The following is a 72,089-nucleotide window of genomic DNA, read 5'->3' as shown; positions in this document are numbered from 1 at the left end:
CTAGGTGGTTGTGGTTTTAAAGGTCAACTACCACATCTGGATTAATGAACTACATAATTGAGTTATGTGGCCCAATCCAGACACCAGACAAGGATACAAGTATACAGGACAAGGACAAGGTCATCTACCAGTTGACCAGGCCAACGATTTACAATAAATTAGTAATTATGGTTACTATTACAGGTCAATATTTATTAATTCAAGATCACTAGGCCTAATGGATATGACTTGTTACCGTAGCAATCTAGCCTTGATTTCAAGGCGTAAGCGCTTCTAGGATAGTGGTTTCTACACAGATACTACTCTGAGATCTTTTGTCATTATGCTGTATTACACCGGCGTGTCCAGGATCTTTTCCTGCGGGGGGCTAAGCCCCTTTTTCAGATTTATGCGGGGGGCTTTATGGCTAAAATCGCCAGAAAACGGCTGATTTTACATTTTAACAAAGTGCGGGGGCTTCAGCACCGAAAGCTCCCCCCCCCCCCTGGACACGCTACTGTATTATACCATGGAAGTACTTCCATGATTACACTAACCGATAGTCACAGTTAATCCATAGACTACCAGTGCTATCATGGTTTATACTATTAAAATAATATAGTCACAAGTCATCTATAGTCAACCACTATGTCTATGACCATATGTCCAGATATGTCAACTGTCACTCTTCGGACAACAGCAAGAACACCCTGAAGGCCTGTCACTATATAAAGCAGCTAGAGGGGAGGGAGAACATGTGACATCTATTAATCTTCAATACTTAAAAAGAGGTTAGGGCAATTAACAAAGATAGCTAAAGATTATTGGCACACGACAAGTATTATAGTACTTGGCTCTACAGCAATAACCAGCATGATCAGGGGACTTTGGGCACTTCCATGGGTTTACCAATACTAAGTAATTTGGTACGGTATACACCAATCCGAGAAGCGTTTACTGTATTTGGCCATCTATTGACGGAACCACAATTGTACCAGTGCGGGAGATTTAATTTGTTCAATCAATTCATGGTCGTGTATTGAAAATTACTGTTGTGTACAATTCTGTATAGCACACTAACAAGTAATTGATTGAACCCCCGACCTTGGGACACCGCAGTTTTACGTCGGGGACACCGCAGGAATGGCCTAGTCGGATTGGTGTATAGGCATATTCTAAAGGGTTCAAAAGAAATAACTCCCCCCCTAAAATTGCAAAACATTTCTTTGCATAACTTGGCATACATTTGGTTGATTTGAAAAATTTAAAAACCTGTGAATAGAGGAATCTTTTTGCTACCCTCACAATTTCTTTTTTTTTGAAAATCATTTTTGTTGGTCAAAAATTATCACATTTTCCAAAAATGATGCTTTCAGAAAAAGTTGCACTTTTCAATATCCTATACATGTAATGTACAAAAACGTTCTCGATATAAACGTGATCAATGTTTTGAATGATTCAATTGTTAGTTTATTTTCTTAAATTTTATGTTTCCAATTACTCAGTCACCCATGCAATCATCTTTCAGTATAAAACAATGATTCATTGACATGGATTTTGACAAGAATGGGATTTTCAATCGGTGTTTCAAAATTGGTAAAATCACTATAGGAGTAGAAATAAGGTTTGTAGTGTGATGCTTATTTCTTTCGTTGGCTAGAAAAGATGAAAATTTTGTTTGCAAATGGTAGACTGAAACAGTTGCAAAGATCTATAGCAACGGCTCTCTTGAATAAAGGCATACATGAAAAGAAAAAATGGCCTACCGAGATTGGAGGTTGAAAGCCAGCATCCAGCCAATTAACTGCATGCAGCCAATCTCTTGTGGCCACATTATGCGTGTTACACATTTATCCAAGAAAACCATCATTTTAAATCAAAATGCAAGATGTTTCAACCGACTCAATACAGGTAAATGTTCACCCTTTTAGTCAAATGTATGCGTGGAGAGCTCATTTCTCTTTCTAGTGATTTACCAATTTTGAAACAACTGCTGATTAAAAACTTCAAAGAAAATCTCATTTTACGTCAAAATTAAGTTCAAAAAATCTTTGTTTTGCACTGAATTATGGTTGCATCGGTGCCTGAAGGATCAGAGACAGAAAGGTGAAGGACAAAACCAAGAATTAAATCAACCTTAACATTAATATCGAGAACGTTTTGCACATAATGTCGTAAAGTGCAACTTTTTCTAAAAGCATCATTTTTGGAAAATGTGATTATTTTTGACCAAAAATATTGTTTTTGCAAATGAAACAATATTGAGAGGGTTGCAAAACGATTCCTCTATTCACAGCTTTTTGAATTTTTCAAATCAACAAAATACATGTCAAGTTATGCAAAGATATGTTTTGTAATTTTAGGGGGGGGGGTTATTTCTTTTGAACCCTGTAGTATGCCCTAGTAGGTCTACTTTAAACATGTTTAAGAACTGTGGCTTGTTGGTGGAGTGACCAGGGCCATATAAAACGAAAAAAAAAAGAACAAGATATCATATCACAGACCTCAGGTCCGAAAGGATTTGAGCAAGTGCAAGTCTATAGCCATCTAAAACAGTAAATCCCGTTGAACAGAATTATAATTTATTCGAACTATAATTACAATTAATAGTACTAAACACCAGACACAGCCAAATTAAAAAGTCGCCACTAGTTCCATCCCCATTTAATCAAAAAAAATGTATATAATCATTTTCTATACACTTGCCTTCGAAAGTTGGTACCAAATTTGATATCAAAAGTTTAATCATCGTGAGTATCGGAATCGTTGTCGGGAAATTCGTGCAATTTTAAAGAAAGATATTTCCAACCTTCCAGCACATTTCGTGGGTCTATATATTATAGTTTGGTCAGAATTTCCTATTGATTTCACCTTTTTTCACTTGCCAAATTGTCCAACCAGTACTTTATTTCTAATATATATAACCAGCAGAAATAACCGATATTTCATTGTGGCTTGCAAAATCATCCATCCATGGGTACATTTGCGAGTTGATTTTGACAAAATTGGTAGTCGGAATTGAAAAATGGTGCAATCAAAACCGAAACTCTGATATATAGGATGTGTTTTAGAAAGTTGGAAAATATCTTTCGTTAGCGAATTATGTTATTTTGAAAAGCAAAAACCTTGACCTCAAAAAAAGCTCGTGTGGCAAGTTGAAGTCTGTTAAAATCGAAAATCATACACAAGAAGCATACATTTCACACCTAAGTTTTTAAACTTAAAACATCAGAGTTTGAAAAAAATATACAGTACCATGCATTAAAGTCTTTTCCTGACATTTACTGAAAAAATGAAAATTATTGCTTTCCATTTGGCGTCAAATACTTTTACTTTTCGTTACCACATTAGACGTCTGATTTTATGCGCTACAGTTATACCATTACTATTACATAGAATGATGAATTTATATGACAAATTCCTTATTATTTCTTTATTTTCTAAATATCCATTTTTTATTATCTTTAAATATGGGCCTTTGCCAACTGCCATGTTTCGATGTGATGGAAATTTCAGTCGTGGAATTTACATCTAGGACAGAAAATGCCTCCATCTATTGAATTCAATATTGAATGTATGTCGCAAGTTAGCTGAACTAATATAAATGCAATTAGGAGGGCGAAGTTCACAGCGGGAGACCGTCGCTATTTGAATCCTTTCAGAACACCCAATGTGACTAATACGAAATCATATTTGCCTAAATTGTAATACTATTATTATGACAATTAGCAACTACTATTACTGTTACTATCATAGTATAAGGGACGCACCATTAGATATCATCGGGGGGCTAGGGAGTTTTTGAAAAAAGTTTTGCCTCACTGATGAGTAAAAAAAAAATTTTGCTTCACTGATGTGTAAAAAAAAAAAATTTTGTCTCACTGATGAGTAAAAAAAAAAAATTTTCCCTACCCAGCTCTGTATAAAGGTATACATTAAAATTGAAAAAAGACAACTTTGCCGCCAAAGGCGGCGAAAAAAAAAATTTTGCTTCCGAAGTCAGCGAAAAAAAAAAAATTTGCCGCCTTCGGCGGCAGAAAAAAAAAAATTCTGCCTGACCCAAACTCCCTAGCCCCCCGACAATATCTAATGGTGCGTCCCTAATAGGGATAATAAACTGAATACAATGCATTAGTCAAAATAATCGCACGGGCCATGTAGTTATTGCATTTAGCTCAAGAGCCGTATGCTCGAGAGCTAAATGCTAAAGAGCAACTCCATGGAAAGTACGATTTTCTTGACGAATAAATTTGCACAAGTACATTATACATCATATACTTCGAGTACATCACTTGTCGGAAAATCAATCACTGCATAAGTTAACAATGAATGGTATCAAATTGTATAAAATTGAATCTTGTCAACCAGAAAAAATCACTTTGGTCAGATGGAATCACCGACGTTGCGTCCAAAACTTTTGGCCTTCAGCTGGGTGGATGATCTAGGGTCATCCGAGGTCAATCCGAGTTCAAGTGGCAAAGATTAGGCGGTCTACAAACATCTTGAGGGTAGCGGTCACAGTTTTGACATAGACGACGTTGTCATCTTGGATCGGGAACCTCGTTGGTTTGAACGGGGTGTCAAAGAAGCAGTGTGGGTACGAGCCGAACAACAGTCGCTCACATGGTTGGGATCGGGTCATCAAGCAACTTCCTTGCCGATTGACCTTGGATGACTCTAGATCATCCCCCAGCTGAAGGCCAAAGGTTTTGGCCGCAACGTCGGTGATTCCATCTAACCAAAATGAGTGTTTCTGGTTGACTAGAGTCAACTTTATACAATTTGAACATTTCTGAGATGAATGAAAGTATACACAGTGTTAACATGGTTAATGAATGGTATCGATTGTCATCTTCATCGCCGTTTTGCATGTAGTTTTACATCTTTAATAGTTTTACATCTTTTATAGTAACTGCTTCAAGCCTTGCATACCTGTTAGCAACCAATTGATTCTATGTTTTGATCACTTTGATCGTGGCTCCGGTCGTGTTTTTTTGCATAAACAGAGAAGATGAGAAAATACACCATAATCAACATGAATATATTACAGGTAAATAGTTGCTTGTATTGCTTGTATTAAGGGGTACTACACCCCTCGATAAATTTTTGTCTATTTTTGCATTTTTCTCAAAAACTAATAACACAGTGATAACAAAAGTTATGTATATTATAGGGGCAAGGAATCCAGTTACTACACTGCAATTTCAGTGACCCAAGACAAGCGGTTCGTTATTTATAATAAGAAATAAGGTACCGCTAGGATGTACCTCATTTCCTATCATATATACTGAACCGCTTGTCTTGAGTCACTAAAATTTCAGTGTAGTAATTGGATTCCTTGCCCCAATAATATACATAACTTTTGTTACCAGTATGTTATTATTTTTTGAGAAAAATGCAAAAATAGTCACAAATTTACCACAGGGGTGTAGTACCCCCTTAAAACACACGACAGTGGACTATTACAAGTTGTACAGTATAAGCAGGATCATGATAATATGTGCTAGTATGAACCCGTTTTAAGTTCATGATGTCCTTGCGGGTTTTTTCTTTTGCACACTCCAGTTCCTGGATAGAGGATTTGTATATTGAAAGGGTATAAATCGTTTTAATATCATTCAAAAACATTTTTTTGAAAACTTGTTGGCAAAAATGTTTGCCCAGATATATTTTACAAAAACATTTGTAAACATTGCAAGTATGTTGTTGTAATGGTTATACAAAAGACCTTTATATAACCCGACATTTAAATGTTAGTTAAAAGTCATGTTGTGTTCAGGGACCGTGCTTTTAAAACGCCCGCCTATTGGCTATGCTTGAAAGCTTGATGATCGTTATTTTGTCGATAACAGTACTCATTCCACACCTTCCCAATTCAACATATACCATGCAACTTGTAGTGTTGCGTTTGAGTCTACCAACATGTACCAACATGCATTTTTCCCCAGTACCATCCGGATGTAGAATGCTCTTCCAGCTTCCTTGGTCACCTCTCCATCATGTGAGGCATTCAGAGGAGGCCTTGCCAACATCACCCCTTAAGCATGTTTTTCTGCACTGCACTTGCTCCATGGATGCGGTAATACTCAGCCACTGAGGGATACATCTCACCACAAAGAAGAAGAAGAAGTTACATGATGCAGTCATGTCTACAGTAGAATTCACCACGACCTTTGCAGGACTTAAATTGTTAGGGTACTTGCCTTTAGTGCATGAGGTCCCGGGTTCGATTCCCGGCGGTGGCGATTTGCTGGGATATTGACTTGGAAAAAAAGTCTGAAATTAATTGGCAACTTCTGTAGATTAAATTCAGACTTCCGCTCTCCCCATGGTTCATTTAGAATTGGGTAAATGAATCATGAAAGTACTCAAATCGTCCTTCGGAGGGGACGTTAAGCCGTCGGTCCCGTGTACAGAGAGCCATACCTGTACATGTATCTCGCAGCCAGTTTCGAAAAGAGTAGGTTGTTAACCCCTGACTGTTCCCAACCCGCCCGGTGTTTAAATGGACCCCAATGGAAATAAGCTTCAATAGAGGCTTTCTTGGGTTATCCAGGGTTGTCAAAACCCGAACAAATCAAATCAAATAAAAAATAACACTCATTGAAAACAGCTTAACTGATTAAATCATATCTTCTCTGGTTAAATACACGTACACACAACATATGTTTCTGCTTTACATGTTAAATGGAGCAATGAGCTGGTATTATAGTTTCATTTGGGTGAACGATTATAAAGCGAACGCTAGAGAACAATTCTGTGTGGGCTTTTGTTTTCGAAATGAGAAAATACTCTGCTTATTGTTAACCAGCGTTCTTGAAAATGAGAAGCATGGTGGTTTGCAGACTTAACACGGTTTGGAAATAATTTCTTCATATTTTTTGGTGTTATCTGTCGTTTACATATCCTTCCTAAAACACCAAAGTACGAATATTTCCAAACATCTAAATTAGCTAAAAATTTAGGACATGTTACAAAACTATATTGCTTAGAATTTTAGAAGAGTACTTTTAATATTAGCCGGTTATTTTCACACAGCGACGTTAACTAGGCAATGTACTATTACCTATAACATACACTAAAACACCAAAGTACGAATATTTCCAAACATCTAAATTAGCTAAAAATTTAGGACATGTTACAAAACTATATTTGCTAGAATTTTAGAAGAGTACTTTTAATATTGGCCGGTTATTTTTCACACAGCGACGTTAACTAGGCAATTGCCCATACTTCTAACGTACGCTATTTGTAGATGTTACGCGTCAATGGTAAGAGCACTGTGTATTGTGTATAGGAAAACGGACAATAACTGCAGTATGATATAAAGGATATAAAATCGTTTTGATAACATTCCCAAAATATTTATGAAAATTTGATACAAAAAATTCTAAACAAAATGTTATTTTGGGGGTTGAAAAAATGTTTTGCAGAAATGTTTGCCCAAAATATTTGCAATAAAGTTTTTAAAACGTTTTCATGAGCTTTATATAACCCGACATTTAAATGTTATTAAAGCGTTTTGAAAAAAAAAACATTTAAAGAACATTTCTGCGTTTGCTGGGTGCAAATATTTTAACATAATGTTACTTTAGCGTTGACAACATATATTTTGCAAAACATTTTCATGACCTTTATATAATCCGACATTTAATGTTATTAAAACGTTTTTATCTAAACCCAAACCCAAAATATAACTTATTTAAAATGTCTTTAAAAAGTTTTGGTGTTTGCTGGGTAAGACCTTGATCCATTTCTTTTCGATGACGCATTAGATTTCATGTTTGTCACGCGAGGTATAAATAAACCAGGAAAATACATGTATTTTGGTCAAAACAATATCATGCTGACTCAGTGAATATGCTTTGTAATGGGAAGTACATTTTCAATGTAGAAAAGACGTGAAAAACTGGAGCAAAGTTGAAGGCATATGTGAAAACATGAAAACACAATGTAACGTAATCAAAATTATGAGTATAGAGAGCAAGAAACAAAACCTTTAACATCTAAACCATTTTCAATGTCATTTTTAGGGAAGTACCTCAAAATAATGTAAAGTAGCCGTGGCAATTCATTTATTTATATAATGAAGTAGTAAACTTTCGCAGTTCATTCTTTAATATGACAAAGTAGTGAACGTTTCCACAATAAAGATACCAACATGAATATGTCTGGAGATACAAAGTTTTTTACCTATGCCGTTTACTGTGTGTTTGCCTTGATATTTGGTTTGGGAAGGAATACCTTTAGCTTGGCATCAAACGGTACGTAGCAGCAGTTTTCCGAACTTTTTATAAACGTTTTTCATAAAAATTTTTAATACTAACGGTCACCAGTCTTTCGCGGTCACCGCTTTTCGCGGATGGTATTTTATGTAAATATTATATTTCTTGTCATTAGTGACGTGAGAGGATATTGTCATTAGATTCAGATCTTTTAGTGTAAAATTACATATCATGTATAGTCTATCCAACCAATCTGGTATCATTCGCTTGAATGGACGGTTATCTGAATTGGGTATTGAGGGAATGTTCAGTTGTATAATGTATGTGCCTATTGTCGAGACCTGCAATTTATCAGTTACCCTTACAGTTACTCTCTGAATTTACTTACTGTAGCTATATTAACATGTGTTTACTGGGACTAGAGTTCAAATATCCTCCGACTAGTACGAGACGATACACTGCAAAAACGGTGTTTAGAAAGTAAACGCAAGAATGTGTTTAGAAAAGTTATGTTTTGGAATATGGATGTCAGATGTTTAGAAATTGAAACCATTACTAACCAATGTTCAGAAATTTGATACATGATGTTTAGCTAATAAACGACAGCGGCTAAAAACAATACCTTTACTCTTATTCTTAAACACTTCAATTCAATTCGAGACATGAGCCAAAGTGGAATGTCCATGAAGTCATATAACTTTTTCTTCCCGCCATGATGTATTTCCTCATTGTTTATGTATTTGCTGTTTGTAATTGTGTTTACCCTCGCCTGAGATCGGTATGAATCTCAGTTGATCTTGGGGTTTGTGTTTTTCTTCTTTTGGTTAATAAAGATGATTAAATAAAATTAATCCTAAGTAATACCAAATGTTAATCAAATTAAATCCTTAATTTTACAAGGAATTACCTATGGCTTAGAATCGACCAGTCCCGTTGTTGCTATGCACCTGCGATTGGTTCAAATATCCCCTACGAGTATAGCGTCGACTTGCACGCGCTAAAATGTGTGATATCGTGTCATATATATAACACGGGTAAGAACCAATAAGATTGCAAGAACATTCTCAAGTATTTAAGAATCATGTATTCAATTATTTGAACGTACTGTTCACGCCCGTGATAAACACAAACATTTTTCATGAGCAGTGATGAGTGATTTCTTTCGAAGCGAGTGACGATAACCGTATTTGCCGGAAGCCCTAACCCTAACCCTAACCCTTTCCGGCAAATATGGTAACCTCTCTACTGCCAATCACCAAAGTTATGTTGTTATTTCGGACTTTCGGTTGAATTTATATTCTATTAGCTAGCGATGACTGTCCCACGTTTATGTGAATTTACGCGAGCGTGAATTGGGACTTTATTGACGCTCGAATAATTCGTCGGCCGCATCACATACTGACGTATTCGACATTTTTAACATTTTTGAGAAAATTGGTATGTTAGTTTGTTATGTTCTACTCTATATATTCACCAAAAATCATGCCTCAAAGTGGCTTAATTAGTAAGATATTAATTAATTTAATTATGTCGTATTTACAAAACCTTGAAATGTCTGCATCACATAACGACGTATTTGCCGATCACCTATACTGCGCAAGCCCAGTATATCGTATCTGCAATTTGAAGAATTTGCCGTTTCACATACTGACGTATTTGCGCGACGTATTTGCGCGACTCTCACAATGCACGGTAAAATAGCTGTTTTGTCCTTTTCACATACTGACGTATTTGCGCAACTGTTTCACATACTAACGTATTTGCGCGACGTATTTGTCATTTGAACGGGGAAATTGACATTAGTCCTTTTCACATAGTGACGTATTTTATTTAATATTGATTTATTGCAGAATAAGTTATGCTCTGATAGTGGTAAGTGAATTATATTGAAAATATGGTATATTTGCATTACTGTTAAACTGGTTTTAATCGACAATAATATTTTAATCAAGATTATGCAGCAAATAAAAATCGCTAGATTTTCAAGTTCGATTTTCTCGAAATGCGTATTTTGCAAATACGTCAGTATGTGATACGGCCGACGAATTGTCGCCTAATATAAGCCGAAATAACTTAAGTGTTACACAGTAAAATTGTTTTTCTGTATATGACAACCTTTTCATATTCACCATAGGACTACACATTACAAATTCCCCCGTAGGACTAATTTGCTACATAGTAAAAATAAAAAGGTTATCATAAATTTACAATTGATGCATGTACAATGCTATAATTACATAGCAACTACCCTTAAAAAAGAGTACCGTATGCCTATTAAACATAACACTGCATTACACCAATTATAATAGGCCTATACACATAAAATTCAATGGCTTGAAATTGCAATTGGATTAGGAAGCACAGATACTTGAGTATCAGTACATATTAAAGTCATTAATTTAAATTGTCAAAAGTTAACAAAACGCATCTATTCTGCAAGGACATTCACCACTTATACACGCTGCTTCATATTTGTAAAATATTTTTATTGTTGTATTTTAAATCACATTCAGTTTTAGCCTTTAACTGCAAATAAATAAATAAATAAACAAATAAATAAATAAATAAATAAATAAATAAATAAATAAATAAATAAATAAATAAATAAATAAATAAATAAATAAATAAATAAATAAATAAATAAATAAATAAATAGATAGATAATAAGCGAATAAAAACAGTCGACTCTCCAAACACGATATTCAAAGTTCCCGCGTCGCAATGACGAAATGATTATTTGTGCTTAATTATCGTCAACCTTCATTGTATTACTGGGACGTCATTGCACGGCGGCCGGGAATTTTGAATATCGCGTGTTGAGAGACGGATGATTTTATTCATTTTTATGGTCAGTATGAATTTGTTTTAAATAAAACCACATGATTCGTGCTAGATAATTATTTTTAATACATATAAGGCACAAAGTTCAAGTCAAGTCAAGTCAAGTTAAACTTTATTAATCCATTTCTGGAAATTACATGCACATATGAGATCATAAAACTACATTAAATAGAGAACAAGCATTATACAAAAACAGATATTATAAGCAAAATGTAATTCAAGGGTACTCCCTAGAAATGGAATGAAAACATAAATTAACGACGGTACTTCAAGTTATGATAAAAAATAGCTTGAGGAACAAATGAGTTCAGGTACCTGTCTGTATTTGCACGCGGCAGTTGCATACGACCAGATTTTGAGTTATGGTGATATGACAAGCGATGGTGGAGTGGATGTTGGGGATCCTCCATCACATCGGTGAGCTTTTTCAACAAAAGATCAGTATACACTGTCTCGAAAGCCTGTCGTGGTGAGCCTATGATTCTACTAGCTTCTTTAATTACCCTTTCCACCCTATGTCTGTCCCCTATGGTAATGTTCCCTCCCCAACAAAGTAAACAATATCGCCAAACACTTGCTACAACTGAATCATAAAACAAAGCGAGAATACGAGAATTAACATGAAAGAAATTCAGTTTCCTGAAACAATACATGCGAGAGTTCAGTTTTTTAACCATGTGATCAACATGTTTATGCCAGTTCAGCTTGTCATCTATCATGATGCCAAGGTACTTGTATGATGACACACGCTCTACGTTACCTCCTTTTAAGACAACGGGACCTGGAGAACGACTTTTAGAGGTTCTAAAGTCAACAACCATTTCCTTTGTTTTGGAGACATTTAGCTCTAAGTAGTTGGCATCACAGTAGTTGACAAACCGAACAAGCTGTTGTTGGTAAACAGTATCATCATCATCGGCAATTAACCCAATCATGGCACTATCGTCCGCAAATTTAATAACAGGACATGCAGGGTCATTCGATCTAAAATCGGACGTGTAAATAGTGAATAAGAATGGTGCTAAAACTGTACCCTGGGGGGCACCAGTATTAGATGTAAGCATATGAGACAATGTACCGTTGGACGTAAGTCTGACATATTGAGAACGATTGGTTAAGTAATTTAAAATCCAGGCCAGTTGTGATTGTCGGAGACTTCCTTTAAAGCAATAATGTGTGATTTGCATAGATTCCTATTTAAATGTTAGTTTTTTACTGATAGCTACTGAACGCATTGTCCCCTTTTAATTTCGAGCCCAAACAAATGAGATAAAACGAAGAAAATTGGTATTTCATTCGATCGCCTACAATGCGTGTATTTAGCTCGCCGATTATTATTATCATGATTATCGGGAGCTTCACGCCGCTGGTGGGATTCAAAGAGGACGTATAAGACGAATTAATTTGCCAAAGGGAGAGCGAGTTGGCGCAGCGGTTGTTTCCTCTGCCTTAAGGTCCGTTCATACTACCACCGCATTTGCGATGCGTTGCTTTGCGATGCCGATTTATCGATTACTTTTTGCCGCAACTCAACGCAACTCGTCGCAATTCCAAGTCAAAATGTATTTAACTTTATTGCGATATCGCAGTGCAGTAGTTTGCAGTACCGCAGCACCGCATCGCAAAGCAACGCATCGCAAATGCGGTGGTAGTATGAACGGACCTTTACACCACTGAGTCCCGTGTTCAAGCCCCGGTCGTGCCAAGGGCTGTATGTGCACTTGTATTTATGCCCATCCATATTCGCTCTCGTATGTTCTCTGGTTTCCCCCTGCTTTCAAATTTTGTGATTGGTCGTTTGGTTATCAAAAACTTCCTTCACCCAGTGTCATTTTGGTGGCTGTTAACATCGAAGTGCGGATAGGTTTGTCCTGGGTTCGGATTATCATTATTATCATTATTATTACTGTTATTATTATTATTACATGTGCATTAATATTTCTGTATATTTGTCAACAGATGATACAACAGAGTGTCTAGAAAACTGGTTTTACTATAACCGGCATTGCTATATACTACGGGAATCGGGACTGGTAAGAGGAAAGGCACAAGAAGCGTGTTTGCGAAATGACGCCCATCTTGTTATTATTGAGGATGGTAACGAAAATGTAAGTACAGCAAACTATGTGACCCGTTTCCGAACACAAGCAACATGTGAAGATTTTTTCTTTTATTTGATATGGCAGTAAATAGGAGTATTTTAAGATATTTTTACCATGTAATGTGTCTAAGATAAGGATAATTCACCGAGCAAAGTACATTAGTCAAGACAATTATCGCACGAGATCGCGGAGTAGAGAGAATAGAGAGATTGCGATTTCCAAAGGCCGTGGTCATACGGCCGTCGATCTATTTAAAAACACTCTCCTGTATCGAAGCGAGGTCGCGTATTTAGCTAGTTTAGAAGATTTTGCACATTTGAAATGTTTAAAATGCCCAATATGTCCTTTTCACAATATGTTAAAGACAGTCAAAGATAATAAACATACGAAGTCTAACTATTTTTATAATATTTAAACAATCATTACAATAAAGCAACAGGGAGGTGTGAAAATTTGATTTCATTTATTATACGCGCGGTTCATTCGTACAGCTTGTCTGTTGAAATGCCATGTAAAAATAACAATGCGATGTGCCTCTTTGATACAAGCTTACCTTGCATATGCACGGTCCACATTGAAATGGACATTTTACGGCGTTCCGAAAAAGTATCATTATGAGAATAAAGTCATAATATATGCACGAAGTGGTCTTTAATCTACAGAAGTATAAGGTTTCTGTAATTGGGAAGCACTGAAAAACAATCAATTTTAAGGGGCGTGTTAGACCTGTTCTAAAATAAATGAAGCCGAATTAAATAACCTTATTAAATAGATCGACGTTAAAAAAACAAGTTTACACCCTCCAGAATTGACCAGAATTTGGTCATAAGACGGCTGAAATTACGTGGTTTGCACAATCATTATGTATTTTTAGGCGTTCCTATCCTCCTTGTTACCCAATTCTACGTCAGCAGCATTCTGGATAGGCCTGGTGTCAAGCCCTAAAAACCGAAGTGAATTTACGTGGCTGGACGGAACAGTAGCCAGGAACATTGACGTAGATTATACGTAAGTTGACCAGCAATTTTTAAAATATTTGTCCATAAACCGCACGTCGTTAAATTAAAATTGCAAATATGCCACTTCATCACTTGTTTGTCAAAAAAGTGGTTTGAACATTGAATTCCAATACCAGCCCTGCCTTAGTTTTTACAAACATTATGGTATTTTGATTCTTTAAATTATTTTATAAAGTAGCAAAACTTTTAAATATTTCCCAGTCGAAGCTAAGCTTATTCAAGTTCTTTGAAGAACTTGTTCTTACAGCTTCTTACAATATTGTTTCTTTAATATCCAAAACAATACAATCATGACTTTGGCCGTTTTAAACACAAATCTGCTACAATTATTATCCACACTGTTCTTTTTAGCTATTCACACCTCTAACATTGATCGGGCAATGGCGTAAGCCACAAAAATACATCCAACTACCACCAGCTGATCTACGTAAACATAAATTATTAACTGGTAATTTTTTCTGCTATAATTAAATTACACATAGTATTTTCACTGCGATGCTCCTTTTTTTATATTAACCTTGTAAAGACAGGTCAGAGTGGGGTCATGGGGTAAAGTTTTTCTGGCCCATTTTGTGAAAATTCTACAAGAACTGCCGTAACAAAATATATACAATGTTTTCCATAGGGTTCAAGAATCCATATGTCATTATGATTGACTGTGGAGGACAAACATACAAAGCTTTCAAGTCCTAATGTTATATTTTTTACCGGGTTCTATTTTACATATGCCTAAGGAGAGCTAAAAGTATAGCAATAAACCATTGGCTATACACTTTCATCTGAATTATAATTTTAAAGGTAATCTTTGAGGTTATTTCATGTCTATTATTGACAAATTTTCCTAAAAAAGCGTAAAACCACTCATTTTATTTTATTGTTCTCTGACAGCAATTGGCAACCGCGGGAGCCGACATACGACAGTGCAAGCAATAACTGTGTGGAAATTACAACCGAAAATTATTTGGATGGCTACGTTCGAGGTGCATGGAACGACGTACCGTGTGACAATCTGACTCTGGGCTACATCTGTGAAAGTTACGGTAAATTAAACTGTACATAATATGTAAGGTGATCGTCCAGATGTGCATGGAAACAGTGGCGGATTCAGGCAGGGGCACACCCGTTCCGTTCCTCCTCTTTTCGTGTCAAAAACCGCCGTAAAAAGAAAAAAGAAAAAAAAACCAGAGAACTGCGTCGAGCACTGAACTTATGATTGACATATCACGTAATAAACGTGTAAAAATGGCCAACGAAATTTGAATTTTTTTCTCAAAATGCTGAGAGTGGTGCACCCCCGCACAACACTCTCACCAACCCCTGCGTATGGATAAATAAGTGAATTTTTGGATCTTCTGTTTTGGACACCCGTATACATTTTGGGCACCAACTAAAGTCAATCCAAAGTCATAACTCTGTGACAAAAGGTCTGCGAGTACATTGAGTGTCACAGTCTAAAATTTCAAGAAAAATTTGATTTTGATTTTCTCCCATTTTTATTTCATTGAATAGACTGTCAAAGTACAGATGGTCATATGAAAAGTAGGAAACTTGCAGTGTTCGTTCGACTTCCTTTTCTTTCAAATTATTCAATTTTATAGAATCTTTTTCAAATTAAAATAAAACATTGTGCTTTTAAAGCATGTAACCACCCCTTGTGCTGCAACATGTTCGACAAACTATGTTTAATTAAATAGAGCTGTCTTCAATTGCATTAATTTTAACACTATAGCTAAACACATTCATATGCATGTTTACTTGGCATAATTTTTAATTGCCCTTCATTGCAATCTCTGTTTTGAAATCTCTTGTGAGTTACCATTTTGTTTAAATTTTGGAAATTTAGTTGTATCATTTTAGTTGGGCCCAATCTAAGGCAATAACTTTGTTCACATTTGCATTAATTTATTGTGCTGCCTATCGTGTGCACTGTTGATACATCCTATGTGCATAGGTTATGTCTTAGAGTTTTTCTAGCTCTTTCTCATTCTTTTTTTTCCTACATATGTAATTGTCTTAATGTGTATCTTATATTTATTATTATTATTATATGTGCAGGAAAGAAGAACACATTGTGTTTGGACTATTGAGTCTTTTTACATGTTTGCAATTTATTATTATTATTATTATTATTATTATTATTATTATTATTATTATTATTATTATTATTATTATTATTATTATTATTATTATTATTATTACTATTACTATTATTATTATTATTATTATTATTATTATTCACAAACTTACCAAATGTCTTTTATTCACAACAGGTTCTTGTCAGGAAGATGAGACCTATGACCCTTATCCATTGACGTGGCCACAGACAAAGGTTGGTCAGGTGGCAAACTCGACAGAACAATGTCCCGAATATTCTGAAGCAGGTAAATCCTTTATCAATAATAATACATGCGTTTCAAAGTTCCACATTTCATCAGCTCTAAATGTGGTGTCTGATTTGTTGGGTGTTGTTTCCTAGTACAAAGGTAACAAAAACAACACTTGTAAATAACATTATAATAAGATATTTCTAGCACGATCTTGCTCCGTGCAACAACATCTTATAGGCAGTGTTAAAAACTCCTAAACAAAAGTTTGGACAGTTTTTCAAGCATCTATATCTCAGATTATTTGTGACATCGCATTACATATCAATTGATAGGTACTTTATTCCCCTTTGCAATGACACCACATTTGAAACAATCACCTTTTTACGCCTGAGTACATGTCTTGTGAATTTAGAGAGGTCAAACAGAATATGCCAAATTGGCCACTATGTGCAGCAAGTTGTAATCCAAAATCTTCACAATCTGGGTCCTAATGACAACGATCGTCCCCACTGAGTCAGAGGGCCTGCCATCAGCCCAGACCTCAAACCGATTGAACACTTATGGGACCAGTTTGTGTGGTCGTTCTGTGCGTGCCAGAGCAGCCAACCACATTGAATGACCTGCGACGAATCCTGGTTGAAGAATAGCTAAGAAGGGAATGACATCCTACAGCAACGCGTGACCAAGGCTGGTGAGCAGCATGAGGAGGAGGTGCCTAACTGTTGTGGCTGCCTTTCCACTCGCTATTGAGGTTAGTGACTAGTGTTGTTTGAGCACAAAATACTGGTCAATTTGGCACATTCTGTTTGAGACTCCACTACATTAACAAGACAAGAAGCGTACTCAGTCGTGAAAAGGATGATTGTTTCAAATGCGGAGTCATTACAAAGGGAATAAAGCAGCTATCCATTGACATGCAACACGGTATGAACATGTCACAAATAATCTGAGATATAGATGCTTACCATTGTTCTTACCATTGTACTCATCAACATTCAATATTTGTATAATATTACTTAAGGGGTACTACACCCCTGGCCAATTTTGTGCCTATTTTGCATTTTTCTCAAAATTATAGCGCATTGGTGACAAGTAAGATATGTATATTATAGGGGCAAGGACTACAACTACTGCACTGAATATTTAGCAACTCAAGGCAAGTAGTTATTGATTTATTGATCAAATACTGGTTTTCCCTCATTTTTGACTGTAACTCCACAACTGTTGTCTGTATTGAAATCAAATTTCCAGTGCAGTAGTTGTAGTCCTTGCCCCTATAATATACATATCTTACTTGTCACCAATGCGCTATAATTTTGAGAAAAATGCAAAAATAGGCACAAAATTGGGCAGGGGTAAGTATTTCTTACAACTGACTTTGTTATTATGCCACCTGCAAGTCATATAAAACGGTAATTAAAACTAAAAATGTTACTGTAAGTCTTTCACATGATAATTTAGTACATGAGCATTACAATCCTGCCAAAAGTAGAAGTTTGAGCAAATTGAGGGCGTCGTTTTGAAAAGAAAAAAGACATTTTTGCTTTAACTCGTCGACATCTCGTCATCTCGACATATTCCTATTTTCCGTCCTGTACATACTGTATATACTACATCTAGCAAATACCCATATACTTGTTTTTACACAATGCTTTTACCAATACCAGTAGGTCCACGAGGTATAAGAAAATGTAACGATACGCAGTCTGACGATACGGGAGATTTCATATCTGGGCCCCAATGGCACGATGCTGTTATCAATTATTGCTTCGGTGATGATAGTGATCAAATCAACGAGGTGCTCACTGGGTTTTCTCAGGTAAACAGTTAATCCAGTTATCGAAGCCATTTAACTGACAGCTGACAATTTATGAAAATTATATAGAACTACATACAAAAACATCGTAAAGAATAATGCACATTTTAAAATTGCATATTTTAAACAAATAATTTTAGATTGTAATATAAATGTATAAAAATGTAAAAGGAAAATTTTGATTTTGATCAATGTTAGAGGGATTTGGTGTTTGTCCTCATTTTAAAGTATTCAAATATGAATTGTATTTAGACTATTAATAAAGCTTCTAATCTAAAATCAGTAATCTTGAAAATCAGTATTGTCGTTTATGTTTTAACGTTTAAGATTACAGTAACGCAAGATAACGTGACTCAAGTTTCATCTGATTTGGCTGAAGCAACTACCAAAAGTAGTGAAATCAACGCCACCGGTTTAGAGGCAGTTGCGATGGCTTTGGATGGTATCATCAACGTACGGTCGCCTTCACCAGAAGTAAGTGATAAAAGAGGAGGAATGTTTTTACAATAGGACAGGCCATTCAGCACATAAAACTGGCTTCTTTAATTGGTCAGCGCTTAGTGGTCCTATTACTCCAAGTATATATTTGATATCAAAGGCATTGGGATTGTAGTCTCATATATTAATGGTAGGGGTAATATGAGTTTAAATGGAGTGAAAGCGTAACCCTGCTCGCGCGCTGGCTGCCGTATTTGGAATGCGCGCTACTATATTTGCACAGATTATGATACGCACTTTTGTTATTGGTCGTCCTATTTTAGCCTGATCTATTTTTGGAAAGGGAAGATGTAAAAATCATCTATTTTTACAAACTTTTGTGTTATTTTGTGCAATGAAGAGATCATTGTGACGGTTATCAATGAGGTTAATAACTTTATATCGGTAATATGTCGGGCATTGTGAAAAATCTAAATATTTTGCTTTGGACCTCGAAATATTCCTCGGTTCCAAAGTCAATATGTGTAGATTTGTCACAATACCCTCCAAATAACCGATGCGCAGTTATTAACCTCTAATGAATGACCTATATTAATAAAATAACATTCACCTTTTATTCACAAGGTTACTACTTCCGTGATTGACACAATAGACAATATTCTCAATATTGAAGAAGACGTTTTTGAGTCCGGTGTGGATCAAAATGTTCCAACCCGTATTTTACGTTCCTTGGTAGACCAATTGACATTTTTCCAAAAACAAGAAAAGAATATTACAGTAAGCAGAACGAATATTGATGTGCAAGCTGTACATATTCCACAATCCAGCTTACAAAATGGAATCGGATTCGCCAATATTGTACGGAATTCCAGTAGTGTCGGAAATACCGAGATATTTTACGATCATGAGGATATACCAGTCCGTGAATCAGATACGTCCATTGCGTTACCATCAGAAGCTGTCTTTAGATCGGACGGTAAGCATATTCTAATATCCTATTTCTACTCTCCTAAATATACTGCGCCAAAAAGTATCCTTACACTTGGAAAAATATCACAATTTGAAAACTAAATTTATATGTTTAAAAGACGCACTATCTAATCCGGCACATTATGACACCCATTAATGGTTGTTTGATGGAATCATTTATTAGTTTTTCAAACAAAACATCATTTATAACCAAATTTTAGGCTTAAACAGCTAAAAGTGATAGCGTGCTAATGTATACAGATGCTTTTGAGTCGTTCTAAAACTTTAATTTCCCCTCTTTTACAAAATTATTTACTTTTATAGTATTTTTTAAAGCCTTTTCAGATATAAAATGTAACTATTAATGACAAAATTGATGGCGCTATTTAGTTACTGGAAATTACCCTTTCAAGCTTTTAATACAAATAATTCCTTTTTATTTTTTGATGAAATATGTTTATAAAATTTCCTTGTTGCTTGTTTCACCTATTCCAGCTGTTTTAATGGCGGTATTAATCCTAACCCTTGCAAATAAAGAAATATGATTTAGGATAGATAGCGCCATCTATAGTTTGCATTTAGTTAATAATGAAGCCAATTCTATATAAATCAAACAGCCGTGTAATGCGACCTCAAGAAGCAAAATTAGAAGGTCCCGTTTTAAAAGTAACAAACTGTCATATTCAAAACTCCACGGACTAGGCATCTGGTTGGAGAGTGGTGAATGGCTAATTTATGCGTGTCTTTGATTTAAAACAAAAGGAACAAAAGAAAACTGAAACAAAAGAACTGACAAATAAAATGAAATAAAGCTTCATTGATGCCAGTTTGTCACTTTTAAAACTGGACCTTCGTCTATTCAATTGCTTGTAACTTTGCTTCTTAAGGTCACATTGGGTTCAATGTGGTGTCATAATGTGCAGGATTAGATAGTGCATCTATTGGAAAAACATTTACCCCCGTTTACCCCAAAATGCACGATATGGTTCAGTTTTAATATTAGAATTTTTCTTCCAAGTGTAAGGATACTTATTTGGGGCAGTATATAATACAATAAGACGCTATAAATAACCGATTTCAGGTAAATGCTGTTGTAAACATTTGTTTTTTATTAGAATGCTAACTAATCAAAACTATTTCTTATACTTCATGTCTTCTTGCTCAATACTTGGAAACAAATCCTGTAAAGAGAATATGTTGATCTTCATTTTACAGTGAATGAAACTGCTCTGTTGCCAGTTACTTTCATTTTGTATCGAAACAGCAAGTTATTCCAATCTAGGCGACTTAAGAACGAGTCTACGACTGAAAGAGTAAGATTGGTTGGTACTCGTGTCATATCTGCTACCATTGAAGGACTTGAAGTCTACGATCTTCCCCCAGATCAACCAATTATTTCAACATTTGTACACAAACAGGTATATCAAACAAGCATTATCGCTATGTTGTTCCACTATCAAATGAACACACATATACTTGTTGTTGTGTTATGTTCAGGACACTTCAAGTAGATTTATATACACGACAATTTAATAATTCATATTCATAGTGCAATAGATTGTCAACATTGAGTAACTCAAAAGAATTGAAAAGTAAAATTTATATAAAGTCAAAGCCTGCTAAAGTATGTCCACACACATACAAAACAATTACTTTGCTCACACAGATTCAAATTGTTCAAAAGTTAAAAATTTAGACTCTCATAGGAGAAACTATTCAAATTGTCATGACCATGATGATAGGACAAATCTGACACGGACCATCTGGTCCATGGAAACCATTATTGAGTTATTATAACTATTACTTTATACAACATTAGGCTATCATACACTGAAAACGTTAAAGGTCTATTAACATACTTGGTTCTAATGATTATAAAGTTATTTAAATATTTGTGATGGCTATTTTCTTAGGTATTTCATTGTTTTTTATTCAACATTTTGCCTTTATCTCAATTTCCCATTTGTCGCCTTTTCCCTCCATGAACCAGATCGGTTCACAAATAATGCGAAACAATGCATCAAAATCAGAGAGTTTTTCATGTAGAACCTTTGACTCCGGATAACTCTGTGATAAGTAGTACATATTCTTTTTTCACTTCACGTTCTAGACAAACATACAAAATCATTATTTTAATTATCACAAACAAATTCATCTTTACACGCCTCAACTAAATTGCAAGCATCATCATGTAATAAAAATACTGGCAGCAAAATTTGTAACGTGATTTTAAGTCTCAAATATTATTACTTACAACTTGCAGTCTGAAGATGAAAATAAAGCATTTGACAATTTTCAATGCGTATTTTGGGATTTTGATCTGGAAAATGGACAAGGCGACTGGTCCAATGAAGGCTGCAGACTCGTGTAAATTACTGAGACTGAGAGGATCATATGTCATTGTGACCATCTAACCAGTTTTGCAGTGCTAGTCGTAAGTTATCATTTTTAATTCATTTTTTACGTCAATGAATCGTCATGTACAAATGGACAACTTTTTTACTAAGAAATAAACCAAACCGTTCATGGAGAAAAGAGTGCGCAACAAACACACGACCTCCAACCAACACCCGTCAAAATTATTGACAGAAGGTCCACTCTGGGGGAAAATGTCCAAGAAGATGCTATCTAGTCAGCAAAGGGACCACTGTCGCATCGGTATTTTGACAGTTTTGGTGGCAGTGTTGCAACTGTTAACATAATAACTGTAATGTTGCCAGGGTTCTACATGGTTCAAGACCTGAGAAACTGTCTGACTAAATGTTTCACATTATTTGTGACAAGATCTGGTCCATGAAGGGCAAAGCAAAAGGAAGAATTTGATACGCATGTCCCGAGTTGAAGCGTTAAGACGCTGTTGGCGCAATAACCAATTAAACGTCCAATTTGATGTAAATCAGAGCAAGAACCAATTGATATAATTATTTGACGTTGAAATCGAAGTATATTTACAAACTTCATTTCGCAAACTCTCTAATTTTGTTGAAACAGCAATTTTTTATATTCGATGCAATTATTAAACTTATATTGTTAGTGCACATTCAATCACGATTCTTCACTTGTTCGATTGTTTTTTAGGATGTCTATGGTCAAAAGTATAGGATTCCGCTTCTTGGAACATTAAGTACAATTGGATGTAGCGTCAGTATATCAGCTTTGATTATTACTCTCATAACATACCTGGCCATCAAGTAAGTTCATGCCTTATACCATAAGTTCATTCTTTATACCATTATTAGTGTAAGCGACTTCAGTTCGTATGCACTATAGTCGTTCGAATCATGTTTAAGTTGCCTTATTCGAGAGAGTAATAGTACCTATAGAGCTGATTAATCTAGGCCATTGGAGCATTTCAACAGGACCTACATTTAATGGGAAAAGGTCATTGAACTTTGCGCAAGGGGTCAAATTCAAAGTCACTCAAACTAGACCAACACCCATACTAAACGTCATTCTCTGGTTATAAAGATGTTTATAAGGTATACTTTGAGATCTATGTATGACGTATGGTTTGCAGTAAAAGTGTGACGTCATATATATGTCTTTTTTTGGCTTTACAGGGGCAAACGTGAAAATTCCCCTGATTTTGCCAAGCAATAAGAATAAGAATATTCATTGCTCTCTAGAGTGCTTTCTTATCCAGGTTGCACAACAGTTGTAATGATCAAAATGACTCAATGACTAAAGCACATAAGTGGGTGTTATTCTATTGTGCTCAGCTACCAAGGCAACGATAACATCTTCAACACATTCGGAGATATTTTCATTTTCACCCCTGTGAAGCCTAAATTAGATCTATGACGTCACAATGTTACCTCATTGTCCGTAACTCCATAACCGTGCGCCGTATATAACAATCTATACTGTGTAAAAGTTCAATGACTTTTGACCACCAAAAAGGGGGCTAATCACCTATAATAATGAGCACTATTATTATTATAATTATAAGTACTGTATTTCTGCCAAATATGGCAAATGTTAACATGATTTGCACGATGGTTACCCACATCTTTTGACTATTTGTTAAAATTAAAATACGGATAAATAATTTCTTATTTTGCTTTACTTTTAATGCAGGGTGTCCCAAAATTTATTTACCATTTTTATTACGCTACATCTCTTGTTGTACACATTATATTATGAACAATATGGATAGATTTTATTGGTTTGCATATAATTGTTTTGAAATGAAACAAAATGGAAGATGTGAATAATATTTTGGGGTGTTTAGGTCACAACGGACGAAACAGCCAAAGCAAATTGTAATTTGCTTGTGCTTCACACTCCTGTGTTTGTACGTCGTGTTTGTGACTGGAGTGGAACGTACTGACTCGTATGCAGGATGCATAGCAGTAGCAGCATTGTTACATTATCTCTCATTGTCATCGGTCAGCTGGATGGGAGTCGAGGCTGTTAATTTATACTTTGCAAACAAGCACGCGTAATCATCGCGAGTAAGCCCGCGTACTTTTTGATCGCGTATTAGATATGCATTAAAACATTGAACGGAAGATATACATTCAATAGTTTTTTAAGCAAAATAGTGTGTTATTCTGATGAACCAAATTTGTAAAATGGTAGCAATGAATGACAATAATATAACTTAGCACCATCTGTTTTACGGTCATTGCGTGAAATTGTTGGGGTTTGTGTTAGGCCTCGGTATTTTCCTTGGGAGCTCATGCTCCCTCGGGGAATTATCTCCAAAAGGAAACCCTCCTATTTCCCGCAATGATCTCAAAACAGATAGCGCGCAGTTTTTTTTATCTAATTCAAACGAAAAACCATTTATATATTTGACGTCAAATATCTGGTGGAAATATATTATTGATTTAACGTCCAAGTATGATGCCGGGTTAAGATTAGGTGATACATAAAATCGTGACTTCTCTCTAGTCCGAAGGGCTCTAATCCGAAAACCAAATAAAGTTCGCTAACCCGAGGGTTCTCTAATCCGAATATAGAATAAAGATTAGGGTTAGGGTTAGGGATTAGGATTAGGGTTAGCGAGCCTTATTCTATATTCGGACTAGAGAACCTTATTTTATTATTTGGACTAGCGAACCCTCGGACTAGAGAACCCGATATTTGGACCAGCAAACCTTTATCAGAATTCGGACTATTAAATTACGTGTTCGGACTAGCGGAGCTAAGAAGCCTTCGGACTAGGGAACCTTCAGACAAGAGAGATGTCACCCATAAAATGACAATCGATTTATGGTGCCACTTGCATTTTACAGTGTTATAAATCTCATGCACTGCATTTTGCCCGTGTGTTTCTCTTTAATTATAACAGGTGTTCCTTTAATACCCGTTATCATCGTTTTTGCCGTGGACTACAAACAGTATGTCAATTATCACCAGTAAGTCGTTTAGTCATATTACAAAATTGGAATATATCTTTATTATGTGATGCGATCAAGCAAAATCAGTCGGAACTCGGAAATATTAAATTTTCAGTTTCTTATAGGCATTTACAAAGCTGCTTTCGCAGAAAAACCCATTGAAATTGGACAACCAGTTCCAAAGATATTAGCAGTTAAAGTGTTTCTAAAACAAGAGGAAACAAAAGGAAATATTCGCTTTGTTTGGCTATATCTCAAAATCAATATTGCAGAGTTCCGACTGATTTTGCTTGATCGCGTCACATATATGGACGGAACAACCTATATACACCAATACTCCACTTCCGATTGGCCACGTTCCAAAACTCAAATACACTTTATTAAAGGGTGTTATTAGAGGTAACACAATAGGATGAAGAAATGAAGAAATAACTATCTGTTAAATATACGTATTATTATTATATGCATTATTTACCGGTAGTTACACATTATGCTACCCATAATATGGTGTTTTTTTAAAAATAAACACGCAACCGGGTGGTCGTTTATATACACCTATCCGACTTCGCCATTACCGCGGTGTCCCCGATGTAAAACTGCGGTGTCCCGAGGTCGGGGGTTCTATCCATTATTTATTGTGTGCTATACAGAATTGTACCCGGGAATTGTACACAACAGTGATATTCAATACACAATCATGAGTATTGAATTACGAATTAAATCTCCCGCTCTGGTACATCTGTGTTGCCGTCAATAGAGGGCCAAATACAGTAAACGCTTCTCGGATTGGTGTATAGGTTAGAAACAACCACAACCCCAAACCGTAGCTTACGGTACTCCAGAAAGACGTCTTTGAATGATGAAATGGTGCCCTCATGTGCAACCCTTTGAATTCTACTTGTTAAGAAATTCTACTTGTTAAGAAATTCTTAATCCATCTATGACGATCTAATCCCGATTCCCGTACTAGTGAAGCGTATTCATGCGGAACCTTAATATCGGAGGCCTTTGAAACGTCTAAGATAGCCATGCCATCAAACACAAAACGTTTTCGACATCATTCGCAAAAGATTAGAAAAGGTTGCCAGAAAACGTTGAAATTTGAAAGTATTAGTATTATAATCTTGATCCTGGTCCAATAAAGTTTATTGAAGGTAGCGACTATTTTTTGCAACTTTTTGTTGTATTTAACAAAAGACCCGAATTGTCATTTAAAAAAACAGCGTGGCTGCTTTAGAAAGGTTTTCATTAGTTCGCAGGCATAAAAGAATTATGTTGTAAGCATTATTTAAACTAAAGATTAATTGTTATTCTATTCCTATCTCTTCCTTTCACAGCTGTTTCATGCAACCAAGCTATGCCTTCTATTTCGCGGATCTCCTCATCATTTTCCTCATCCTCATATTCAACTTTGTGATCTTCGTGATGATAATGTGTAAGCTTACCTGTTGTCGCAAGGATATCAACAGATCAAGCAATCGCGATAAAAAACAGCATGTTACCCGAGCTATTACAGCAGTAGCAATAGCAGCCATTCTGGGACTAACTTGGGTTTTTGGTTTTCTTACTATTATTGAAAACCATGCGTCTAGTGTGGCCTTTCAAGTTTTGTTTTCAATCTTCACTTCGCTGCAAGGGTTCTTTATTTTTTTACTGTTCTGTGTGCGTCATGAAGAAATCCGTGAGGTGTGGAAAAAGTGGCTTCAATGCAGTCAACCTGGCATTGGTCAAACTGGACATCCCGTAGCTGCAAGCAGTGATGACGGACCTCCCAAACCTGGAATCAGTAATGCTGGATACCACAATGCTGCAAATAGGGATCCTCCCGAAGCTGCAAGTAGTGATTCTGGACATCCTAAAGCTGCAGGCAGTGGTGATACTGGACCTCCCAACGCGGCAAGCAGTCATACTGGACCACCCAACGAGGCAAGCAGTCATACTGGACCTCTCGACGCGGCACGCAGTCATACTGGACTACCCAACGAGGCAAGCAGTCATACTGGACCTCTCGACGCGGCACGCAGTCATACTGGACCACCCAACGAGGCAAGCAGTCATACTGGACCACCCAAAGCTGCAATCAGTGATGCTGTATTTCCCAAATCTGCAGACAGTCATGCTCTCCAGTCTTCGTATAAGATAGAGACCTTCAAAAAATTCATACCGTGAAATTAGTCAATTTCATGTAATTGAGTTTTAAATTAAGTTTGGTTCTATTATACATACATCACGGAAAGAAGAGTTGTATATTAAAAGTTGCTTATCTCCAGTCAATGCTGTGTAAGGGGCGCACCATTAGATTTCCCCACCCAACTTTGTATAAAGGTGTACATTAAAATTGAAAAAATAATTTCTGCCTTCGGAGGCGAAAAAAAATTCTGCCTGACCCAAACTCCCATGCCCCCCCCCTGAAAATCTAATGGTGCGTCCCTAATGGGCCAGAAGAAAACCGTAGACCATTCAAATCAGGATTGGTCAAAGTTCGGAAAACCAGGTGAAGTAAGTAAGCGAGATTTATTCAGTGAGCTAATGGATCAATGGTGGACAAAAATTTTTTAGAATCACGGTACTCTTTTGAGCAAAAATATTTTCAAGCTAATCAGGTAAATTATGTAAAATATTTGTTCATTTTTCGGCACTTAAAAGATTTGGATAAATTAATCAACATTGATAAACATCAATCTCTACAAAAGACACACCTCACGCTTGATCGTGTCTTTCGTGTTTCACATTGGACCTCCGCACTGCACGTGATGCTGAAAAGGTACCAATTTATACGCGAGCGTTCGGGAAATTATTTCAGGCTTCGGGTTTAATCGGAATGAATCAAATTGAAAAGGATCGGTTGTATTCATTTCTCATACTTGCATTTTCACTTTTTTTGATCAACTGTCAAAAGAGCTCCTGTCATATTTTATTACATCTTCAAAAATATACGTTGTACCAGGGGTTTTAATGCAAGAGCCCTTTGTCTTCAAACATATGTGTACAAAGACAAATGTATCAGAGAAGATGTAAGGAAGAGGAGGGTGAGACAAGCCTAGCTGGAAGTGGTCAGAGGTTTTATTGCATATCATGAGGCCCTCTAGTTTAAATTCTAAACGCAGCGATTGTTGCTTTAGACAACTACCCGACAAACACAAAAAAGGTTTTACAAAAATAAAATAATTGTTGGGTTATATAAAGGATAGATTAAGAGAATAACATGTTTAATTAAGATTCAAAAACATTTTTGAAAAATTGCCGCTATACTCTCTTTCTTGATGTTATTCAAGTGTTAACAAATTATTTTGCAGTACCTTTTTGAAGTACATGATGCATCGTCCGTGTAAATTGAACATTACTTTGTGGTCCTCGATGGATCTCTAACACTCACTTAAAGCCATATTATAACATTTGCTGAGGAGGACGCCCTCACTGAATTATTTTAATTCGTTTTTTTACACGATTAAATTGTACTTTATTAAACCAATATAGCCTGCAAAAATCAAGACTCTAGGTGCTGTAGTTTTGTCAAAATCCGAGATTTTGAATAAAACGCCGGATTCGAAGTCCAACAATCACTATTGCAACAAAAGTCAAGCTGTTTAACACCACTTGTGTTACAGTATTGCTCTATGGCTGTGAGTCCTGGGTGATATCTACTGATATGGAAAATAAGATCAACGCTTTTGGTACATCATGTTACAGGATAATGCTGAACATCAAGCGCACCGACCATGTTAGTAATGAAAGGGTCTATGCCATCACCAACACTGTGCCTCTTATCAACTCTGTCAGATCACGACAACTACGATTCCTGGGACATATCCTGAGGATGCAGGAAGATGAACCATGCAGAAGATATGCTCTCTACACCCCATTACATGGTAAAAGAAGACCTGGAAGGCAAAGAACATCCTACTTGTCTTATGTGCAAAAACTGTTGGGGATTTCGACAACTTTCTACTGCCAGATGCCATTGCCACTTTGGCTTCAGATCGTAGTACATGGAGAAACTTTGTAGTCGCCTGCTTCGCAGCCGAATGAAATGAATGAATGAATGAATATCTGACAGTAAAAGCTAACATTTTATGGCAAAGAAATGCTAATCTATTTTATTTGAAAATGTTATAATATGGCTTTAAGATGTAATGCTGGTTTCATACTTTCTGCCGCTTGCTGCTGAGCGGCGTGACGCTTCATTATGCCGCTTGCACTTGTCAGCAAGCGGAGCGGCACACCACTGAGCGGCAGCGGCATGACTCTGAAAGCCACTCTTGCCACTCAGCACCGCTCCAAAATCGTATTTTGTTCTCATACCGTACGTCAGAGCGGCAAAGCGGTACCGCTCGGAGATGAGTTGAATTCAACTCCCAGCGCTGCGGCAAAGCGGTGGAGTGATCGCTATATCGGCTTGCCGCTGGTCACCGCTAGCGTTTCTGGTGCAACTGCGCAGTGAAGCAAAATCATCTTCTGAGCAGCAAAGCGGCAAGCGGCAGAAAAGTATGAAACCAGCATAAAGTTATCATAGAAGTATGATCACGTGACTAGTCCAGCGGCAACGTAGCAAAGTTGCAAAAAGTGAGTTCAAGTTTTCTTATTATTATTATGATATGAAGAGTAAAAATGCATTGATGGCAATTAATTTGAACAAAAGTAAAACTGAAGACAATTTATTATATAGATTGTAAATTAACTCTCGCAGTAAATTTATCAGTAGTCTCATAATTATGTTCTCCATCAGTGTTGATTATAATATGTCAGTAATCTTATTTAGTCAAGATTATAATTTTTTACCTTTTCAGTTTTTGGTTACCATGGTAAATTTAGGTGGATATCATTGAGATGTTCTTAAGGGGTACTACACACCTCGATAATGTGTGTCTATTTTTGCATTTTCTCTAAAACTAATAACACACTGGTAACAAAAGTTATGTATATATTGTAATAGGGCAAGGAATCCAATTACTACAATGGAATTTCAGTCACCCAAGACAAGCGGTTCTTTATTTATGATAAGAAATTAGGTACCGCTACGGTGTACCTCATTTCATATATCCTGAACCACTTGTCTTGAATCACTGAAATTTCAGTGTAGTAATTGGATACCTAGCCCCAATAATATACGTAACTTTTGTTACCAGTGTGTTATTATTTTTTGAGAAAAATGCAAAAATAGTCACAAATTTACCAAAGGGGTGTAGTACCCCCTTTAAGGGACTTATTATTATATAATATCGATGCAGTCATCAATGTAATTATGATCCGGTTACAATTAACTCTTTCATTTATGAGGGTCAACTTTGAAACAAAACTACCTGTCTGTGTTCCCCTAGTGGACATTTTATAATGAGAATTCTTTCAAAGCGATGAGAATTGGACAAAACTATGAGAATTGAAAATTTTCTCATTTCTATTAATCTTTCTCATCCAAATGAATGAGAAATACTAATGAACGTGTCAACCACCTGTCACATCGTTTTAAATAGGGAAATTTAAGACATGGTGTTGACACGTTAACTGGCATTTCTCATTAATTTGGATGAGAAAATTTCAATTCTCACAGTTTTGTCCAATTCTCATCGCTTTGAATGAATTCTCATTTTAAATTTCCACTGGCCAATATTTTGTTTTTTAACTATAAATGAGTTTAAATTACTATGTTGATAGTCAAATATTAATAAAAAGGAAGGTAAAGGAGGCAAACCTGTATATAAACATTGAACAGAGTGCCAATCTCTGTTTTAGTGACGATTGGACTACTCATCGATCCATGTAAAGTTGTTGTAGGGGGAGGGTCGCTACACCTCATCCTCAGCAAGTCTATTACCTTCCCAGCATCAAAGAGTACCAACCTATTTATACACCTGAGTAGATAGGAGTAATTGAGGTAAACTTTGCAAATCGCCTTACTCTTTCTTACCAGGATCTGTGCTCAACATACTCAAGGGTACAACACGTATGGCAACGGCGGTGCTCAAACCCACTATCACACGAAAATGGGGCATGGGCTCTCACCGCTAGACCACAAAAGCCCGTCAACATTAATTTAATATTTCTAACTTGCTCTGTACTTGAGCTTACGTAAATATTAATTAGGTATCATAAATTAAAATTGTGTGATTGACATAAAGTAAGATTGTTGAAGGATTGTTTTCCCTTGTTTATTCATACACAGATTCAATATTGAACATTAATGATATCATTGTATGGGCGGAGCCATAGGCGGAGAGCCATACTTTAATTTTGTTTTGCAATATTTGTTCGCACGTTTAAGGGTTTATCTAGCCACTGTATAGATTGAAAGTTGCAGGGTATATAGTATGTAATCGAATGAAGAAGTAGATAGATTTTCTATAATAATATGTGTTCAGGAGAGGAGATATTTAACAAAAACAAAAACACCCAAGTCCGTCAAATGCACGAATAAGAATACGTGTATAGTATAGGCCTATCCACCATTGGGGAATTGCCGCAGCTGATTAGAGTCGTTCATTTCGTGCGGTACATGATTAGAGTCGTTCATTTCGTACGGTAAATAGCGGGCAGTGGGTGTATTTTTTGTTTGCTTTTGTGTTGCTTTTTGGAAACACTCGCGCCCGCTATAAAGTCGTTAATTTGTTTGCACATACCTAGTCTCCTACACAGCCAATTTGTGTCGGGCGATCCGAACAAACATCGTGATAGTTACATACAGTCTGGCCTGAGGCACAGACTATCAAGTGTTTATTTACCAGTGACCTTCAATAAAATCGATACTGTAGTACAAACATGCTATATACAGGGTGTCCCTGAAAGAACTGTTTCGTCAGAAACTTAATTGTTTGGGTATTTTAACGCCACAACTAAACAAAACTAAATACTTTTTGAATTTTGACAAAAAGACGAAATATTAAGATAAGAAATTTAATAACGTGGCATAATCACTGCGCATCATAATTTTTACTTCATTTACTGTATAAAACACATCTTTTGACTCATTATGACCCCAGATTTTTTTTTTTTTGAGAAACAAAAATCCTTCCAAACTTTACATAGAGCCAAAAATTTACAAGATTAAATTTTTTATTTTGGCATAACAATTCAGGGAATTTTGTTTTGTTTGTTAACGTTTGTTTTAATACGCAATCACTCAGGCACACCCTTTCCAACGAAAAATGAAAATTTTAATCTCAACATTTAATTTTGAGCATGGAGAAAGGAAATCATAATTCCCTCCTGTTTCTCCCCATTTTCCCCTTCTGTTTTTCTTCTCTTTTTTTTTCATTTTGCTTTTCACCTTTCCACATTTTTTCTTCTCAGACAACCCTTGTTTACCAAAAGTAATAAATTTTATTTAATTTATGACGACACAGCATTCTGTCATCCCTGTCTAGCCCGCTCCAAAGGTCTGACCTGGTTGTTAAACCGGCGCAGGCCAGATATCAGAACTGCAAATCAAATGCAGCAAGGTAGAGGTTGTAATATCGTGCACATAGCTACCTATACCTTGCTGTGTATAGTGAACAGAGCACGTGTATTTTGCTCACTGGCAATTGATATAAACAGAAGGTATCAATAAATGGGACAGTATGAATGGATCGTTTTCGAAGTTTATGTTGTGATGAAGTTTGGCAGTCAACATGTGTGATGATGCCGAGTATTAGGGAACACACCAAAAGATCAATGACGTCCTATAAACGAAACTAGTTTCGTTTAGCTAGTTTCGTTTAGGGGTGAGGGGGTAAAAATACTCGATTACGTTTGTACAAAACCATCGGTCTGAAGAATGTGTCATTATTATTATTATGTCAAAATTTTCAAAATTTCATTATTACGTTTCTGGCAGGGAGGGGGGGTCGGCTGAGAAATGAAACTAGTTACGTTTATAGGACGTCATCGATCTTTTGGTTTGTTCCCTTATAGGGTCTACAGGGGTTTTAACAACATGGTGTATCGCCTAAACTTGGTCAGTTGTATTTGTAGAGCTGAATAGATTTCGGGGTCATCCAAGGTCACCCAGGGTTCATCTGAGGTCAAATAACTAAAAAACTGTCATAATGGCACGAAACTTGGTGGGTATAGTCAACACTTAGATTCAAATTATTGGAAGGTCATTTCGGTGTCATCCGAGGTCACCCAGTGGTCATCTGATGTCAAATTACTAAAAACTGACATAACAGCATGACATTTGGTGAGTACAGTCAACATTAAGCGTCAAATGTTTGGAAGGTCATTTTGGGGGTAATCCAAGGTCACTTAGGGGTCATCTGAGGTCAAATGACTAACATCTGTCGTATGGGCATGAAACTTGGTGGGTACAGTCAATATTGCTAGGAAACTGTCTATACATACAAACTGAACTTCCACCACACGACTCGGGTTGTTTTGGTAAAGCAATACCAACACCTGTTGTGAACTCGACACCACGAGGGGATATCCCATATCCCAACCCGTGCTCTGGGCATCTTGTAAAACATAAACATTACACAGCCGTGCGGCCTATTACATTTCCATATTATTTCCTTCTTTAATCACCCCACAATCACCCCACACTCCCCATCCACCATCCAGGCTTCGCCCATACAGGGTTCTGAAAAGAAACTCACATCTAAACACAACCACTACCATACCATCACCCAACAACCTTACACACCAACCGCGTATGCCGAAAACCGCGCAACCCGAGAACCGCTCTAGTTATATTTCATAACCTCGGTACTACAGTAGCTGTCTACTGAAAATGTGAAAAATGTAAATAAAACTATTATTTTCTATACCATATTCAAAATTTTGTATCTTCTTTGTTGAATTATTATGTGTTATGTCGGTTATTTCATGCATGTATTTCATATCAAAATTGTCATGACCCACTACGATTTAAGTTATTACTGTTTCTAACTAGAGCTTACTGATGTTTAAATTCCATTTTCCTGGGATACTTTGTTGCAATAATGGGTCAAAAAAGGTCAAATTTTTTTTTCAATTTTGACCAAAATTTTGGATATTTTAAAGCATATTTTTAAAACGAAGAAAAAATTCATATTTATAGTAAGTTGTTATGGTGGAGCGAAAAAAATTGTCATGGAAAATCAAATTTGGCGCTTTTCTCAAAAAGTGCTCATTTTGCAGGAATCCGCTGGACTAGTTGGATTCCTTGCATCATTTCCTTTCTGAAAATGTATACTTTTATATACTTGTCATTATTACTTTTAAAGATACAATACAAAACAATGTATAAAATGTCCCACTTTGAGTGATCCTGCGTGCCCCCTTAATACGCTTACAGTATAACTTTTGCGTCGTTGGACAGAAGTTAGTTACAAAGAAATAGCTAGTTAAAATGTGACATGTTTGAGTACAAATGAGGACAAAGGTCCTTCAATATGCTGATTGCCATGGAGACAGAATAGAACGAGCAGGTTACAATTTTGACAACATAGCAGAAACGATTCTCCCGACTCTTTGAACATTTTGATACACAATTTGTCGATTTGATAGCTGTCCAACGAAATCGTTAAAAAGAGCACTTTTGGCTGCATTTGCCCTCTCCTATGTTTTTATTGTATTTTTTATCCTTGTTTTTGCCAGACTGCTTTGCATTCCATTTTTGAAAAACAGTCCACACCACAATGTTAATCAAGTAAATATCAACGTGGGTGGTAATCTTAACCGATAACAAATAGGCTAGTAGTATACATATAAATCATATTTGTGATATTTGCCCGCAGTCAAATTAGTTTCACAACATAAGACCATTTATAGGTTAATGAACGCGTATTACTTGTTGGAAGAGAAATTAGACAAAATAATGCACGCGCGCTGATGTTGATGCGTCTAATGCACGAGCCCCGAAGTGGGGAGTGCATTAGACGCATCAACATCAGCGCAAGTGCATTATTTTGTCTAATTTCTCGAGCAACAAGTAATACAAGTTCATTAACCTATTTCATACACGAGAAGAAAAAACATGTGATATTTGCTGTTTTTTTAAACAAAATTTTCACTAAAAATATTGGAAAATAGAACCTAATATAAATGCATCAACCCGCCCGAAAAATGAATCAAGCCTACAAGGCGCAAACGCGCGCGAAAACAAGTGCGTAGTACGCGGAGTGCAATAAGACACGATCAATGCATGGTTTGGATTTTTCTAACGCTTGCTCTGATTGGTTCTCGCTATCTAAGAGTGTATGAAAAGAATTTGATGTTTTGCTTGTGCATTCATTCATTCATTCATTCATTCATTCATTCATTCATTCATTCATTCATTCATTCAATCTATCTTTATTTTGGTAAGCTCTTTCAATGCATAAGTACTGATCTCCCAAGAGGTCCAGATAAGACAATATCAATATATAATTAGACAATAATTAAACAATCAAAATGCAAAGAATAATATAAAACAAATGACGATATAAAAATAATAATGTAATGTATGTACTGTTTATTAAAATAAGATGAAAATATTAATAGAAACTACATCATTACCATTATCATATTATTATAATTAAAAAAACCAACATAATAACAAAATATATAGGCCTACACAGTTTTGTTAAACAGCAGTAGCATTTTGAACTCATACATACTCATGGCCATAAAGTTTGAACGAATATTCAGTGGAAGATTATTCCAGAGTACCGCAGCTCTATAATTGAAGGTTCTTTTACCAGCAAAAATCCCGGGGCAAAAATATTCCACGTAGGAACAATCGGTGCATTATGAGTTTGACTTCGAGTACATTTGTCATGAGTTGAGTGTGTAAAAGTGAAAATAGATGAGAGGTAAGGGGGCGCTATTTGTTTCAGACACTTGAAAGTAACAATCAGTGATTGATTATTCCATCTACAATTTAGTTTTACCCAATTCAGATCTTCCATCATTTTGTCAATTGGAGTTCTGATGTCAGCATGGAGAAGCATTCGAGCAAGTTGGTTCTGCAAGACCTGGAGCTCATGATGATAATTAGCATTGAAATTATTCCATATAGAACTACAATAGTCAAAATGAGGGAATGATGTTCACAGTACTAGGTGGAAGATAATTCTTGACTTGACCAATTTCACCAATACGTTTAGATACATTAGATGACATATAATTTACAGGTTCACTCCAAGATAAGTTCAAATACTACACCTAAATATTTGTATTTATTTACAATTTCTATGCTCTCGTTTCCATAGGCAAGAGATATGTCCTTAAATTTACTTAATTTCTGTCTAGACCCAAATAGCATGATCTTTGTCTTCTTAATGTTTAAAGTGAGTTTATTAGACTTGAAAAATCTAGCTATCATATCAAGGTGACTCTTGAGGTTAGGCTATAATACTGACCAATCGCGTTTGTGCAATAACACGCGTGTCCAATAGTCCCATATTCTCGGCCTTTTTTTCTAAAACAACGATTTAATTCTCTTCGGTGATGCATTTAAGTTTAATGTACTTTGTCACAAAAGGTATAATAAACCAGGAAACTACATGTATATATGTGCCCATCCACCACACACTGGTCGTAAAGTCGGCATTTTCCATTTTGAGATACAATCAAAAACAGTAATAGGATTTCTATGTTGAATATACTAGGAATTTGACCTTTGATGAACTATAACTTCACTTCCAGATGTCCGATGAAGCTGGTTGAGGTGTCATTTTGAAGCTGAAAGTGAATTCTTTCAAAATCTGCAATAAACAGAAAATAATCTAGAGCCGACTTTACTACCGCTTCGTGGTGGATGGTCACATATAAGGATGTAATGAGTGCTCTACTGTTTGCACAACTTCAAACAATCATTTCCTATTGCACAGCCAAAAAAAACAGATTTATTTTGAATGTTAGTGAGATATACTATGAGTGGGAGCACTCATTGCAACAATACTAAAGGCCAGGGCCAAGGTAAAGGAAATCGTACTTTAGGGAACGCGATCGAATGAAAGTTGTATTATTTAACCATGTTTAGGGAAATTCCTTGAAATATCTATATGTACTAAGGCAGCCTTAAATAATCCTTAATATATTTGACAAAGTAGAAAACATTTGCAATTCATTCATTTATATGACAAAGCAGTGAACGTTTTAACAATAAACTTAAGAGATCAACATGGCTATGTCTGGAGATGCAAAGCTTTTTACATATTATGTCGTTTACTGTGTGTCTGCGATGACATTTGGTTTGGGAAGGAATGCTGTTGGTTTGGCAACAAGCGGTATGTAGCAGCAAGTCTTTTTAGTTCGCTAATTATTTGTGTCTTTACGACAACCTTAAACAATTAAATCATCATCATTGACTCCGACTAATTTGGTTTTCTGACATGATACTTCGGCCGTATAGTAAATATACGTATATGTCGTTTACGCTAAATTATTACGTTTATTATTATTATATATTATTATTATTATTATTATTATTATTATTATTATTATTATTATTATTATTATTATTATTATTATTAGTGTTATTATTATTATTATTATACTTATTATTATTATTATTATTATTATTATTATTATTATTATTATTATTATTATTATTTCTAAAACAGATAATACTACAAATTGCCCAACAAACTGGGCTTACTACAACGGACATTGCTATATACTGCAAGATTCTGAACTGGTAATAGAAGAGGCACGAGAAGCGTGTTTGCAAATGGGCGCTGATCTTGTTATTATTGAGGATGCTGAAGAAAATGTAGGTACAACAATATGTGACCCGTTTCCAACCCCATCCCCCAATACAATTCCAAGCAGATCCCAAGACTCCTCACAATCACATATCAAATTGTAAGCGCTCTTTAGCAAAGTCATAGTTCATTGAATTTACAACCGTATGACAAAACAGGTGAAAATAGTAACTTTTTGCACAAGAGTTGCAATTGAGAGAGCTCATTTCATTGCTCATTAAAATGAGGCTTATTACATGGACAATATAAGTGTGCTCTTATATTTAATGACATAACATTTGACAAATATTGTAATGAAAACTTTAAAACCTACATTTGTTCAAAAAATGTGCTTGGATAGGCAGTTTTCAACGGATTTACCACATTCGCATTGCTATAACATTAAATTTCGTTTGATATTTAAAAAAAAATCTGATTGGATGAAGGGAACACTTGAGGCTTCGACAAAAACCATTCACAGAGGCCTGTTTTCCAACTAGAAGCCCACACAGCTCTTACCATGCTATGCACTCAACCGTGTAGTGTAATCAAAGCATGTGTAGAGACAATTCACTGCTTGCTTGGAAGCTCTTGGACGAAAATGTGTGCTCAGGTGGAAACTGATCATAGATGGTGTATAAGAGAATCGTTTTTGTATACAAACCTTTCCATATGACCCCCCCCTTACAAACCCAAACAGCATGAACGATGCCTGCCCCCTCATTTATTATGTTTGCCCCCGCTTTCCCCCACAAATGAAAATTTCTAGTTACGCCACTGGCAAATGGCTTTAAATTGGTTGCAATTTCGGTAATGTAAGGACCATTACGTGCATGTTTCATGACGTTAATTTCAAAATGATGGCTTTTAAAATATTAACTTTGCCGGTTCAAAAGCAATCAGCAAAATGAGTGCTCCACTTAGGTAAAAGTAGCGACCGCCTCATATTGTAACATTGAACCGTGTGAGTATGCGTTGGTTTATAGCATTTTCCAGTTATTTTAATACAATCAAACCACAGACAAATTAATCAAACCCCGACCTAAAACATTTCTAAATATCATCTACATTACGACATGATTCAATGTTAGGTAGCGACCGTAGCGCTTGTAATGGCACTGAAACTTTGGCTCCTTTATCAATCCCATATTTTAGATTAAGTTTAATGTATTCATATCTTTATTTCTAACTGAGTTATAACTTATATGGCTTGAAACATTATTTTTAGGCATTCCTCTCCTCTTTGTTACCCGAATCCACACTAGCAGCATACTGGATAGGCCTGATGGCAAGCGCCACTAATGGAAATGGATTTACTTGGCTCGACGGAACAGTAGTCAGGAACGGCGATGGCATTGACGTAGGTTATACGTAAGTGTTCTGCCCATTGTGTGACAAATATGGAAGAACTACTGTAACAAAATATATACCAAGTCGTAGCTGAGAGCTGAGTTATTCCGTTCAGTTTGATAATCGATATACCATGATGATTGTTTGTAGGGGACAAACATACAAAACTTTCAACGTTTTTTTTTAAGACCAAGCCCTAAAGTTATATTTTCGCGACCTGGTTTTATTTTACCTATGCCCGAAGAGAGCTAATAAAGTACAGCAATAAACCATTGGCTGTAAACTTTCATCTGATTTTATATCCATTAGTGTATTTTAAAAAATAATCTTTTGTTTTATTTCCTGTCTAATATTTACACGTTTTCTTTAGACACCACCCGCATTATATTATTATTGTAAAAATTACATTTTTCGTACCCGTTCCTGAAATATTGGGCTTAATAGTATTGTGAAGTTAAAGCTAGATAAGAGAAAGGGGAAAAGCAAGAGTTTGTGTGTTATGACATGTAGGAAAAGCCCTTTGGGTACAGCAAACAAACTCAATCAGAGTTATTAATAACATAGGGGAAATTCCATATTGCTCAATCAAAGTACATTGCCTAATGATAATGTGGAATTTCCATTTCTAAAATAAGCTGAATGTGACAGAATGGTCTATGAATAGATGTGGGATTTTATTGCTATAAAAACAAATGTCAACAGATTTACTGGACAGATATTTGAGTATTATGAAGCGTGTGCATTGTGTGAGGAGTACAGTATTTGAGTGTTCAGGTGCTATATATAAGTATTAAGCCGCTGAACGAGGAGACAGTGTGGCGTCATCTCAAAAAAGAGGGATTTGAATATGGTCTTCGCCGTCATGCTGATAACTGATTTAATAAGCTTCTAAAGTCTGTCGATCAAGTGGAACAGAAGGAGATTTATGGAATTTGTGTTGTGTGAGCTGTAATGTGAATGCAGGAGATTTTGAGTACCGGTACATGAAGGTGCTTAACCTCCCTAAAAGCTGGGGTTTGGTGTATGAAACAACGCATCTGTTAATTTTAGTGGAAACAGGGCGGATAAGGAAGCAGTCCTGTTTTCCTGAAGATATTGGGCGAATGGTGAAAGTAACATCATTTTAGATATCATCGTTGCCAATGGATATTATTGCTGTGGAATAATGACAAAGTTAGAACTGGACAAATAATGGAACTTTGAACGAACGGAGCATTGTCATCATGAACAAGAAGAGGATCGGATAAGTAAATATTGTAAGAACTAAACTTGTAATTTGTTGATGTATTCATACATATTTATATGCTAGTATATCGTCGAATCATATTATACTTTTCATTAAAGACTTAGTCTTTGCTAACTTAATCAACTTCAGTATAGAGAACCATCATCTGGGATCTTCTAGCCATTTCGATCGCGTAAGTTGTTCAATGTTTCAGCTTCAGTCCATTACAAAAATGTGCGTTACATACATAGAGCTGTACCTTTCATGGTTTTCGTTTTTAAATGCTTACTTACACAGCTTGAACATTTGGTTCAGAGAATATCGTTCCGTACATGCAGACTTTTTCGTAGTTCTGGGCACCAACAAATAGTCGTGAGCAACACTCTCTAACTCGCCTTAAGACTATAACTTTACGAGCTCACCTTAAGCCCTTAACAATTACAAAAATTGATACATAGAGCAAAAACATAGAACAAAACTATGCAATACATATATAGATCTGTACCTCTGATGGTTTTCATTTTTAAATCACTACGTACACAGTTTGAAAAAGCTACTGCCGGGAGTCACACATTTGGTTCAGAGAATATCGTTCCGTACTTGCAGACTTTTTCATAGTTTCATAGTCATGGAAAACACCCTCCAACTCGCCTTAAGGCCACAACTTGATTTTGGAATTCGGATCACTGAAAAATGGTAAAAGTTACCATGGTTATTGTGTATTTATTTGAATTAAGACAAAGTGAACAATTGGCACCATTAGTTCATAAATATGTTGGAGGTGTAATAAAACAAATACTACATGGTTGAACCGGGGAAATAGTACGGATTTGGGGTATAGGCCCGTAGCCAGTAACGCGGGAAAAATGGTTTGCCCTACTTTTTTCCTCAACCATGTTGTACATGTATTTGTATTATATTGTTCTCTGACAGCAACTGGCAACCGGGCGAACCGATATACCATAGTGCAGACAACTGTGCAGAAATTACAACCGAAAATTACGGTAGGGGTTACGTACGAGGTGCATGGAACGACGAACCGTGTGACATTGGTCTGACTCATGGCTACATCTGTGAAAGTAATGTTACACATGGTAAGTGGATGAGGGAATCAAACCATACACATGGTGTATCTGTATTATGTAAAGATGGTGGTCTGGGTGGAGAATGGGGTGTGGGATGTGCATCGATACATTGGCGGAACCAGGCAGGGGCAGAACCGGCTCGCCCCACCCCCAACTTCCAAAATCTCTGGATCCATCAATGACATGTAATATTAGAGAGTGTCCCTAACAATGTAATTTTTAGAGACATTCTTATGGGAAAAATAACTCATTAATATTCAAACAAGAACAAAATATCCCATATACCACGCGGAATAAGAAACAAGGATCCAAAAAAGACCATTTTCGTTGAAATCGAAGCATTTTTAATTTTTGGCCCCTGTGTGGCTCAAAAACTGACCACCACCCCCGCAAAAAAAATGGACATCTTTCCTTATAACTTAAGAACGCGTTAACGGTATGTCGCAGGTAGATCAAACTATACTTTTTCTGAATCCTTGCAATGAGAGGAATAAGGTGGTGTGCTTGTTAATCATTTGGAATTTGACATTTGACCACTGTGTTGCCCTTTAACCTTGAATATGGCCGGAGTGCCGGGATTTATTTTAACATCTTGAATGTGTTATAGGATCATAAAAGGAAGCTTGGTTTGCTAGAGTTCTTGGGGGGCATCATTTAATTCCCGCATATACCGAACTATTTACTTTAAAGCACCACTTCTGCTGAAAAATGACCGAGGACGTATCTTTATTTAAATAAATCTTCAATCAAATTCACATGCTCTGTCTCCAATTGTATTAATTGTTAATCACATTTCACAAACTTACAAAATGTCTTCCATGTCAAAACAGATTATTGCCAAGAAGATGAAACCAATGATCCTTATCCATTGACGTGGCCCCAGACAAAGGTCGGCCACGTGGCGGAATCGACAGAACGATGCCCCGAATATTCTGGAACAGGTAAATAGTCTATTAATAATAATCCATTTCATTTCATCAGATCTAAATGTGGTATCCGATTGGTTGACTTAACATTACAATAAGATATTTCTTGCACGATCTTGCTCCATGTAAAAACACCTAATAGCCATATTGCTATAAGCAATTGTCTTCTTTATCATATGCCACACACGGTTGTTTGATGTATATAGAATTGGCTTCATTATTAAGTAAATGCAAACTATAGGTGGCGCTATTTATTCTAAATCATATTTCTTAATTTGCAAGGGGTAGGTGATCATTACTGTCATTAAAACAGATGGATTAGGTGAAACAAGCAACAAACAAATTTTATAAACATATTTCATCAAAAAATAAAAGGAATTATTTGTATTAAAAGCTTGAAATAGTAATTTCCAGTAACTAAATAGCGCCACCAATTTGGTCATAAATAGATACATTTTATATCCGAAAAAGCTTTAAAAAGTACTGTAAAAGTGAATAATTTTGTAAAAGAGGTGAAATTAAAGTTTAAAATGACTTAAAAGCGTCTGTATACATTAGCATAATATCGCTTTTGGCTGATTAAGCCTAAAATTGGGTTATACATGATGATTTGTTTGCAAGTCATATACAAATACTTAAAACTCTATTACAATAAAATTACAATATTATTGTAATTAGAGCACTTCAAGCTTGTCTGCACGTGGTATTTTAGTACGCGAGCATTACAATCGTGAAAATGTAGAAGCTCGAGAAGGTTGAGTACTTGTCGTGAAAAAATCACACATTTTTTGCTTTAACTCGTCCAAATCACGTCATCAAAACATGTTTCTTTTAACCATTCTGTACTTCTGTACTGCATCTAGTAAATAAACATATACTTGTTTGTACACAATTCTTTTACCAATACCAGTAGGTCCACGAGGGTCAAGACAATGTAAGGATATAGGAGATCTTATATCTGCGCCAAAATGGCAAGATCTTGTTATCAATGATTGCTTCGGTGATGATAGTAATCAAATCAACGAGGTGCTCACAGAATTATCTCAGGTAAACAGTAATCGAAGTCACTTTACTGATATAGCTTACAGTTTACAGTCAAGTTAGCTCTATCGACAAGGCGTTCGACTATGGTGCGAGAGGTTGCGGGTTCGAACCCTGGTGGTGGTTTAGTACGCTCTCGTGGAAAAATTGAGTTCGAAATTTTTGGACAAGGATCTTACTGCTAATTGTCTCGTTGTAACCCGTACGAAACTCGGTGAGCTGATCCTGGTTGCGAAGGTCATTTGTGGAATGTCTAGGATATGGCGTTTGAAGCTGCAACGTCCCTGTGTTGTTAAATAGTTTATGACATGATGTGGGAGCGTAGTGGTCAGCGACAACCTGTAGAGTTTGCTGAGGCTTGTGCCCGGGGGGCTTGTGGGTTAACGTCTAGGCGTTGTATCTATGACGCTGCGCACTGTAAATCACTGCGCTTTTTTTAAATCAAAATAATACAGAACTACATGCTCAAACATCGAAGAGATTGACGCACCTTCAAGTATTGCACATTGTTTAATAATAGTTTGCAACATAAATGTCACATAATATATACGAAAAAATATTAAAAGTTTATGGAAAAAGTAAAGTATTATAAAGAAAAGTCAGTTGTTGAAATAAGTTCAGTATTAGATGGGGTTTGTCCTCGTTACCGTATTTACATATGAAATACATTGAGAGCTTCTAATATCGTCATACGTTTGCATGCTCTTAAAAGCGATTATTGATTTTCTTTGGGTTAACTTTTTAGAATACAGTAACGCAGGATAACGTGACCCAGATTTCTTCTGACTTGGCAGAAGCAACTAATATAACGAGTGCAATCAGCGCAACAGGCTTAGAAGCAGTAGCAATGACTTTAGAAAGTATCATCAACGTACAGTCGCCATCACCAGAAGTAAGTGATAAAAGAGGAGCAATGCTTTTATAAGAGGACGTGCCGTATACACATACAATTGGTTAACTGTTGTGTAAGAGGAAAAATAAGGCAAACTATTTTCTCTCGGTACTGGTTACGGGCTTATCATCCGGAACCCGAAGGGTGAGGGGTGATCAGGGGGATAGGCCCGTAGCTAGCACCGAGGGAAAAATTGCTGCCCTGTTTCTCCCATATAAACAATGTAGTATTTGTTTTATTGCACGAACTTGGGCTATGCGGATGAGGTTGTCGTGTAAATATTCATGAGCAAATTGTGCCACTTTATTTGGTCAATCGCAAATGACACTACATATTTCACCGTACTATAGTTTTCCCTATCTACATGACAACCTCATTTCCGGTACCTGAGTTTGGTGTAATAAAACAAATACTACATTGTTTATCGGTAAAATGGGTCAATTATTTTCATTCGGTACTGTCTACGTGCCTATAAGCACCCCTCACTTTTCGGGTTCGGGGTGATAGGCCCGCATCCTAGCTACTAGTCAGTACCTTTTGGGAAAATAGTTTATATCTCCCGCTAACCATGTGGTATTATACAAATACAACATGTTTTGAGGGGAAGTAGTCGAAAACTACTGGTCCCGAGGTGTTGGATGATTTGACTATTTCCCGACGCGTCAGCGGAGGGAAGTAGTCAAATCATCCAACACCAAGGGACCAGTAGTTTTGATTACTTCCCCGAAATGGAACATGTTGTATTTGTTTTACTATACCTCATAAATATTTTCACTAATCACGGTAAAATCGTAAACAAAAGTCAACACACACACCAGTTAACGTGCCGGCCAGCATGGTAAATAAGCTTAATATTTTGCTTACCTGATTTTATTGGAGGATTTCTGTTCAATCAATTTACATTTTGACCTATATTATTCTAATTTTCTTTATAACATTCCATAAATAGCATTTTGTTTCATAAAATGTCATATTTGCGTGTTATTATCCATCGGTAATCTCGGCAAAATAACTGCAGCAGACGCCATTTTCACGATAAACGCGTCTGCAGAATCACCGTTGTGTAGCATAATGCTACGTCTGAAGGAACGGTGACGCGCGGGGTCGAGACACCGTGTGGTAGTAGGGTGCGGAAGTTGTTACTACTTCCCCGCGTGCGCGTAATTGCACAGGCGCGGGGAAGTAGTCAAAATACCGTACTCGGACGCTAGCGTTATTAACCAATAAGATGTATGGATTACCTAATAAATAGTTATGACGTATAGTAATTGTATACCACTTGAGTCTTCTTCGTCAATGCCAATATCAGCAGTAGAAATCAAGCTGTCTTATTACACCTCGATCATATTCATAATCAAATCATGCCACTTTATTGGCCAATCACAAACAATACAACTTATTTCACCGTGCGATGGTTCCCTTATCTACGTTGAAATCTCATTCCCATAGCCAAAGTTTGGTGTAATAAAACAAATAATGCATGATTTATATCAGCGAAATAGGGTACATTTCCCTCTCGGTACTGGCTACAGGCCTATCACACCTGACCGTCCGGGTTCGGGGTGATAGGCACGTAGCCAGTACCTCGCGGAAAATAGTTTGCCCCCCCCTCTTATCATGTAGTATTTGTATACTATCGCACAGTGAAATGGGTCGTGCCGTTTACGATTGAAAAAAAAGAAGCATGATTTGCTCATGAATAGGTGTAATAGTACGTCCGATTTACTCTAAGTATATAATGTTTTCCTTTAATTCATAAGGTTACTATTTCTGTGATTGACACAGTAGACAACATTCTCAACATTGAAGAAGAAGTTTTTGAGGCCGCTGTTGATAAAAATGCTTCAACCCGCATTTTGATTACCTTGGTGGAACAATTGTCATTTTTTCAAAAACAAGGAATGAATTTCACAGTAAGCAGAACGAATATTAATGTTCAAGCTGTACAGATTCCACGACCCAACTTACCATATGGAATTGGATTCGCCAATATTGTACGGAATTCCAGTAATGTCGGAAATACTGAAATATTTTACGATCCTGAAGACATATCAGTCCATGAGTCAGATACATCTATTGCCTTACCATCGGAAGTTGTCTCCAGATCGGACGGTAGGCGTATTGATGTTCTACATCATTCCAGTTGAATATCATATTTCTGCTAGACTAAATATAATACGTTAACTTGTAAAATTAATAGCCAACTTTAGTAGATGTATGCTCATATTTTCATGTTAAGAATGATAAAACAAAACTGTCCTGTTCTTCTACAATTATTTCAAATCGTATCCTTACTCAATGCCTGTATTACGTTTTGTTACCTGGAGAGATTTGATCATGTCTCACCTCCTTTTTCATCCAAATCGACGGTAATAACTCTTGTAGTGAGGGATCAACATTTAACCACAAATTGCCTCAGGCAAAACTCACTTCCTGGGAACTAAATACCACACAAGGTCATTTTTATGTAACTCATTGACCCATTTGTGTATATAGCTGTAATGACATCCTTGTGATCTGGTCAACTCATTGACAGATACGCACCTCAGGAGGGAATTCAATTTTTGATCAATTCTCTCCAGGTAGTGAAACGTAATAAGTAAATAAAATGTTTTGGACTTTCATTTTATAGTAAATGAAACCACTATGTTGCCAGTTACCTTCATCCTGTATCAAAACACCAAGTTGTTTCAATCTAGACGACTTGAGGACGAGTCTACGATCAACAGAGTAAGATTGGTTGGTACCCGTGTCATTTCTGCTACCATTGAAGGATCCAAAGTCTTTGACCTTGCTCCAGATCAACCAATTATTTCAACATATCTACATAAACAGGTATTTCGAGCAATCATATGTTCAGTATGTTTTTCTGGTCTATTAAAATATTTCAATGAGATGTTCCACTATAGAATCAACACACATTATTCAACTAGACCCTTCAAGCAGATAAATATACACGATAATTTGATCAATCGTATTCATATGAATCTGCAAAATACGCTTCCGATTTAGAGTAGATGTTGGTGACAATAGTCTCAATTTGGTTTTAATACCTGTCATAACAAAAAATATAGAATAGTTTGCACTTAATATTAAAAGTATAACATTAATAATAGGACTTCGTGGACAACTATATTGTTTTTCTTTTTTACCATGGTAACGATTCATTTTAAGTAGCAGAAACTAGACAGTTTTTTTATGTTTGAACAGGGCCCCAAATTTGAACTGGTTAAACAATCGTAATTATTTATGTCTAAAATAATATTTTACAAATTGCAGTCTAAAGAAGAAAATAACACATTGGATAATTTTCAATGCGTATTTTGGGATTTTGATCTGGAAAATGGGCAAGGCGACTGGTCCAATGAAGGCTGTAGACTCGTGGAAATCACTGAAACTGGTAGGATCATATGTCATTGTGACCATCTTACCAGTTTTGCAGTGTTAGTCGTAAGTTTATCTTTTCTTTTTTTAAATTCAGTTTGTTAGAAATAAATCATCCCGTACGAATGGAATAATATTGTAATAAATCCATAACCCATCAGCAGGCCTGTAAACCAGGAGGGATGCGGGTGCGACAGACATCAATTATCAACCGTTTTGCTAATTCAGTGTTGCTAGACTTAAAATGGCGTTTTCTGCCGATTGCGCTTTTACGGAGGTTGATAGGTTGCGCACGCCTTTTCTTACTAACGCGAACTCCGATCAGTTTACAATTTGGCAGATATGTCATTAGCAAATATCTGTTGAATTACTTAGAGCCAATTTTGAACTATTCAGAGACCTACGTACCACATCTGGTCACTATGACTGACCGTTATCTTAAAAGACAAAGATTGTGCGCAGACTCACCCCCTCCATTTAAAAAGACCAATATTGCGCGGTCATTGCCATAGCAATAGGTAAAAGTATTTAGATTTTTTTTAATCTTCAGTCTCCCCATGGATACATATCCCATAATAAATGTAGCGATAATAACAATTTTGTTGAACCAACTGCTTAAGATACTCGGGAGACGCCTGGAATTATGTCAGCAATTTCTCTGACTTATTTAACTCTTTTAATTAATCTCTTTGTTCGTAGCAAATTCAGTCATGACTCTCCACTTGTTCAATCTTTATATAGGATGTCTACGGTCAACGGTATTCGACTCCCCGTTCGACTCTCGTTCTTGTTCTGTTAAGTAAAATTGGATGTGGCGTCAGTATATCAGCTTTGCTTATTGCTCTCATCACATACCTGGCCATCAAGTAAGGATCATTTTTAGTGTTTTGTTGGGTTTTTTGTGTGAAATTTTATGAGCAGAAACTAATAAAATATTACTGATCGCACTTCCTTTGTAGGTTGTTTTGTTTATAATATTTCTCAATTTAGATCCACATAATTATATTATTATTATGATATAACTAAACATACAATATGAACTTGGTGTACACAACCTTTTCCACGGGATCCGCCATCTTGTGGGTACTTCCATTCTGCATGTCATGCATTAGACATTACGCCCCTGATTACGCGGAAGTCGCAGTGCGTGATGCACCTCTTCAATCAAGCGTCAACGCGGTGATCTTAGCAACAAGGCACGCCGTACCCACAAGATGGCGGCGTTGACGTCACAATGACTGTAACATATAACTAGTAGTATTTTGGGTTTTCTTAGGTCACAACGGACGAAAAAACCAAAGCAGATTTTGATTTGTCTGTTCTTCACTCTTCTGTGTTTGTACGTCGTGTTTGTGATTGGAGTGAAGCGTACGGACTCGTATGCAGGGTGCATAGCGGTAGCAGCATTGTTACATTATCTCACATTGTCATCGGTCAGCTGGATGGGAGTCGAGGGTGTGAATTTATACTTACTGATTGTCCAAGTATTTAATGCAGATGTTTCCAATTTTTTGTTGAAAGCATCTTTAGCTGCATGGGGTAAGAAAATAAAATTTATTATCATTCATGTTTGTTGATGTTGTTGAGACACCTCCACCTATTATTTGCTCAAAAATTCAAGGAATCCGATTCTTTTCGTGAATGGCTCCCTAGGGAAAGGGTGAAAATGCATGGCCGTGAGCTTAGAAATGGACACAAACTTACTCTTCCTCGGTGGCGCACACATAGATACCGTGACAGCCCAATTCCTTACATGGACAACCTGTTAAATAATGTTTAATATATTCTCTTTTATATGTCATCTGAACAATGTATTTTTAACTTGTGTGCAATATCGCTCATTTATGCTTTAGATAGTATTGCCAACTTATTGGTCATATGTTTTTGTCCGAGGACGAAGTCCCATCTTTTCAAACTTTTCCGGGGGTCTTTGTGTCCTCTCTTTTATCAGAGGACTTTTCCACCTTGGGATTTGGTTGCAGAGATCCGTTTGGTCAAATGTGTGTTATTTTTTGTTCTTGAATATCCTAATTATTGCATGGTGTATATTGTATATTTTTATATGTGAGCTTCATAGTAATTCAGCTTTTACCTGCGAGTGTGTTTGAATAAACCATGAATAATAAAAACAAATAATAATAATTATAATTATTATTATTATTTGTTGTTGTTGTTGTTGTTGTTGTTGTTGTTGTTGTTGTTGTTGTTGTTGTTGTTGTTGTTGTTATTATTATTATTATTATTATTATCTCATGCGATTCATTCTGTCCTTATGTTCCTCTTATAACAGGCGTTCCTCTAATACCCGTTATCATTGTGATGGCCATCGACTATACACAGTATGTCAATGAACACTAGTAAGTACTAAATGATGGGTTATTCCTTCATGTAATTTTACACGAAATTAGGGTTAGGGTTAGTTTAGGGTTAGTTTAGGGTTAGGATTAGGATTAGGATTAGGGTTAGGATTAGGGTTAGGATTAGGATTAGGATTAGGCTTAAGGTTAGGGTTAGGATTAGGGTTAGTGTTAGGATTAGATTACACGAAATAATTACATGAAGGATGCTTTAATATATGATAACATGGAATACTGGCTAGTCTGTCATTTGGAGTACGGCGCCCCATAATCTTACAATTGGGATGCTGTAAAATCACCTGGTGAATTTAACACGTTATACCGTCTGTATGTGTGATTAAAAATGCAATGCAAAAAATAATAGCGCCCTTTAAATTTGAATCTATTAGCAAAAACTTTTAAATTTTAATAACAAAGCTTCTTGAGGTTTTGCAAATTCTGTGTTATAAAGAAAAGCCTCGAACTGTCATTAAAACCGGATGACAGCTTCATATAACTCTAGACATGCTAGAGGTCTTTATTTTGAAATTTGTTTTTACGCTCTCCTGGAATTGAGCACTCTTAATTGCAAAGATAGTGTACCTGAAAATAATACTGTTATATTACGTCCCACTACTTGAAATGGTTGAGCACTCTCTGACTATTTGCGTAGTAGAAACCATTTCTGCGAATGGCTGTCATTAGTACCATTTAAAACAAAATGTTGTAATTATTGTATAAACTTGGATTTATCTTTATTTACAAGGTTCTAAAACAAATCCAATAAAATAGGTGATGTTGACATACCAAAAGAAGATTAGCTATGGCACGGACAACAACTCCGAGTATGTCAAAGATCTGAAAGAGTCGTGGTTTATCAATCAACCTCAAGGTACGGTTACTCCGTGCAACAGTCTTCTCAATTGCTACATACTGGTGCGAATCCTGGGCAATGATAAAGAATGACAGGAAGAAGATAGATGCATTTGAGATGTGGTGCTATAGGAGGCTGTTGGGAGTATCTTGGAAAGACAAGAAGACAAATATCTGGGTCCTGAATAAGATTGGCACAGACTTAAACATCAGAAAGTCCATCATTGAAAGGAAATTGCGCTACTTTGGCCCTATTGTAAGAAAGGATGGTGGAGTTGAGAAGCAGATTCTTCAGGGAGCTGTGGAAGGCCATCGTGGAAGGGGATGTCCATCAACATCTTCGACAAATGATGTGAAGAACGTTTCATCACACGGAATGTATGGTGCAACACGTTTGTGTTTTGATAGAAGTAGATGGCGTACTCTTGTGAAGACCACAGCAGCGCAATCCTGCGCCATCTGACCCAGAGAAAGAGAGACATACCTCAATGACGTTTTGTGCTGTAACACAGCACTTTCTCAAATTGAATGACCAGCTTTGACATAGATGGTGCTGTTAGTAACTGGTCGCATATGTGCGGAAGGAAGTAGTTGCCACAATCCCTGTTGGGTGTATTAGCCTTTTTATTGGATTTGTTTTAGAACCTTGTAAATAATTTCAATCGGGCAATCCTGATGAATCTATTTGTGGGTTTATCTTTTATATTATGTATCCTTTCCTTTTACAGTTGTTTCATGCAGCCAAGCTATGCCTTCTATTTCGCGGATCTCCTCATTATTGCTTTCATCCTCATATTCAACTTTGTGATGTTCATGATGATAATGTATAAGCTTACCTGTGGTCGCAAGGATATTGGCAGATCAAGCAGTCGCGATAAAAAACAGTATGTTACCCGAGGTATTACAGCAGTAGCTATAACAGCCATACTGGGACTAACTTGGGTTTTCGGTTTTCTTACTATTATTGAAAACCATGCGTCTAGTTTGGTCTTTCAAGTTCTGTTTTGTATCTTTAATTCGCTGCAAGGGTTCTTTATCTTTATTCTGTTCTGTGTGCGTGATGAAGAAATCCGTGATGAATGGAAAAGGTGGCTTGCATGTGGTCAACGTGGCACAGGAACCGAAATGTCCTCTTCTGGACGAACTGGTCATTCTGAAACTGCAAGCAGTGATACTCCAAAGTCCAATACCTCAGTATGAGGTAGATATCTTCACAAAGTTCATACCATGATATTCGTCAATTTTATGGAATTGAACTTTTAGTAATTTTGGTTTTGGGTATACATAATTTAACCCACTGAACACTACCTGCCGATCTAACATTGCCTCTGATTGGTCAATTACATGATTATTCACTTCAATCACCAATCAGAATGGAGCTTTGGAAATAATTCACCCCAACTTTTTTGCGTGGTGAAATTCGTTTAACAATGTTGCTGATTGGTCCAATTGATAATGAAAACTTCTTTTTGACCGATCGGCAGGTAGTTCTCATTGGTATTATTTAACCAATAGTTTGCATGTAGAAATTCGCTAACTCTGTGTAACTGAAAAAATGTATTGCTTCATTTCTCTTAATCAATGTATCAAAAAAGTATTTATTATATTTGTATCATATCATAAAAGGCATACATGGTACGAATTTGGTGTTATTTTAAAACTTATATACATACAAATCACACAACCATATAATAAGCCCTATGTTCCGATTTTTCTTGGAATGTTTGTAATATAATTATGTTTAAATTGGTCGAATAAAAAAGACGTTCCCATCTTTTCTTTAAGTGTAATTTTATCTTATCTTTTATCTGCACAATTTTTTGTGTAATAATACGTGTAATATATGATGTTTGTTTGCACATACAAGAACGTAATTCGTTGCTATTTTCGCATAATGACGAACTAATAGTAATAATAATAATAATGGAGGGTTCTTAGTAGGCGCACAATCTTCAAAAGAACTCAAGGCGCACAAACAATAAAGACAAACAAGTTACATATGTGAATCCGGAAAAGCACAAATAAAAAGATGTGTTTTAAGTTGCTTTTTGAACTGAGTAAGCGAATGTGTGTTACGGAGGCTGTTTGGAAGCGAATTCCAAACAGCCGGAGCAGCGAAATCAAAGGAGCGTTCACCAGCCGATTTCAGATTAACACGGGGAGATTTCAATAATCTTTCAGTAGAAGATCGAAGTGATCGAGCTGGTTTGTACGTGCAGAGCGTAGCAGACAGATAAGTTGGTAACGTATCTTCAAAATGCCGAAAAGCAAGAACAGCTAACTTATACTGAATCCGAAATTCTAAAGGCAGCCAGTGAAGCTCATATATGACGGGAGTGATATGCTCATACTTCCTTTTCTTCATGATTAAACGGGCTGCGCAATTTTGTATTCTTTGAATTATTATAGATCCTTGTATTATACTGGTTGCAGAGGGTGACATTTCATTGAAATTGTTCCATTTCCCGTGATAGTGACGTCACCCAAATTAATGCAGATGTATGGACCCGGATCGTAGACTATTTCTGCTAACCGGATATCCCTCAGGGGAGGCGTAACACCCTCCCAATGTAAAGCTTGGTTGCATAGCGGTTTTTGCCATGTTCAATGTTCGGCAAAATTTTACATACGGAGTGTACAATAAAATCCACAAAAAAAAACAAAAAAAAATCGTTCACAACGTTAAGTAAGCAGCAAGTTTAAAAAAGCCCCCACCTCGTCTCACTTTTTGAAACTTGGTCCCATTTGTATAAAAGGTGATGATTTAACTTTATCATATTATCAACTTAAATATTTCCAGGAGTGTTATGTATCTTTCATTTACAGATGCGATATTATTAAATTTGTCAGCTTTATGGATCGACTAATAGTAAAAATGTAGTTGCTCTTGCTATTGCGTGATAATTATATGTATATATTGTATACATGTTTTGTTTTATGATATTAATTTCATGATTAATGATTGAATTAAATGAAGAACAAGTAGAATAGAAGTCATGCTTTTGTTAAAACGTTATATAAGCTACAGCATGTGCGGCAAAACCAACACAACATTGACTGGGACAATACCAAGATTTTGGACATGAACACCAAGTGGGGTGAAAGGAAGTTCATGGAAGCTTGGCATATCCATTCTACTGCAGACAATTTCAATAGGGACAAAGGAATGGAATGGAATAGATTGTTCATAAGGACCTTTGACTAAGTTAATTAGCTGTTTGTTCTCCATCTTGACATCCCCATCTTGACACTTTATGTCAATCACTTTGACATGTCCTATTGACAGTTCCCCTAGTGTATATAAGGCGCATCATCTGGTTTATTTAGTTGCTCTGAAGATGGCACTCGCTAGAGTTCCGAAAGCTCAGCCCTCTGAAAAGGACTTCTCTAGCATGTCTAGGGAAAGATCAAATCTTACTCAAGTTTACCGACCTAGAGTACCAAGTAATTTCAAACCGTACCTTCGTGACACTTATGGACTTAAAGTACAACAAGATGTTGCTCGCCTTGAACACTTTACTAGACGTTTAGCTAACTATAAGAACCATGTGACCTTTTGTGTGCGCTGCATTCATTCTAAACTTCTACCAGGGGACTTACGACTTAAGTCTCCAGTTCAGACATACTCGGCTAGAGATTTGACCCGACATTACTTCTTCAGACTATTACGCGAACGTGTTGCATCAACCAGAGGAAATGTGTTGATTTGACTTCACAATTGACTAAACTTCGTAATACTTTAATAGCTGTTCTCACTACTGACGACTACACTAAAATTGATGGGAATGCTAGTGGAGTATAAATTTGCGAATTCGCCAGAGTCAAAGACTCTAATAATCTTGTATTTGTCCGTATACGGAAATCATCATATACAGACTTAACATTTAGTATGGAATATTTTTTCGCAAAATTCCACGACTGGTCTGGATCGAGTCTGCGTAAACCGCACGGACTAAATATTAATTGGGGTGTGTCGGGAGATAAAATAATTGTTTGATATTAATGTGCTTTTCATAAGTTTACATTATGGTGCTCATAATGTAGCGAATTTGCCAAAAATAGCGAATTTAAGGAGGCTGAATTTGAGATTTGTGGGGGACACAGTTTCCGACTTTATGCAACATTGTTCTGTTATTATCAAATTGTTTGAGGTGATATTTCCTAAATTCGTCAGCAATTGGCATTCATCACAGCTGAAAAACATTTGCAATGTACCAATTTTTTTAACATGGGAGGAGCTTAAAATGGGAGGAGCTTAAAATATGGCTCTAAAAAGTGTCCATTGAACTCACGCTGATTCTTTGTGTACAGTAAGTTTATAAAATTTGGCCCCAGGGGGCCATTCAAACTTTCTGTGTGCGTACAACTTTTAAGAGCCATATTTTTTTAAAACTCCTACCACTTTCAGATTACAAGTGCATTTCAGTTCTGACGAACACTTATTGGTATTTAGGTTCAGTATATATCACCTCAAACCTCAATAAATTTGATAATATCAGTATACTGTTGGTCAAATTCAGAAATTTTACCCCCACAAAAATCAAATTCAGTCTCTTTAAATCCGTCATTTTAGGCTGATTCACTACATTATCTATATTAAAATAATGAGCGTCATAATGTAAACTAATGGAAAGCACGTTTTCTGTCAAACAATCTCCCGACACACCCCGATTAACATTTAGCCCGTGCGGTTTATGCAGACCCCTTCCAGACCAGTCTTGGAATTTTGCAAAAAAATATTCCATACTAAATAAATGTCAAGTCTGTAGTAATAAAACCTTTAATGCAGATTTAGTGAGATGTACTAAAAATGAAAAGTAGAAAATGGACAGACCGTAATAATAATAGGAAGAAAAATATCTATAATTTAATAGACTCAACAACAAAAATAAGACATAATATCCAAATGTCAATGTTTTGGTTGTATAAATTTATGGAAGTTGGACCCTGAGTGTTTATTGTTGTTGCGTAAAATCCTAGTCAATTCGGGCTATTTTGAAAATAATGAAATAAGAATAAATATTGAAATTACACAAAATGTGTTTGCCTTTGTGACTTTTGTTTCCTCTAAATAAATAAATTCAGATTCATCTACATAACATAGCACAATACATCGTTTACCAGCGTAGACAGCTTTTTAGTGTGTGGCAAAGCCAAAATATGTTCGTGACAATTTACTCTTTGCCGTTCGCGATTTTCCCCCGGCTCCCTTTGGCTACGCTACTGCATTCATACCATTCGTGCCAATTACTCTATGTTTTCAATTGCTGTTGAAAATGTGTCCAAAGTACATTTCAATCAGTTCAACGAATAGTAAAAGTTTGAAAATGTATTGGCAGTTTATATGTTATATGCAGGGCCGGATTTACCATAGGGCCAGATGGGCCCGGGCCCAGGGCCCCCAAATTTTGGGGCCCCAAACATTGCCCTGTGCAGTGTGCATCTTCGCGTAAATGTCCTGCTAAAATCTAAGAACTTGGCCACTTGAGTGTACATGCCTTCTTCGCGGTGCGTTTGGGGCCTCCAAATTTTGGCCTGGCCCAGGGCCCCCAACAAGGTAAATCCGGCCCTGGTTATATGTAAAAATTGAAGATATTGTTTTTTGCGATTGGTTTTTCATGTTAGTATGGTTCAGTTTTCGTTTACTCGATTTTCCTTGAACTATTAGTTTTCATGGTAAATTTGATGGTGATATGTCGTTGAGATGAAATATGCAGCTTCATTCTCAAAAAAATTGAGATTTTTATACAATCAGAAACCTAGGACTACATAGTAATTGTGTGCATAAAACATAATGGCGCTGTAACACATATAATTATGCGTAACAAAATTTAATGTCCTAACCATAATATCACAGCTCATTAAAGTTTGTTTAAATTATTGATTTACATGTACAGCTCTATTCCCTCGTAAGAGTGGCACAATTGTGATTTTACCCTTTCGTTGTTAACTAAACATATCTCGAGATTAAAAATAAGCAAATTGAACAGAACAAACGGTATTTGAGAGCTAAGACTGTACCCTTGACGTTGATGTAAGCATCATGTCACAAAGGTATTTTCTAATTGCCAAAGAGGGCGCTTTTCACTTGCACAATTTTTTTTGAGACATGCTGTATATAGGATTGTCAGTACGTCCAAAAATACGGGCGTTTGTTCCCTGCTATTAGTTTCCTTCCATGACGCATTGTGTTTTTGCGTAACCTTGAAACAGGAAACAATAAGGATGCAATTTTGGTACATTTCAATTAAATGTCGGTGTATTTTGCCAGTAAAAGGTTATTAACTTTGCAATAGGAAGTGATGGTTTTGAGTGGTAGAGAAGTTATGGCGAAATGTAAGGAACTGAAGGCAAGGGCTAGGGTAACAGAAATTATAATTAAGAAAAAGGGAATAAAAGTTAGATCCATTTACATTGTACATTTCTCTTTTTGACCTGCTTTATGGAAATTCCTTTATATAGTTCTGTAGAGCAGCTTTCTCAATTCATTGTATTATACAGAGTATAATGAACGTTTCGACTATGAGACCAATTACTATGTCTGGAGATACAACGTTTTTGACATATTCTGTTTACTGTGTGTTTCTGCTGATATTTTGCTTGGGAAGGAATGCTTTTGGTGAGACATCAAGCGGTACGTAGATTCTACTAGATTTGTTGCAATGCCTAGTAAATTACTTGTGTCTTAATACCAACTTGCTTTAAATAAATCAAATTGGCAACATTGACTCCGAATGTCAGACAACTCATTCTAATTATTAATTTAGTTAAATTTCACTACTTGGCCAAATTTATGAATTAAGGGCCAAAACATGCAATTTTTGGACGTTTTTCAGATACTATAAAGACTTGTACGAAGTCTAATTTCAATTTATGCATTCATTTTTATAAAAATACATTTTCTTTCCTCTGATAACTAATCATTTGAATAAAGTAACACAAAAAAGTGAAAATTATAGCAAAATGTCGGCATATACTTAAGATTTTGAATGCTTAGACTTGCTTTTGATTTTTGTGACTCGATTGTCAGAAAACGTGCCGAAAATGCATGTTTTTGGGGCTTTTTTAAGAAATTGGTAAAGTAGTGAACTTTTTCTTTTATCTCCAGTTAGTGCTAAATTTATGATTTTGTTTCAGTTATGCTTCATTTGGCAGAACTTAATAATATTTTTATAATCCCAAAAATTAGTGCTGTATTTTTTCTGGAACGGGGAATAGTGCAGTGTGAAGATATAGTAGTGGTGGCTAGCACCACGTAAGTGTGAATGATGCACATCTCACGATGTCTTTATCACGACTTTATTACTGTGTGTCCAATATTAAAAAAACAAAAGTCATGAAAGAAAAGTTGTTTGTGACATTCGGACCTCAGAAATGTATCTTGCAGAATCATTCATCCATGGGTATATTTACGAGTTGATTTTGAAAAAATGGAAAATGGGGAAATCAAAACATAAATTCTGACAAAACTATGATATATACTTTCATTAGCGAACTATATTACTTTGAAAAGCTAAAAAGTTCATCCAAAAAAAAAGCTCGCGGGCCGAGTTGAAGCCGTTAAAATAAAGAATTTTACACTAGAAGACTAAATTTCACGCCTAAGTTTAACACCAGGATTTAGAAAAATATTCAGAGTATCAAGCATTATGGTTTTGTTCTGACATTTACTGAAAAAAATGAAAATTATTAATTAAAATTTTGCTCATTTCAACACCACATTCAATAGCATATAAAACGTTTACGGGACCTTTTGACGTCCAACCGATCGATATGAACGTACCATTGGTCTGGAGAGGAGGCATTTCAGTAGACCATGAGTATGGCCTTGATCAAGCGAAGATCAGCCAAGCGCGAAAAGTTTCTTGTTTAGCGCAACTAGCATAATAGGCCTATAATCATAATATGTGATGGGCCATAGACATTTGGTAACTTGTAGTGCCATCCGTCCTTATTCAGAGATGGTTGTTGGCCCTGATGTGGATGTCTTCCTTAATACCTCAGTCTCTCGAACCAGCGGGGCTTCCTATCAAAAATTCGGACTTCAATAGGTCAACGTGATGCCCGCTGACTCAATATGGATGTGGTTGGATACCTCGGACGAAGTGGTGCTTGGACGTCTATGTTCAAGAAATCTGGTCTTGAGAGAACGTTCCGTCTCTCCGATGTACGATTCTTGGCAGGTTCCTCTTGTGGTCTGCCTATGGCATGGAATATTGTGGTATGCCACTGGCATGGAATGGCATACGCCACAAACGACCGCAGAAAGATCGCGAAACGGCATCTGCCGCGAACGAGCGCAGAAAGATCACAAACCCGCGAAACGGCTTCTGCCACGAACGGAGCACATAAAAATCGGAAACCGCAAATCGGCATCCGCTGCGAACGAACGAAGAAAGAGAGCAAACCCGCAGAACGACATCCACCGCGAGCGAGCGCAGAAAGACCGCAAACCCGCGAAATGGCATCCGCCGCAAATGAGCGCAGAAAGATCGCAAACCCGCAAAACGGTATGAGCGTAGAAAGATCGCAAAATACATGAAAGTTGTATTATTATACTGCATAAATAATCTTACTTTGTTCAGGAATAAAATAATAAAACATTACAATTCCGACGGTACTGTTCTTTCAGAGATATTGTGAATTTATAGATAGCAAACTTCTTCCTTATCTATAATGTTTTGTTCTTTTCTGTACCAATGCAAAGAAAGCATTTTGTTATACACAAATTGTGTAAATATTACAGAAATTGTGTCAATAGAAAAAGTAGTCCATATCCAATGACCAATCTCAGTATTTGTATACCAGTATATATTTTATAAATGTTTTAATGTGAAATATTTCTTGTAAAAATATTACACAGTACAATGCCCTCCGGAATGGATCTTGTCGGGAGAATTTTGCTATTTCAAAAGTGGGGATGGTCCGCTAACGTTCTGGGAGGCACGTGCGGCTTGCCGAGATAGAAACTCCAACAGTTATTTGACCAGTGTGCGTGATGAAGCTGAACAGCGTTTCCTTAATGGTAAGAAAATAAACTTGTACGAGACTGCAGAAGAAGAAATGGGGCTGTCCTAAAAGTTCTTGTACACACTTCAAAATCATATTAATCAGAGCATTTTGCTACATTACAATTAGGATTTTTGCAACACAATGCGTGAAATTGAATTACTTGAACTAAACATCTCAAAAAAAGTAACTAACCCCCCTTAAATAATGACCATTATTAAAAAACGGGTGATTGTATTACAAATCTGACAAATGCGTTGGAAGCAGACTTTATTTCTGCACATTTTGATACCTCATTTGCAGCAATTGACTAAATATTGACGTCACAGCGTACATTTAAATCAATGTAACCCAAGATTTGAAAGTTGCAGTAAATTGTATTGATTTTGTATTCAGTGTAATGGAAGGAAATCTGTGTAATGATATCTGAGTGTTTTTGTATTGTCAAAATTTGTATGTAAGTGCAACTTTCAAATCTGGACCTCACTACGTTAAATTGACCGGTGTTTTATTGTTTTCTGGGGTATCGTATCAAATGAGGTGTCAAAATGCGCAGAAATAATTTCTGCTGCCAACGAAATTTACAGATTTGTAATACAATAGCCCCCTTTTTGAATAATCATGATAATAGTCATTATTTAAGGGGGGTTAGTTACTTTTTTTGAGATGTTTAGTTCAAGTAATTCAATTTCACGCATTGTGTTGCAAAAATCCTAATTGTAATGTAGCAAAATGCTCTGATTAATATGATTTTACATCTGATTTAGATAAACTAATTTTAAAGCGTGCAAAATATTCATACTCACCAAAATAGATATATAGCTTTTACCGGGAGATTTTATTGACATGCACAACCAACCAGCCAACGTATACAAATAAGTATAGTGTATGCGTAATCTTTAATGCGGTAAATATAAAACATAGTCGCTAGTCGTACACTTTTTTGAGATGTTAATGCGGCACCGAAGTCTAGCAGATTTTTCCAAACGCAGCCACGTACCTGGTATTTAGAGGTAACCATTGATGTTGTTTACACCGAATTCAAAGTTATTTTATCTTTAAAAGACCCACCGAGATGAATACGATACTTGTGCTGAACCAATCTATATTGTTTGCAATAGCCGACCGACCATATCAGACATAAACTATTTCGGGCCATTGAAAACGCCAAAATGCAGTCCCATAATTTATGTACCAGTAAATCACCAACCGAATGGTAACGTAGGTATGCGGAAAAGAGATGTATCAACAATAACAAGTGCCCACGGATTTATCTGTGGCATGTCGCTTTCTTGAAATATCATCCAAATATCAAATTGGCGACTGTTGCCACTAATTTATATTATGAAATGCCGGATGAAATGAGACCATAATATTTGTAATATTGTCAACAGTGATTGGGCGGCTATATAGCATTGGTGCCACTTTATTGTTGAGTGTTATACAATTGGGACACTAAATACCAGTCACCATGGTATAGATAATAGTTTTTACGCATAGTGCTAGTGAAAAATATCATGGAACACAAGAAGTCAAGACTTGTAAATATACTACAGTGAGGGCTGTAGCATTTTTACTCTTGTTTATCAGTCGTTAATTTTAAAACTGTTGGTCACAGCTTCCACGTGGCTCTAATATCTAAATTATTTATACTAATATGGTGAATAAATTTTGTACGATATGTTATTTCAACCAATTGTCACATAACTAACTACAGTAATAATAACTTATTCCTTTCTTGCCATTTCTTACACATACTTTAAGGTGGTATTACACCCCTTGATAAATTTGTGACCATTTTTGCATTTTTCTCAAAAAATAATAACACACTGGTAACAAAAGTTATGTATATTATAGGGGCAAGGAATCCAGTTACTACACTGGAATTCCAGTGACTCAAGACAAGCATTACGTTATTTATGATAAGCAAAGAGGTAACAAAAAAAACTAACCCCCAGCAAACACAAAACGTTTTCGACATCATTCGCAAAAGGCTATAAAAGGTTGTCAGAAAACGTTTAAATGTCGGGTTATATAAAGGGTATATTAAGAGTATAAAACGTTTTCATAACCTTAAAAAACATTTTTTGATAATCTATTGCTCAGCAAACAAAAATGTTTTACAGAAAACGTTTAAATGTCGGGTTATATAAAGGGTATAAAAACGTTTTAATAACATTCCAAAAACATTCTTGAAAACTTGATACAAAACATTCTAAACAGAATGTTATTTGGGGTTGAAAAATATTTTGCGAAAAATGTTTGCCCAAAATATTTTCAATAACGTTTTAAAAACGTTTTCATGACCTTTGTATAACCGACATTTAAATGTTATTAAAAGGTTTTGAAAAAACATTTTAAGAACATTTCTGTGTTTGCTGGGTTCAAACATTTTAACATAATGTTATTTAAGTATTGACACAATATTTGGCAAAAATGTTTGTAAAAATATAGGGTCCACAACTTATAAGTTCCCCCCTAAATACTTTTTAAAATAAATCGAAAAATATTTGACGAAATGCAAACCTGTAAAAGATATGGGTAGCCTTATTTGTTTTACACATGTGGACCAAATTTCAGCGTCACACGTCATTGCGTTCAGTCACAATGGTTCATTATGTAAAATAAAAAAGACCGTTTTAAACAGTGTTAAAAGTTGCATCTGAGTTCATAGGACTCAATTCTCAAACAATACAGTAGGCCAGTGATATTCATGTGTTTGTAAAAGAAAACAACTTAATCTTTGGTATTCTTCTTCTTCTTTTTTCAAAAGCAAAGCAGGTGTTTAATTCTTTTCTTTCTAATGATAAATGGCTGAGATGGAAGGGATATGTTAAAAATGTGGTTGACCACCTTGTCAATAAAAACACAACACTGCAAGAGCTAACCCGAGCAATCCAACATGTATGGAACAACATGGACCAGCAACATGAGCAACGGGTCCGGAATTTAATAAACAGCATGCCGCGGCGTTGCAATGCACTTGTCAACAGTGCAGGAGGACACATCCTCTACTAAACATCTTGACCTTAAGTTTATTTCCATTACAAACACATGGACAGGCCTAACATACTGAATAGTTTGACAATTGACTCCTATGGACTAAGGTGCAACTTTTAAAACTCCCTCTTTTTTTACATAATGAACCATTGTGACCAAACGCAATGATGTGTGACACTAAAAATTGGCCCAGATTTGTAAAACAAATATGGTTACTCATAACTTTTTACAATTTTACATTTCGTTAAATAATTTTCGATTTATTTTAAAAAGCATTAGGGGGAACTTATAAGTTGTGCACCCTATAGTTTACAATAACATTTTGTGAAAACATTTAAAAATATTGTTGTAGTGTGTTTTCATACAAAACGTTTTAAAACGTTATCATTACCTTTATATAACCCGACATTTTAATGTTATTAAAACGTTTTTACCTAAACCAAAAGCCAAAATATAACTTATTTAAAACGTTTTTAAAACGTTATTGTGTTTGTTGGGCCCTTTTAATAATGGCCATTATTCAAAAAGGGGCTATTGTATTACAAATCTGTAAAATGCGTTGGAAGCAGAATTCATTTCTGCGCATTTTGACACCTCATTTGATACGATAGCTCAGAAAGCAATAAAACACCAGTCAATATAATGTAGTGAGGTCAGATACACTCAGATATCATAACACAGATTTCCTTCCATTATACTGAATACAAAATCAATACAATTTACTGCAACTTTCAAGTCTTGGGTTACGTTGATTTAATTGTGACGCTGTGACGTCAATATGTTGTCAATTGCTACAAATGAGGTGTCAAAATGTGCAGATTAAATTCTGCGTCCAACGCATTTTACGGATCTGTAATACAATCGCCCGTTTTTTAATAATGGTCATTATTTAAGGGGGTTAGTTACTATTTTTGAGATGTTTATATAATGAACCACTTGACCTGAATCACTGAAATTTCAGTGAATTAATTGGATTCCTTGCCCCTATAATATACATAACATTTCTTACCAGTGTGGAGTTATTTTTTGAGAAAAATGTAAAATTAGTTACAAAATATATCAGGGGGTGTAGTACCACCTTAAAAATTCATTTAATGTCATTAAGGGGTCATAAAGGGCTAAAAGGTAATTTTTAAATGCTCCAATTGGGATGAAATTTAACTGCAATGATCCTTATGACATTCTTAACATGTTTGAAATATTTTAAAATTCATTTAAGGTCATTAAGGGGTCAAAATGCTCCAATTGAGCTGAAAATTAAATGCAATGATCCCAATGACATTCTTAACATGTTTAGAATATTTTGAAATTCATTTTAAGGTTATCAAGGGGTCATAAAGGGGTCAAAGGTCAAGTTTTCAAAATGCCAGCTTTCCACGATCAAGGTATGTTAAAAAGGCAATTAATGAAAAAGTCTTATTAAAATTAACCCTGTCCAGCACAGTATCGCCGCGTGATCAGGTCATCAAAATTATTCGCCTGACTTACCTCGTGGCCTTGCAAAGGGCATAATTGTCCTAATTATTATTATTTTTGCCCTTATTAACAGATTTCATAAGACAGGACAACAAGTATTTGTGGATAGGCCTCCACGATAATGTGACAGAAGGATCTTGGGAATGGGATGACGGCACTCCGGTATGTCTAAATCTGATTAATACTATCACTGGAGTCAACTGGACGATTCTGACAATTATTAATCGACACTGGTCACCAATGGTCACGCACGATTGCGATACGAAGCCGTTTTAAAAGCAACTTTCCAACCAAATGCCAACCTACGACTCGATTGTTCCACCAACCATTTTCACTGAAAATTTAATACAAGCTCACGTTAGTCAATATCTATCATTACAGAAAAGCATACGACCGGCGTTGCCCATAGTTGTAGATATAACCATTTTGGTGATCGTGACATGCATTTTTTCTCATTTTTAGGCTACTTCGCCAACAATAAACATTCATTTTGTCCACAATAATTTGACTTTTACACGTTACTGTTTGCTTTAAACTCATGTTTCATATCTTATCTATGGGCCCAATACGGGAATTAAGCAAGAAATGGCCTGTGTATTCCATTTTTTCAGTATTTCCAAAAAAACGTCTTTGCCGTCTTATTTTCAACATATTCTCAAGTGGCCCACCAAATGCACGGTGGATGTATCGTAATGGTGGTATAATGAACCGCATGCTGCATTATATCACGTAAAGAGATTTGTCAGGAATGTCTGGAATGCGGGCTAAGTACGTAGGTTGTGAACTTGACATTCACAGGAGTACTAGTAGAGGGTACGTAGATTATGTCATGAAAAGGATATTTATATTTGTTAACATTAACATAGATTATTTTCAAAAATCTACATGTAACCTTTTTTGGGACATCCGTACTACTTGATATATGAACTGCGCGTGCGTGCATCCCAGGTGATGTGATGACGCAATCACCATAAGTGCTATATAGGCACGTTTTTGCTGGCCAGTCAAATGGAAGACGTGTGGCTAAGTGTTGCTGGTCTAGTGCTTGGCATGCGAAGGGTCTCTGATTCGAATCCCACCAAGACCAAACAGCTTCTCTCTTTCTTTTCTCTCTTCATTCCTTCCTTCTTTCCCTTCCAGTCGCCAAAAAATGTGCTATTCTTTAAGTAGTTATGCACTTTATATTTAAATTCAATGATTATTTCAACAGGGAGTGCTTCGTCTACAACAGATGAACATGCAAATGTAGCAACAACAATTGGTCCTACGACCACCGAGGACTATGATATGCAAACCACGGCACACACAAATGCTGCAGGTATAATTCACTATAGAAATTTACAATGAGAATTGGACAAAAGTATGAGAATATAAAATTGTTGCATTTATATAAAACTTTCTCATCCAATTGAATGAGAAATACCAATTAACGTGTCAACCACCTGTCACATTGTTTTAAATGAGAAAATTTACCACTTGTGAGAGGTTGTTGACAAGTTAATTAATATTTCTCATTCATTTGGATGAAAAAGTTTTTTAATTCTCATAGTTTTGTCCAATTCTCATCGCTTTGAAAGAATTCTCATTTTAAATTTTCCACTTGTGATTGTTTGATCATGGACTGTTTGATTTATATAGTTTCAGCTCGTAATCGGCGGGCCTTATAACATCGCGGATTAATATCAATATGTTTTATTTTGAGAATAGTCTTGTGACATCTCGCCAGAAGCATTACAAATTAATAATTCAAGTCCTATACCATGTCTACTATCTTTAACACACAAAAAACACTTTGGGTTTATAAACTGTTAATTATTTCTTATTAAATATACTAATATTCAGTTTCCTCTTGTAGCGAGCAATCGTTTCCCATTATGTTTATTTGTTCTTGTGCAGGATGCGTATCCCCATTACCTACTTTACTTATAACTATACTGGGGAAACGATTAAGCATCAGTAATGATCGCCTTCACTTGTGTTCTTGCGTAATATTTGTTTGTGTGTATTGTATACCATGACTGCTATAACATTAGACCCAGCTTTAACCACCGTTTATCAGTGGTAGCCTAATGGATAAGGCGTCCGTCTAGAGATCGGAAGGTCGTGGGTTCGATTCCCATGCCGGCACATTCCCTTGCTTTTTTTTCAAGTTGGGTTGTGTGCCGGTCGGGATTTGTGCTTATTTGTTGTCTTGTTTAATTGTAACACTTTGGGTTGGTATACTGTTCTTTCTTTCTTATTAATTATATTCAGTTTCCTCTTGTAGCGAGCAATCGTTCCCCATTGTGTTTATTTGATCTTGTGAATATAGACCAGGCAGGTTAACTATAGCACTCTTTCCGTGGGTCTACTTTTTAGCGTAGTGATAAAAACCTAACGATTTCCGCCAATTACAAGCTGATCAAACTATTTATGAATTATACTTTGCTACCAAATACAATTTTATGCATTTTGGTTATTTTACATAATTAAAGCTTATATCAGATGTGTAGACCTAATTAGAAATGATGAGAACAAACTTTTTACACAGCCGTGACGTTAGTTCTTTCTTTCTTCTTTCTTCTGTCGACCATTAAATTTGCTCTAGCACTCACATGCTTACATCGATTTTGACCTAACTTGGTCACAACACAATGATCATTGACCGTGCCCCTACATGTCACATGAAACTCGTGGGGTCAAAGGTCACGCAGGGGTCAGGGGTCAAAAACGTGATTTCAGCTCAAAATGCATCTTCTCCTACAAATTACGTAGGACAGTGACGCCACTTGCACACATGCATTATAATTACCCAGTGTCTATGTGGTGTACACAGATTTGGGGTCAAAGGTCATTAAGGGGTCACTTCCGGCATAAAACGGAATACCTTCAAATTAGCTAAGGAAAACATAGGACAGTAACGGTATGGTCACATATGAGTTGCAGTTACCCAATGTATATGTGGTATTTTTTTATTTGGGGTCAAAAGGTCATAGGGGGTCACTTCAGGTATATAACGAAATACCTTATTTTATTTGCTAAGAAAAACATAGGAGAGTGATGGTATGTTCACACATGAATTGTGTTTACCCAATGTATATATGATATTTTTTTATTTGGGGTCAAAGGTCATTAAGGGGTCATTTCCGGTATAAAACGAAATGCTTTTAAAATGCACCTTCTCCCACAAATTACGTAGGGCAGTGATGCCACTTACACACATGCATTGTTATTACCCAGTGTCTATGGGGTGTACACATATTTAGGGTCAAAGGTCATTAAGGTGTCACTTCCGGTCTGATACGAAAAACCTTCAAAATGCCCCTTCTGCCACAAATAGCATGGCAAAGTAATGCCACGTGCACGCATACATTGACATTAGCCAATGTCTATGGGGTTTTCATATATTTTTGGGTCAAAGGTAGTTAAGGGGTCAAAAACACGGCTGTGTTCGTGGTCTTAGACCACAGCTAAGTCTAGTTGTTGTTGTATCTTAAAGATAAACAATAAAAAAATTCTCGTAAACTTGCAATACAATCATGCAAATCATGTTAAAGAGGCCAATTTGGGCAGAGAAATGTAGAGCTGATCATTTTAGGCTATGGAGGCATTTTATCAGCTTCCCCATTTAGTGGGAAAAGGTCGCTGAACTTTGCACAGAGGGTCAAGTTCAAAATTAGTCAAACCATCGTAATTCTTTTGCAATAAGGATTCCAAAAACTATACTTTGATGTATCTATGACTTACAATTATGAAGTTATGGGCAAAAGAGTAACTGTGACGTCATAGGTCTAAATCTTTCTAATTTGAAGTTTCATTCAAATACAAGTAGCTAATTTCATTAGAGTTTGATGTAGAAAGTCATATTTTATTTTTCGTGGCTTTAGGCTAAAGCACTAGCAGGCTAGGTTAGCATATCTATTACAAAGGTGCTAAAAACTGAATTTTGATATATTTTACCATTTTCCGAATGAGCAAATCGCTTTTAATTGACCCGAATACTGTAATACGAGTATTACCTGATTTAAAGGGCCATTTCGTGATCCACAGCCTCATCCCCCCACTTTTCCCAAAAAAAGTTGAGATTTTTACACCACTGGATAAAAATTTCTTGCAGATTAATTCGTTTAGCAAAAATATCGCCAAATTTGAATTTCGTTCTAGTGCACCAGAACGAAATTACAACGCATTGTCTATGGAGCAGTGTAATACACATAATCATGCATAACTCGCAAACGCAAAATCGGAATCAACTGAAATTTTGGAAATAAGCTTTTTCGTGGATATCTACTGAAAAATGTCATAAAAAGAGGATGCTAGAATCACGAAATACTCCTTTAACATAAGTGTAAAAGTAATTTGCCCAAACCAATTATTTCCGTATAACGCAATTAGGTGGCCTCAATAAACATGATAAAAAGACAGCGTGGTGTTTTATAACATCCAAGCAAGAATTATATCCAAAAAAGACACAGGGGTATTATGAAAAATTACTCGTATTTTCGGTGGAACATGCTTTATTTTAAAAAGTTTACTTTGGTAAAAAGCAGCTTTTGACCAAGGGATCCTCCCTAGGCCAACAAGAAAACGGGCAGTCCCTTGCAACCAGCGATATAGAATAAAACTAGATAACTAAAGGACCAATCACAGGACGAGCTAGCTGGAGGAATGGCGACCATATGCTAATTAGGAGATTGTTGTTTATGTCCGTGACGTCATTTTTGCCAACAATTTTTGTGCCGAAAAATGACGAACAATTTCAGTTTTCTTTCCATTACTGTTATATTGTAAAAACATATAGCTGTGGAGTTAGTCCAATATGTTAAGAAAATATGTTCGATGACACCATGTTGACACTGGCTAAATAAGCTGTATTTTCACTCGTAAGGGTGACAGTCACTGTTGCAATTTCATCCTTTTATTTTTCACAGACGATTTGACCTTTTGAGGTCAAGTAAGTAGACTTGTTTACCAGTCGTTTTGTTTTCGTAACAACAGTTCGCCCTTTGAAAAGTGAACTTCGACGTACGTGGTGCGAAACTTTCTTGCCATCACTTGCCAAGTTTTGTTACGGTGCTTCCCGAATCTTCTGATCGTGTGGTGGAGCAGTGCATGAGCGGCAATGACACACGGCACCATTCGCTTAACTGCCTTGCTTGCAACGGCCCTGACAGATATCCTTCATCACTATTTGTAACAAAATATTCCAAAGGTTAGGAATTGCAATTCAAAGAATGGGTGACATTTGGATGAACACGTTACACCGAATGCATTCTTTTCCCGGTATATTGAATATATTGATATGTTCTATTCCATTGTGTTCTCTTAATATTACCAGATGGGTCTGCTCTAACATCAACAATAATTATCGGAGTAACTGCTGCAGGAGTCGGGATACTTGTAATCGTATTAGTGATTGGCTTTGTGATATATTGCAAGAGGTAAGGTATCATGCGCGTATTTTGGGGGGGCTTTGGGGGCGCCAGCCCCCCGGGGTAAAAGCAGGGGCGGCGAAAATGAAGGGGCGGCAGAAGACGAATGGGCGGCAAAAACGAAGAAGGCGGCAAAAAGAATTAGTAAATAAAAAAGGGCGGAAAAATTTGATAAAGCATAAAAATTTTTGAAAAAATGGTACTATGCGCCTGAAACCGTTTTTTTTTTTTTTTTTTTTTTTTGCTCTTCACTTTTCAAACGACCGAGAAAAAAATTGGGTCAACCTTTGCGGGCTGTTGAGGAAGGGGCGGCAAAATTGAATTTTCTTCAGCCCCCCGGGGCTGGGGCGGCCACGGTACGCCACTGGATATTGTAATTTGTCATTTATCTCAAGAACGCATGGCACAGCGGTAAAGGTTCAACATAATCGCGGCTCGATGTCGTGGGTTCCTGCAGCGCGGACGTGTTGTCGAAGTTAATAGAGAGATTACAATTTTCCATACGCGGCACGTGGACCGTGCGTTTAAACGTGCGTCAATACGCACGTTTGTAGGTGGGTGTGTAAGACATGAATAAGAATTACAATGGCACTCAATATTCTTTAACTTCGCATCCACCCCCACCCTCACACACCCCGAATCGGTTGTCAACATCCCTTACGCACTTTCAAGGGTAGGTGTACCGCATTACGAACGATAAATACTTTCTGTTTTTATTATCATCTATTTTTAGGCTAAAGAACCCAGAACCTGAATATGAACCATACGCTACATATATGCCTCCAACGGACGACTCATCGCAGCATCAACCCATCGACCTATCTGGTCCAGAACTTCCAGGACATCTTCCTGTAGCATACTCCACATATGTTCCTTCTCCGGACAACTCATCACAGCGTCCACCCATCAGCACACCTGGCCCAGAACTTCCAGGAAATCTTCCTGTATCATACTCCACATATATTCCTCCGAACAACTCAACGGCTCATCAACATGTCGACCCATTAGACTATGAAATTCCATTAGAAAATATGGGAAATGAGAATGTGGGTGATGATCTCCAAGTAACAACCGACCAGAGTGGCTACATCGAAGTGATTGCTTAACGCTCATCCTATGAAGGGGGAATGGTAGTGATGGGGTTGATGCAACGTCTTTACGTATAAACTGTTTGCATATCGCTATTCGTCTTACGTCTTGTTTGAACGTCCCAGCTGCGTAAAACTACGCAAATAATCATGATAATAATACGATCGGCGATCAAATACACGCATTGTAGGCGCTGGAATGAAATTGCAATTTTCTTCGCTTTACCTCATGTGTTTGGTTCCAAAAGGCATTAAGTCCAATGAAGTCAATGGTAACCATTTTTAAACCTTGCATTGGAGAATTTTAGGGGACAAAAGGATATTGAAAATAGTTAGAGAATATGCTAGAGTTACAAATATATCTATTCCAATCGTTAAATGGCATTTAAACTTTAAAAATGTAAAAATATACCAGAAAAATGTGACACAAGGTATTGGACTTAATGCCTTTTGGACTTAATGCCTTTTGGAAACAAGCTCTTCATATGTATTGCACTTAATAGACTTTTTTAAATCGACGTTTTGTGAAGACATTTTTAACTTGTAAAGAGGCAAACAAGATTTAAGATAAATAGCGCCACCAGTGTTCAACTTTGATACGGTATCGATATTATAACTCATATCGTACTAGTGTATGTATTGTACTTATTCAGATTTAGACTTTTTCAAATGGCAAAGGTTTTTCAAAGACAGCAACCGTAATAGGTTTAGCTTAAACTGTACCATGACTGGTGAAATCATTAATTAGCTGGATATAAAGTTGCGAGTGTTTTGCAAGACCAGAAACATTTTTTGAAAGATAAGGTTTTGAAATGTCAAAGATGAAATATCATCTTAAAGCCATAATGTACGATTAATACGAAGTATTAGATTTGTTATTCAATACTCAAAATACTGCAATAATACTAGTAATAATTGTCGCGAAGGGTTTCTGTCTATTTTGGGTAAAAAAAAAATAAGGTCAAGTGAAAAAACCCTACTGGTTATTTTGATTATAACATGCAGTTCTATAGGAGGACATGGCTTGATGTCGAATTTTCCTCTGTACAAGCACAACAAATTTGACTGATTCCTTTAAGGTACACGTTGGGACATGTACTATGTGTGAACATTACAAATATGCCACAATTTGGGAACATAGAATCAATTTGATCTTGTTAATCTGCTTTTCAATATCCTTTTGTCCCCTAAAATTCTCCAATGCAAGGTTTAAAAATGGTTGCCATTGACTTCATTGGACTTAATGCCTTTTGGAACCAAACATAATAAATTTCTTTTCTATTCTATTCTATTCTATTATTATACACGT

The 72,089-nt window shown here is 36.2% G+C and overlaps 2 protein-coding genes and 1 long non-coding RNA gene across 4 annotated transcripts; all 3 read left to right on the top strand.

The window, feature by feature from the left end:
* The first annotated feature begins 34,784 nt into the window (after positions 1–34,784).
* LOC140139476 (uncharacterized) lies at positions 34,785–35,007 on the top strand. The gene is made up of 2 exons (XR_011857137.1): positions 34,785–34,878; positions 34,942–35,007. It is a non-coding gene; the product is annotated as an uncharacterized lncRNA (long non-coding RNA).
* A 2,036-nt stretch (positions 35,008–37,043) lies between these two features.
* LOC140138680 (adhesion G-protein coupled receptor G6-like) lies at positions 37,044–55,781 on the top strand. Its single transcript, XM_072160425.1, has 14 exons — positions 37,044–37,228; positions 37,565–37,713; positions 38,913–39,055; positions 41,193–41,353; positions 42,175–42,285; positions 43,181–43,317; positions 44,057–44,203; positions 45,964–46,315; positions 46,836–47,038; positions 47,483–47,653; positions 48,329–48,453; positions 48,864–49,126; positions 49,878–49,944; positions 51,525–55,781. Exons 1-14 carry the CDS (start codon positions 37,123–37,125, stop codon positions 51,994–51,996), a joined length of 2,607 nt encoding a protein of 868 aa, XP_072016526.1. The 5' UTR covers positions 37,044–37,122; the 3' UTR covers positions 51,997–55,781.
* Positions 55,782–57,091: 1,310 nt separating this feature from the next.
* Positions 57,092–71,723, top strand: LOC140138678 (uncharacterized). 2 transcript variants are annotated; one of them, XM_072160423.1, is made up of 6 exons: positions 57,092–57,430; positions 59,660–59,821; positions 64,355–64,443; positions 65,492–65,599; positions 69,599–69,701; positions 70,426–71,723. In XM_072160423.1, exons 4-6 carry the CDS (start codon positions 65,569–65,571, stop codon positions 70,796–70,798), a joined length of 507 nt encoding a protein of 168 aa, XP_072016524.1. In that variant the 5' UTR covers positions 57,092–57,430; positions 59,660–59,821; positions 64,355–64,443; positions 65,492–65,568; the 3' UTR covers positions 70,799–71,723. The 2 variants fall into 2 exon arrangements, with proteins under 2 accessions (XP_072016524.1, XP_072016525.1); XM_072160424.1 differs by lacking the exon at positions 59,660–59,821.
* The last annotated feature ends 366 nt before the right edge of the window (positions 71,724–72,089 follow it).

Source organism: Amphiura filiformis, chromosome 18 (genome assembly GCF_039555335.1).
Source record: "Amphiura filiformis chromosome 18, Afil_fr2py, whole genome shotgun sequence".
In the NCBI taxonomy this organism is placed as follows: Eukaryota; Metazoa; Echinodermata; class Ophiuroidea; order Amphilepidida; family Amphiuridae; genus Amphiura; species Amphiura filiformis.
Note: the sequence above shows the minus strand (reverse complement) of the source record. Positions and strands in the feature narration are given on the sequence as shown.

Bases quoted from the DNA above. Each gene is read 5' to 3' on its own strand.
- LOC140138678 (XM_072160424.1), top strand. From the start codon at position 65,569: ATGCAAACCACGGCACACACAAATGCTGCAG. The intron at 65,600-69,598 runs GTATAATTCACT...TAATATTACCAG, and splicing joins GGCACACACAAATGCTGCAG to ATGGGTCTGCTCTAACATCA. The intron at 69,702-70,425 runs GTAAGGTATCAT...ATCTATTTTTAG, and splicing joins TTTGTGATATATTGCAAGAG to GCTAAAGAACCCAGAACCTG.
- LOC140138680 (XM_072160425.1), top strand. From the start codon at position 37,123: ATGGCTATGTCTGGAGATGCAAAGCTTTTTACATATTATGTCGTTTAC. The intron at 37,714-38,912 runs GTAGGTACAACA...CATTATTTTTAG, and splicing joins TTGAGGATGCTGAAGAAAAT to GCATTCCTCTCCTCTTTGTT. The intron at 47,654-48,328 runs GTAAGTTTATCT...ATCTTTATATAG, and splicing joins CCAGTTTTGCAGTGTTAGTC to GATGTCTACGGTCAACGGTA.